The sequence below is a fragment of the Pongo abelii genome, chromosome 13, assembly GCF_028885655.2.
Source record: "Pongo abelii isolate AG06213 chromosome 13, NHGRI_mPonAbe1-v2.0_pri, whole genome shotgun sequence".
Classification (NCBI taxonomy): domain Eukaryota; kingdom Metazoa; phylum Chordata; class Mammalia; order Primates; family Hominidae; genus Pongo; species Pongo abelii.
This window is the reverse complement of record NC_071998.2, coordinates 71,951,628-72,023,716: the sequence shown is the minus strand read 5'-3', so window position 1 is coordinate 72,023,716 and position 72,089 is coordinate 71,951,628.

Sequence of the window (72,089 nt, the reverse complement as noted above, 5' to 3'; positions counted from 1 at the left end):
TGTAAGTGGTCATTTCCTTTGCTGTGAATAGGATATGCTACTATTTATCCTGTTTTCCTTAGGCTAAGTCTAGTTAGAGAAGTAACCAGTGTAATGACTCAGCTTACATGCCACGAACTGATGCAGTAAGCAACAGCCAACATGAAAATCCACTTGCAAAAGTGAGGCAGGAAGGGCCCAAATATTGAGTTTGCTGCCTTATTTTATATATTGTTGGAGGAAAAGGCTACAGAGCATTAAAAAACAAAACTGCCAGGCAAAAATATCTTGATTTTTGGTGCATTTCCCTTACATTTATTTCTACATGCATGCAAACATATGTAAACACACCACCCATTCCATTTTGTGTTCTACTCTCACTAGCTATCACAAATTTTTTCCCTTTTATTTCTTCATAGTCTTCTGGCTCATGCCTGTAATCCCAGCACTTTGGGTGGCCAAGGTGGGTGGATTGCTTGAGCTCAGGAGTTTGAGACCAGCCTGGGCACCATGGTGAAACCCCATCTCTACAAAAATTAGCCGGGCATGGTGGTGGGTGCCTGTAGTCCCAGTTCTTCAGGAGGCTGAGGTGGGAGGATCGCTTGTGCCTGGGAGGTGGATGTTGCAGTGAGCCAAGATTGCGCCACTGTACTCCAGTCTGGGTGACAGAGTGAGATCCTGTTTCAAAACAAAAACAAAACTCTTCCATCCTAGTATTTCTATTTTTGGTGTATTTCCCTTACATTTATTTCTTCATGCATGCACACATATGTAAGCACAACACCCATTCCATTTGCTATCACAAATTTTTCCCCTTTATTTCTGCATAGTCTTCTGTACTTTTTATTGACCCCATCAAATAATACAATGCCATTTATTAGACTACTGCCATTTTGCATGGTTTTGTTTTGTTTTTTCCTTGAGATGGTCTCGCTCCTCTTACCCAGGCTGGAGTACAGTGGCACAATCTCAGCTCACTGCAGCCTCACCTTCCTGGGCTCAAGTGATCCTCCCATCTCAGCCCCCTGGGTAGCTGGGACTATAAGGCACACACCACCATGGCTGGCTAATTTTTTATATTTTTAGTAGAAACAGGGTTTCACCATGTTGGCCAAGCTGATCTTGAACTCATGGGCTCAAGACATCCGCCCATCTTGGCCTCCCAAAGTGCTGGGATTACAGGCGTGAGTCACTGTGCTTGGCCTTGCATGGTTATTTTAACTCTAATAACTAATACTGTATTAAAGTCTCCATATGTAGAACTTTCTTTTTATTCTTTTGAACTATTACCTTGCAATAATCTCAAGAATGTGATTGCTACATCATAGAGTGTGACTATATCATAAGCCTATTTTCCATTTCTGTTGTTGGCTTGCATAAAAGTAAAATTTGTTACCTCCACCCGACACAAGCATCTCAATCAAGAGTTTTCTATTTATCAAGCATTTTTGGTATAGCCTTTCATAAGAATGTTTTATATGGCAAAATTAAAGAAAAGGAACAGTTTCCCTTTTCATTAAAGAAACCATCAACACTCAAGTACGGCCTATGCCAAAGCCTGTGCCCTTCTAGATTTCTTCTGATGTTGTGTGTAGTGACCCATATCCTTCTGCATAAAAGACAGTCGAGAAAGACAAAGCTCTTGTTCTTTGGGTGAGTGATTCATTGGTTGATTGCCTGGAGTTTTCCACTTGGGAGCAAATTCCTTCTGTGGTTTCCAGGCTTTAAGAGACATTAGTTTGCTTTTCAATTTACATGGCCATTCTACTGAATCCACTGCACAGCTCTCTGCCATTGTAATAGCCCTGATACATAACTTCACATTTGGAATGTAGAGTGCAACCATTCTTAATAGTTTACTTTAATGGCCACTCTTTTCTTCCCCTTATGGTTTCTTTTATAGTATTATTTTTTTAAGCAGACAGCCATTGTAGTGCCACCACATTCTGCATTTAGCATACCCTCTGCAGCGAAAATCCTTTAAAAACAACTATAGTTCCTTGGAAAGCAGAGCACTCAGTATGAAGAACATTGATTGGTGGGGAAAGAAAATGACCTAATGAGCCCTTGTCTGGAATTTTCCTTTCTTTTTTTCTATCTAAGAAAAGTGAGCATGATGTCTAAGACAGCGCACAAGAAGGTGGTCCAAGCCACAGAGAGAGGAGCTGTGCGGACCAGCGGGATTAGGTAGTTATCCGCATGATGGCAGTTTTTAGGGTCTGAGCCAGGCCTCACTACCTGTGCATTTGTTTTACTTGAATGACTAGTTTTTTAAATAAAGGAAACCTTGTTGTGTTTCTTTTAACCTTCTTAGAAAGTTTCAGGTCACTTCCAATTCCTTTTCTTCTTGACCCCCTTCTGCTGATTGAGGGAGTTGTAGCCTGGGCTGATTGTCCTCTTCAATGCCGTCGTCTGAGACCAGCGAAGTAAGAGTTCTTGCTCTCAGATCTTGGGGGGACAGCATCCCTGATGCCGTTGTCAGGGAAACCAGTTTCAGATGGGTGCAAAGAAGGTAAAGGATTCAAACATCTCATTTGAAATAATGAAATAAAAATGCAACCCATAACTCTCCCCTCCCCCTCACCTATGTAATGTCAATTTCCATGGAAACAAGATCAGAAAGGCCGCTGACAGCTAGCAGCTGACAGCAAACTCCCGTGTCTCTCTAGGTGGCAGGCATCCTTTTGATATCCGCAAATGCCAATTTGTACAATCCCATGACATATCACTGGGCTGGAAAGACTCTTTTATTTGAAGAGTGAATAAAATAGAGTACACCTAACCAAGATGTCTGTCCTTCTAGCATTTTATCAAACAAATTATAATTCAGGAGTATGGCCCAGGCGCTTATTATTGCTTTTCATGATATCCACTTTGTCAGTGTGCAAAACTTGTCATCTACCATGTTTGTCTTTCTCATTTCTGGACCTGCACTTAGCAGCATGGTAACCATCTACTCAGAGATTTGGAAGATGCAGACTTCCTGTACCTTCAGTTTACAGAACATAAATATTAGTGTTGTCTTTTTTTCTGAAAATCTCTGTTAGTGCTTAAAAACTTGGTCATAAGCTGGGCGTGGTGGCTTATGCCTGTAATTCCAGCACTTTGGGAGGCCAAGGCAGGCAGATCACCTCAGGTTGGGAGTTCGAGACCAGCCTGACCAACATGAAAAAACCCCATCTCTACTAAAAATACAAAAAATTAGCTGGGTGTGGTGGCGTATGTCTGTAATCCCAGCTACTCGGGAGGCTGAGACAGGAGAATCACTAGAACCCAGGAGGCAGAGGTTGCGGTGAGCCGGGATCACGCCATTGCACTCCAACCTGGGCAACAAGAGCGAAACTCCGTCTAAAAAAAAAAAAAAAAGAAAAAGAAAAAACTAGGTCATACTGTCTACTAATTTATATCCATTTCATTTTATTTTGTTATTTTATTTTACTTTAGACAGGGTCTCACTCTATCACTCAGGCTGGAGTGCAGTGGTGCAATCACAGCTCACTGCAGCCTCGAGCTCCTGGGCTCAAGAAATCCTCCCATCTCAGCCTCTCGAGTAGCTGAGAATACAGCCACACACCATCATGCCTGGCTAATATTTTCTATTTTTTTAGAGATAGGGTCTCATTATGTTGCCCAGCCTGGTCTTGAACTCCTGTGTTCAAGTGATCCTCCCGCCTTGGCCTCCCAAACTGTTGGGATTATAGGCGTGAGCCACTGTGCCTGGCTTGTATCCATTTTAGATGTTTTAACTTTTAGACAACATGGATTTTTAGTGTGTAATATTTAGAAATCTCTAACATACACATCTAAATAGTTAAAAGCTCTATGCTGTTGCTAGCATCTGTGGAGCAGAATCCTCCACAGGTAAGTGAGATACTAATGTCTCATCACAGCCATAATTCAATTGAGCATTTCAACAAAGGATGATTATTTCTTAGTAATGTGGACAAATTCGTAGCAGAAAGGACTCAATGAAGGAAAAGAAGCTGAGTGCAGTGGCACACGTCTGTAATCTTATCTACTCAGGAGGCTGAGGCAGAAGGATCCCTTGAGGCCAGGAGTTCGAGGCTGTGGTGTGCGTTGATCATTCCTGTGAATTGCCACTGCACTCCAGCTTGGGCCTTTCCCATGTAGGGATGCCAGATCACTCATATGAATTTTAGATGAGTTTTAGCCTTTCCAGCCATCTTTTGTTAAAGTGAATACAATTTAGAATGCTCTCTACTCTACTGACATTAGACTTAAATCATTTAAAGTAAGTCTATTAGAAGTTTTCTGCTTTAAGTTTTAAACCTCAATGGATGATTTGCACTTAGTAAATATCAATTGCTACCTATTAATGGTGGTACAGAATATATAAATTATACTTTTTTAGCACAGACCTGCCTGCGTGGTAAGAGAAATCTAAGGCAACACACAGGTACGAGGAGCTCAGCACCATGGCCGTACTGTCCTTGCCAGGCATGTTCCTCTTACCATCAGCAGCTGAAGGAAGTGTTCATGGTAGCCACAACTGAACACATTTCTGAGAGTGAGGCGCTTGGTTGAATGGCTCACGTAAGAAAAATAGTGAATGGGCCTGGGGCAGTGACTCATGCCTGTAATCCCAGCACTTTGGGAGGCTGAGGCGGGTGGATCACCTGAGGTCGGGAGTTCGAGACAACCCTGACCAACATGGAGAAACCCATTTTGTACTAAAAATACAAAATTAGCTGGGCGTGGTGGTACATGCCTGTAATCCCAGCTACTGGGGAGGCTGAGGCAGGAGAATCACTTGAACCCGGGAGGCAGAGGTTGCTGTGAGCTGGGATCACACCATTGCACTCCAGCCTGGGCAACAAGAGCGAAACCCTATTTCAAAAAAGAAAAAGAAAAAAAGAAAAGTACTGAATGGATTTTGTTGCTGATCTTTCTCTCCACTCCTGGGAGCAGGAAAACATTAAGATAAATCACCAGTTAGCTAATACTACCACAAGCTAAAAAAATATTAAACCGATCACTTTCCCTTTTCCTTCCCCCTCTGCTTCTATCTTTACTCAAATTGATGGTAACGGGGCTAGGATTGACTGAAGTCCTTGATGCATGTGTGATTTCTTTATTTTGGTGGGGAGATACACAAACGTGTGGAAATAAACCTTTGATTTGATTTGAACAGAAATTTCGTTGTGTTGTGGTAAATGTGATCCTTTATATTGGCAACTGACAGCTGTTCAAAAGCAGGTTATTAAGTGGCTTGCCTTGCGTAATTGTGAGAACTTTGGGAACAGCTTCTTGACACAGTCACAAAAATATCAGTGACTATCCTGCCAGAATGGGAAATTTTTCTCCCAGCCTTTCTGTAGGCTGTTTTCACAAGATTCAATTGTCATTATTGTTTACATTGAGAATTCTGGCTTATGGCTATTTCTACTTTAAGAATTACAATTCTGTAATTTGCTAGTAATTGAAATATTTTTTTTTTTTTTTTTTGAGATAGGGTCTTGCTCTGTTGCCCAGGCTGGAGTGCAGTGGTGCAATTATAGCTTACTGCAGTCTTAAACTCCTGGGCTCAAGTGATCCTCCTGCCTCAGCAATTGAAATTTTTAAAGTCATTTGGTCCAACTCTTCAATGATTCTAGAATGTGAGGAAAATCAGAAGAAATAAATGCTGATCTCTGTATATAAAACTACAATTGATAAAAACATTGGAGCAAATCCTAAAGCCAGTACTGAATTATACTTTATTTTATTGAACTTTAAATAGAAAACAACCACAGTGACATGTAATCATCTGGAAGAGTGGCTGCCTGGTGCAGTTTTTATTGAATTATAATGTTATTTTAATCACCAGTAGAATCTCAGAGCAAATGTGTATCCTCGCTGCACTGCATAACAAGGAAAGCAAGGGAAACTGCCTTTTTTTCTAGCCCAAGTAGAAAACCTTTTCTCCATCCGGGATTCAGTGGAAGCATTTGCTCTACCTGAAAGCGCAAGGCTTGACTTTTAAAAATGCAACCTTCGAAATGTTAGAGGTGACTATAAAGATATAGACAGGCCCCAAATAACAAGCTTGCTGAGCTGGACAAAATAGGCAACAATGTGCTTTTATTAATAAAACAGGTGAAAGGTAAAGGTAAAAGGATATTTCAATTACATAAAAAGCAGTTACATCATTGAATATTTAGTATGTACAAATAACTCTGGTAGGCACTATTTCATAATAGTAATTACTATGATTAACATTTTTCCAGCACTTACTATATGTCAGACACTTTACTAAGTACTTTACTTGAGATATTTTCAAAAATTAGAAGAAATGGTTTCTGCCCTGAAGAAGCTAAATCAAGAGCCAGGATTAGAGTGAGGTGAGGAAGGCATTGGCCTTAGGCTCAAAATTTAAAGTGGTGCCAAAAAATGCAGTGACCAATATATTTCACTGCAATATTAAAAATATGAAAATTAGTTCAAAATATGTATGAGGATGTGGAGCAATAGGAACTCCCATTTTTTGCTGGTGAGAATGCAAAGTACAGCCACTTTGGAAGACAGTTTGTTGGTTTCTTACAACTAAACAAACTCGTACCAGAGGATCCAGCAATCTCGCTCCTTGGTGTTTACCCAAATGAACTGAAAACTTATGTTCACACCAAAACCTACACACGGATGTTTATAGCAGCTTTACTATAATTGCCCAAACTTGGAAACTACCAAGATATCCTACAGTAAGTGAGTAGATGTGATGCTTTATTTTGCGCGTCAACTTGACTGGGCCATAGGGTGTCCAGATATTTGATTAAGCATTATTCTGGCTGTGTCTGTGAAGGTGATTCTGGATGGGAAGAACATTTTATTTGGTAGACTGAGCAAAGTAGATTGTTCTCCCTAATGTGGGTGGACTTCATCCAAACTGTTGATGGCTCGAATAGAACAAAAAGGCTAAGAGAGAATTTGCTTTGTCTTATCATTAAGTTGAAACATGAGTCTTTTCTGCCTTTGGACTTGGTCTCAGACTGGAACTTAACACCATAGGCTCTCTGCATTCTCAGGCTTCTGGACTTGGACTGGATCTGTACCATCAGCCCTCCTGTGCTGGGTTTCAGCTTGCCAACCTCAGATCTTCAGATTTCTCAGCTTCTATAACTGCATGAGCCAATTCCTTATCATCAGTCCATTTCCCCGTACCTTCTGTACCTACCTATATACATATATATGTACACACACACACACATATATATATATATCTCCTATTGGATAATCCAGACTAATAGATAAACTGGAATATCCAGACAAAGGAATATTATTCAGTACTAAAAAGAAACAAGCTATCAAGTCACAAAAAGACATGGAGGAAATTGATATATTACTAGCCTAAGAAGCCAATCTGAAAAGGATACATGTTGCATGATTCCAGCTATAGATGTATTGGAAAAGGAAAAACTATAGAGACAGTAAATAGGTCAGTGGTTGCCAGGGCTTAGGTGGGAGGGAGGAATGAATAGGCAAAGCACAGAGAATTTTTAGGGCAGTGAAATATTCTGTGTGATACCATAATGGTGGATATGTGTCATTATACATTTGTCCAAACCCATAGAATGCACACTAGCATCAGTGAACCCTAATGTAAATGATGGACTTTGAATGGTGATGATGTGACAATGTAGGTTCCCTGATTGTAATAAACACACCACTCTGGTGTGGGATGTTGATAGTGGGGAAGGCTGTGCATGTGTAGAGACGGGGCGTGCACAGGAACTCGCTGTATGTTCCACTCAATACTGCTGTGAATCCAAAAACTCTTATTAAAAAATCTCATATCTCAGATTGTGTTTCATGGATGAACACAGTATGAACATGTAGAATAAAGACTGTGCAACTCTGCATTTGCACACAGCCTCACTCGCCTAATGCTAATCTTGGCCCTGTTGGAGGCTGTCTTTACTTAAAACTTTCATACTGTGTTCATCATGGATCTTTTTTGCATTAACTTTGATTTTTAAAATATTGCATTAAAATAGTACTTATTTTGATTACAGGGTTTTCTGGTGTTTCCTTAAATTTTGTGCACATGGTAAATGCCTTAGTCACCTCACCCTAGTCCTGGTCCTGAGTATGGTAGATGTCACATACACGATTAATTATAAAATAAAGTAATAAATTATGCATTGCATGAAGGTAACTTTTATCGTCTCCAAAGAAGTGTGAAACATGATCCACTGGGGGCATAGGAAGAAAAAACGGGTATAATATACATAAACATATAATTAATATAATATATAATAATATATTATAAAATATAAATATAGTTATATAAAATCTATAATAAATAATAAAATAAGGCTTCCTACTATTTAATAGCAGGTTTCATGATATAACCCCTACCTGATCCATATGTCAGCAGGACACATGTCACATTCAGTTCACAAGGTATCTCGAGGGATGGCAGGGAAAGTGAAGAGGGATTGACAGTGTTGTTCTATTAGCAAATTATGATGTGTTGCAGATTCCATGTTCAGGTAAAGCAGATTTCTGTATTAGCCTATCCAATTTTAAGCAACGCTTACCAATTGTATAGGTGGTTTAGAAACCCTCCAGCGATGGAGCTGGAGGTTGAATAAGGTAATACTAATCATGCAAACATAAGGCAATCAAAAATGCCTATGCTGACACTTTTCCAATTTGGAATACTTGAAACTCTTCATCAGCCAAATTATGAGGTTCAAAAAAAAATGAGGTTTTCATTAGGCCTAACAAGTTTTTCCTGAAGAAAAATTCAAAATTATCAAGAAGATGATTTGTCAAAAAGGGTTTACATCTATTCTGACAAAGGATGTACTTCAACCTAATTTGTTGGATTATTTTGTTGAATGATCAGCAGTGGGTAGGAATTCTTTGCCTCCTCCACCACCATCTCACTACCAGATGAGGGAATCGATCAATATAATAATGGCTTTCATGGGTCATTCTTTCCTGTGGCCATGCCTCTTTGCAATGTGATGTTGCTGCTAGTTCTAACAAAAGACAGAGTCTATTTCTCTGCCCCCACTGAATCTGGGCTGGCCTGTAACTCACTTTGACCAATGGCACATGTCAGAAGTGATGTTGAGCTAGTCCTCTAGAGGCTATTTAGCTTCCACTCTCATGCCCTTGGAAGCCTGAGATCATCATGCTGTGACAAAGCTTAGCATTGTCTCCTGGGGAAGCATTAACAGAGGTGCCCCCATCGACAGCTAGCACCAACAGCCAGACATGGGATTCAGGACAGTCCCAGCACTTTGGGAGGCCAAGGCAGGTGAATCACAAGGTCATGAGTTCAAGACCAGCCTGGCCAACATGGTGAAACCCCGTCTCTACTAAAAATACAAAGATTAGCTGGGTGTGGTGGTGGGTGCCTGTAATCCCAGCTACTCGGGAGGCTGAGGCAGGAGAATCGTTTGAACCTGGGAGGCAGAGCCTGCAGTGAGCTGAGATTGCGCCACTGCACTCCAGCCTGGGCTACAGGGTGAGGCTCCATCTCAAAAAAAAAAAAAAAAAAAAAAAGGACCCAGATTGCCAACCAACAGAATCATGAAACATAGTAAATCATCGCTTCAAGCCATTGGGTTTGGGGGTAGTCAATAGCAGCAGATGAGTGAAACAGGTTAAAAATGGAAGCTGGTCTCAGACAGAATTCTTTCACACGTAGAGACTTGTAAGAAAACAGGTTCAAAAGCATCATACAACCTTTTCTCTAGACTTGGTGCAGCCCCTGTTCTCTGTCCTCTTGGGCGTTCAGAACAGCCCCCTGCGGGGAAGAATCAGCAAGTCTTCCAGTTGGATCAGGCAGCAGAGTCCTCTGTGAATGGGGCCATTCAGGACCACATGGAGTTCTGTAACTGGGGTACTGCTTGGAAGGTGTTGGACTGCAGGGTGGTGGTGCATGCATAATCATTTTAGCCAACTATACACCTTGAAAACATTTTCCCAATGTAAAACCTAAATCTAACATCCATGTGCTAATTTAGGAGCCTTCTGATGCTGATTTAGAGGATGCTGTTTGGAGCATTTGCAGAATCTGGAGAACGGACTCCTGTTTAGGAATCACTTCCTAATCATCTGACTCTAGAGCGGGGATTCCTGAGGAGGGCTTGTACTAACTCACAGCAACCAAGGAGATTGACATTAACTAGCACATACATGTGGATCACTGATTTTATTTGTTTCCTCCCTTTCTCCAGGCAGCAGCCTCAAAGGTAAGTGTAACATACAAGGCTGGTGAATGGAAAGAGGATAGGAAGTCTCCAAGACAGACAAGCAGAGCTGGTAATGGAGGATGGGAGGGTGCTGGGGTCCCACCATGGAGGAGCCAGGCGAAAGCAAGAAGGCATTGTGTCACTTTTGACTTCCATCCAGTATTTTAAAATCAGATTTCCCAGTGTTCTGCAGTTCATGGCACTTACAAAAAAGGAAAATATTCATAAAATACAACAAGGAAGACAGAGGCTGCCAGTACTGTGGATCATTGAGGGGATCTTGTGGTTTCCCCAGGGTGCCTCAAGGCAACAATGGGATGTTTTGTATATTTGTTTAAAAAAAAAAGCCCTTCTTTATAACTTATATATTTAATTAAAGTAAATGAAAGTTGACAGTTTCAATAAAATGTAGGAAAAATTCAATACCCCTTGAGATCACTGGGAACACCCTAGGCAGAGCACAGCCAGGGGTGAGTCTCTGTACCCAATCATATTTAACCACAAAAAAACTCAGTAGGAATAAGCAGAAGAGTGAAAGGAAGGAGACAAGTCTAAATCAATGGCAATTTAAAGTTATATATTTTAGAAACAAAAGATTGCTTTACTACTTCCATAAACTTTACAAGTTAGACACTAAGGTATAAGTAGCAATTTCATAGGTTAAATGAGAAGAGTTAACAAAAGAACTACAATTCCCAAGTAAACAGAAGTCTCCCAAATTGCTACATCTGCTCTCTCGAGCTAGTTGGGTCAAAGTACAATTTAGTCACATGGGTAATGATGGGAACCGCATGTATTGAGTGACTGCTGTGTTCCAGAGACTTCTGCATCCTACCTCATTCCCTTCAGCATATTTCAGCCCATGTAGCTGCCCCATCTCCCATCTTAAAACCAAAAACCAAAACCTAAAACCCAAAGCCCCAAACCAAAACCAAATCAAAACAATGTTTTCTTAACTCCACATTCCCCTCCCCTCCCCCCTCCCCAGGTACTGCCCCATTTGTTTTCTCACAACATCAGTTCTTTTCAGAATTATTCCACACTGCTTGCCTCCACGTCTTCATTTCCCGGCTTCAATTCAACACACTCATCAGGCTTTTAATCCCAAGCACGCCATGGAAACTGCTCTTGACAAGGTCTGCAAAGCACTCCTTGCCAAATCTGTTGGCCAATTCTTTATGTTCTTCTTGTTCAACCTCTCAGCAGCATTTAGAACAGTGGATGACTCTGTCCTTCTAAAAATGCTCTCTTTTCTTGGCTTTGGAGACACCAAACCCTTCCAGCTCCCTTCCCGCCTCCCTGGATTCTGGCTTCTCCTCACTGGCACTCTTCTGTTTCTTTACTACTCTCCAGCTGCACTTGCCTGCTTTCTGTTTCTGAAGCATGCCAAGCTTGTGCCTCCTGCCCAGTGCCTTTGCACAAGCTGTTCCCTCTGTCTGGTTGCCACGTGGAGGTCCTTTCACATCATTCAGCTCAAATATCATGACCTCATAGAGTCCCTGGCCTCATTATCTGAAGTCACATCCCCATCCCACCCCGTTGCCTGCTTGTTCTATTTTTTTTATACATGTATTTCTGTCTTAAATCCCTATTTGTGGACTTGCTTACTGTTTGTTGTCTTCCTCAGGAATGCAAACTCCTTGAGAGCAAAAGCAATGTCTGTGGCTACCTGAAGATACCCACTACGACAGCCAGCCCCCAAACTGACCTCCAGTTATCCTTGCCTCCTGCTATTCACGCTCTCGTGCAGTCCCTTCCTACCTTGCATTGGGGCTAACCTGTGTGAGCAATAGAATACTAAACAAAGTGACAGCCTCAGACTTTCTGCCTTGGCCTCTTGGATTGCTTCCTTTGGGGGAGCCAGTTGCCATTTTGTGAGGTCACTCAAGCAGCCATCAGTGGAGAGGAACTCAAGCCTTTGCTTGACTTTATCCTGCCAATATCTGGCTGCAACCTCATCAGAGACCCCAAGCCAAGCCAGAACTGCCAGCCACATGTGTCCCGAATTCCTGATCCACAGAAACCGTGAGAGATAATAAATGAGTATTGTCACTTTAAGCCATTAAGTTTTTTGGTGGTTTGTTATGCAGCATTAGATATTCACAGAAATGCCTATATTCAGTTGAAAAGGATGCTCAAACTAGAAAATGAATTCTGGCATGTCACTTCATATTTGACTTCAACATGAATCCACATAATACCCATCAGCCTATTGAGAAGTATTTGTTGAGCAAATGCCATGTGGCAAACACTGTGCTAAGCTGGAAATACAGAGCTACACAAGGTATGGCCCCTGCTCTCAAGCAGCTCTTGATATCGTTTCTAAGACAAGACAATAGCTATTTGGGAGATAAATATGACTGTTGAAAAGTTAACAACATAAAATAGAAATTTAAGGGATGGTGATTTCAGAGGAAGGCAAGAGACCTTAGGGCTTAGGGCTTGGTACATAAAACATTTTTATTGTAGAGATGGGTATGGACCTACACGAAAACATAGATCTAGAATATTTGCAGTTCTCAAAGTTCAGAATGCATCAGAACACCTGGAGAGCTTAAAACTCAGATTTCTGGACCCTATTCCCAGAGTTTCTGATTCAGTTGGACTGGGGTGGAGGTCTAAGAATTTGCATTTGTAACAAGCTCCCAGATGTACTGATGATGCTGGTGTAAGGGCTACCCTTTGAGAAACCGCATACCTCTAGATGCCTGCCACTCAGCGTGGTTCACACACCAGCAGTAGAAATGTCTCCTGGAACTTTGTTAGAAATGTAGACTCTCAGGCCCCCACCTTATGCCTACTAAATCAGATTCTGCAAGTTAACAAGGTCCCCAGGTGACTCACATACACAGGGAAGCTTGAGAAATCCTGCTGCAGAGGGTAGATGGGTAATGCTCCCTTTAGCAAGCTGGGCAAGAGCTGGATTTGCTGGGCACATCTGAGGTCAGGTATGACTTGTGTGTATGTGAGAATTTTTCTCGATGGTCACCCCGTTTGGGTTTCATTGATTTTCTCAGGCAGACCTTTTTTTGTTTTGTAACTCATTGATTTTTGTGGCAGACCGAGTCCTCCTCATCAGTTCTCTGCAGGTAATTTCAATTCATTTTGATTCACTTCCTCACCGGCTTGGCATTTCTCCACCGGCACTTGGCAGTACCACTAATTGTGCTTGCCCGTGAGTGACTGGATATGACACAACTGTGGAAAACTGCAAAAGGTCAAGGGGCTACTGCCTTGTGCAAAAGCAGAGAGGCCTGCATGCCTTTTGGAAAGCCAGGAAATTTGAACCCGGGCCAGGCACAGGAGCCCAGTGATATTCATGCTTTTCACTAAGTAAGAAGCAGGTGACAAAATGAACATGGCTGTGGCAATGCTTTGAACACAACTGAAAAATTCTATGCTTGCTCAAGGCGAATGGGCTGTTTTCCACTGGTGATTATGAGATAGATATGGTGACATCAACTGCTCTAATGTTCAGCCCAAGGAATTTTATCTTATGTCTTTTGTGCTGAAGGCCAAGCCACTCCCAGGGACAGAGGAGGCCGTTGTGTCTGCTCTGTCATGTCAGGACACAGGGAAGCCCCATTCCTCACATCTCCCTGTCTAAAAATTTCCTTGCTTTCTTCTCTGTTTTGTGGATTTTCAAATTTTATCCCGTCAATTGAAATCACATGTTAGCCACGCTCTTCTGGGGGTAACAAGCTGCTAATTTTCCCCCTTTCATTCAACTGCCATTCAGCAAACATTCTCTGTCTTTGGACAGACAAAGACGATTAAGACAATGCCTTTTTTCAAGGGGGAGGAAACACGCTTACTTTCAAAAACTGCAAATCAGTGTGCTATGTATTGTATAAATATTGCTAAATTTATACAATCATTCAGTTCTCTTAGGCAGAGGTTCCCAAACTTTCTCTGTTCATGGTACCCAGTGATGTTTTCATGGCACTCCAAACCTAAAGAAAATATCTACAGTTCTGCTTTTTTTTTTTTTTGAGACAGAGAGACAGAGTCTTGCTCTGTCTGCCAGGCTGGAGTGCAGTGGTGTGATCTCAGCTCACTGCAACCTCTGCCTCTTGGGTTCAAGCAATTCTCCTGCTTCAGCCTCCTGAGTAACTGAGACTACAGGTGCACACCACCACGCCCAGCTAATTTTTGTATTTTTAGTAGAGATAGGGTTTCACCATGTTGGCCAGGCTGGTATTGAACTCCTGGCCTCAAGTGATCCTTCCCTCTCGACCTCCCAAAGTCCTGGGATTATAGGTGTGAGCCACCATGCCTGGCCCAGTTCTGCTTATTAAGTAGTTAGGTTAAAACAACTTAATAATACCTGTGCCCTATATATTACTTAGTAAACATTTAAATAAATACACATAAATTAGAAGAAAAAAATTTTTTTAGATGACCACACTTACTAATGAGATTGTGTATGCTAGTTGAAAACGCTATGGCATCTCAAATTATGGAAGCACCATCACCCCTCACTTTCTGTTTCATATTGAATTTTGTGACCTCATGTTAAAACTGAACTAGTTGAGGCTAGCAGTTTGTACAGTGTTTGGCAGTTGTTAAGTACCTCTGTGTTTCTCTTGAGAATTTAAAATATCTCATGGTATTCTATGAGTTTGCTGGGGAGCCACAGGGAACCATGAGGTCTTATGTAAATACTGAAAAAATACGCAACTCAAAAAATCCTGGAGCCGTGTATTAGTCCATTTTCACGCTGCTGATAAAGACATACCTGAGACTGGGCAATTTACAAAAGAAAGAGGTTTAGTGGGACTCACAGTTCCATGTGGCTAGGGAAGCCTTACAGTCATGGCGGAATGCAAGGAGGGGCAAGTCCTCTCTTAAATGGATGGCAGCAGGCAAAGACAGAATGAGGAAGACGCAAAAGTGGAAACCCCTGATAAAACCATCAGATCTCGTGAGACCTACTCACTACCATGAGAACAGTATGGGAGAAACTGCCCCCATGATTCAATTACCTCCCACCGGGTCCCTCCCACAACATGTGGGAATTATGGGAGTATAATTCAAGATGAGATGTGGGTGGGGACACAGAGCCAAACCACATCAAGCGCATATTGCTCAGTCTCATCAAGGACTCAAATTTATTAAAGTGCATTCCAATGAACAAATGTTAAAAATGAGGTCCATTTTTTTTTCTGATGTTATTTAGATTCATTATCCCATTATCTAATTCATTTTTTTAACCCATTTTAAGGTCTTTGATACTGTAAATAGTTTTGTTGGTTTAGAATTATTTTTGTCATAAATTTATTTATTATAATATACATACAGTAAAAAGAGCAAGGGTGCTTTGAGCAAGTGTCTTCTTGCTGGGTTTTTACATAGGTATACACTATTGCTGTGTGGGCTGGATAATCCTTTGTTGTGGGGGACTGTCCTGTGCAATACAGGATGTTTAGCAGCCTCCCTGACCTTCACCCTCTGGGTACCAGCAGCACACCCACCCAGTTGTGACAGCCAAAAATATCTTCAGACATTGCCAAATGTCTGCAGGGGCAAAATCACCCCCAGTTGAGAAGCCCTGGTCCATACCATGTAACCACCACCCTCAGGTTGCCAGATTTAGCAAACAAAAATACAAGACAGCCAGGTACATTTGATATCAGATAAACAACAAATAATTTTTTGTATTAGTGTGTCCCAAATATTTAACTGGGCATCCTGTATTTTATCTGGCACACCTACACCTCCCAGATCAAGATAGAGCACATTTCCAGAACCACAGAGGGCTCCTTTGTGCCCCTTCTCAGTCAATCAATACCCGCACCCCAGGGCAACCACCATTTTGAATGAAGTCAACTTTTATGTTTTTGTGAAATCCACAGCAACACTTCCCAACAACCCCTTTCTCTGTTGCTCAGTTTTTTTCTCCCCTGAAGGGCCTCAAAACTTCTCCCATGCTAAACTTAAAGAATCTCTTAGACCCGACTCCTGTACCTTTTCAGTTTCCCTCCCCCTCCTCACTCCCTGTGACCCATTCACCTTCTTGTTTTGCTCTTTCTGCCCTGCTGCTTCTCTTCACAGAAATGAGAAACTGAGAACCAATCCCGCAAGCAGTTATCATTCCACATTCCTGTTGCCTCTCTCATACTCTTCCTGCCACACATTTTCTGGATTCTGCATGACCACAAACTCAGAGCTAGGCTGACAAAGCCTTCTCTGTAGGGAGGAGAGGGATCTGGAGGGCACATCTGCGAGAAGTGAATGGCAGGCAGTCCTCGCCAGTCCATCCAGTGGCTGTCAGGGTTGATGTAATCTCTGGATCCTTGTAGCATCTCCCCCACCTCAGTCCCTTTAGGCCTTTCTCCTGGCATCTAACTGTGGGATGAGACTGAAGGATATGGCTTCAGGATCCCTGATTCCAGGAAAAGGAACAAATCGCAAGCCTCCTCTTTGTGTTGGCGTCTCTCTACCACACACTCTCATTGCATAACATTTACGCACACACTGAATTACCTTGTTTTTTTGTTCATACAAAAGTGTCATGTCAGTCACATTTTAGAGGTAATTAAGGGAACAATTTGGGTAGGGATGAATTTGCAGAAATCAAGTGAATGTTGCTGAGAGTTGCTGTCATGAACTAGGTAAGGTTTTGACACCAAAAGTAAGCCACGACCTTTGCTTGAGTGGGTGTGAGTCAGGGAAGTTTCTAGAGGAGGTAATGCTTGAACTAAGATTTTGGCCCCAGATTTTGTTAAATAGTTGTGACTGAGCAAGTGTGTTCTAGATTAAGAAGGTTTAGAAGAAAGGTAATCGTGTCAGTCTGGGTTCTGGGACAAGAAGAGAGAGAAGCAGGGTTGATGTCTGGGCAGAGATGGGTTGAATAGGGTGAGGATCCAGGAGGAGTAAAGTTGGGGACTTCAACATTTTCTGTGGGTCACAGGGAATCATCATTTTAGACCGTTCACCCTAGTGGTTCTGTGGAGAGGGAAGAGTCAAGAGATTTGTAATTTAGGTCAAGGGGCCAATCATTCACCTCTTAGTGTGAATTTCTATACACCTATCAATTCTGTCCAAAGCTCTAGACAGCATTGGCAGTAAGGAGAGAGGGTTTTACTGAGGCAGTGAGAAGACAGTAGGACGTTTTGAGGCAGTGGATCCTGTGAGGGAGTTCAGGCTCGGCGGAGGGCTGTGCCTCACTGCAGAAGGGCTGTCTCCAGTGGTTTTCTGTGACTGAACAGATGAAGTTGGGACAGGGAGGCAAGTGGGGGATTAAAGAAAGAGTGGAAAGGACACAGATGGCCCATGTCACAAGTCTGCCTGGAGTAGGTATCAGCCACATGAATGGATATGCCAGTAGGGGATTGTCAAGTGCTCTCAGAACCCAGGGTTACAGGTGTGACACCTCGGGAACATTTGTTCTTGTATTTATCAACATGTCCAAGAATGAGTACGAGATTAAGAGAACAAATAGTTTGAAGATTAAGTAATCATGCATTCTGTCTTGGCAGTCCCTGTAGTGCCTCATTTGATCAGTTTAGTAGAAGCAAGAGACAGTAGTTTACAACTGCAGAGCATGAAAGCTGTTCTCCCAGAAAGGTCTGAGTTCCTGGTAGAGGAATAATGAGCTCACAGGCTGGAAAGGTCACAAAGCAAAGTTAACCCATAGCATGGAAAACTAAAAAATGACTTGTTACATCCCTTGTCATGGGCCTAATTTGTTTAAAATCAAATCCATCTGTTCATTTCACACCCTTTGTTCCACTTCCTTGCTGCAATCCACAGTGGATTACTCCATTACTTTAAAACTGGCTGCACTTACAATAAGCTAATAACTTATTTTGTGGTTAACTGCGTCAAGATATTCTGGAACACAACCAACATTCATTCTCTCTCTCTCTCTCTCCCTCTCTGCCCCTTTGAAGAAAGAACTTCTTAGTGTAGCACATTGACCAGGAAAATCCTTTAAGTCTCCTTCACAAAATGTTGTGTTTACAGGCTCCGATGAGAGGCAGGTAGGAGAAGAGGTTTGTGTCGCTCTCTAGCCCTTCCTCTCACCACTCGAATAACCTGCTGCAAAGGCTTATTTGTCTCCCATGGGCCATACGTTACAAAAGACTTCTTGGCTCAATTGATTCCATTTATGATCTCCAAATCTTAATTTCAAATGAAGCTTGCTCCTTTTCAGGAAGGAATTATCTTCTATGTAATAAACCAGAGTCCCCTGAGGCATTCATTTGAGATGCATCAATTCCCTTAAGGTCCCCTAACCCATTAAAATATGTACAGTATTTCTGGTTAACTAATGGATCACTGGAAAAAATGGGATTGCATGTGAGATATAATTCAAAGAAATGCACTTGGGGTTGTTGGCCAATCCATTCATAGGAACATTTGCTGATTGGGAAAATATTTAATTTTTTTGGCTTAATCTTTTGCCAGACCACACAAACTAGTGGAGGTTGTTATTTTTGATTTGTTGGACCCAATTCTGAAGACAGAGCAGCAATGGAATTTGTGATTTTGTCACTGCTCCTGATGAAGAAATGACTGGCTGGCATTTAAACACAGTTGGAGTTGTACAATCCATGGATATTGCCATTTTTTTTTCTTGTTGAGTGCAAATTATGGCTAGATGTTATCATGTATTCACTCCTGCCTTGTTCTGAAGGGCCAAACATTTTGGAAATATTGTATTTATGAAATTGGATATTAAAATGGCAAGTGATTTAAGCTGAGGAGTGGGTGTTGAAAGATCCCAGCACACACGCTTATAGTAATTTTACATTTTTCATTACGGAGGTAATTAAAAAATTCCTTAGGGCTGAATTATAGTAAAATTTTATGTATCCTTATACTAAGCATAAACTAATTTTCTTTCCCACTGGACAGTGTTAAGTAGGAAATATTTTTAATTCTATCTCATTTATTCATATCACGAAAAATTGCAAACCTTGCTAATTTTATTCAATATCATTTCTTTCTAAATATTCTTAGATTTAGTAACTGATATGCATTTAGTATTAAAGGGTAAGCATAACTGAAAATTCTTTTTTTTTGTCTCATCATGACCTCTACAAGTTCATTCCTAGTTCTTTTTTTAAATTTTATTTTATTTATTTTTATTTTTATTTTTATTTTTTTTGAGACAGAGTCTCGCTCTGTCACCCAGGCTGGAATGCAGTGGTGCAATCTCGGCTCACTGCAAGCTCCGCCTCCGGGGTTCACGCCATTCTCCTGCCTCAGCCTCCTGAGTAGCTGGGACTACAGGTGCCCGCCACCACGCCCAGCTAATTTTTTGTATTTTTTAGTAGAGACGGGGTTTCACCGTGTTAGCCAGGATGGTGTCGATCTTCTGACCTCGTGATCCACCTGCCTTGGCCTCCCAAAGTGCTGGGATTACAGGCATGAGCCACTGCACCCGGCTGTTCATTCTTAGTTCTTATGTGCCCTCAGAAAAGTTATAGAGTCTGCACTTCTTGTTATCTAAGTTTATGAAGGTCATGAAAATGTGCCCATAAGTTTTTCTTTTAATTTTGAGATTGAGGAATATATGAAATGCTATGTGACCTTGGACAAGTCCTTAACTTGTCTTTATCTTTGAAGGAAATTTAATGAGCCAAATTCTCTCCCTGACCTAATTCCTGTTCTTGAAGTAACAAGTAAAACACTCAGAGATGCCCTTTGACTCTTTCAAGGCAAAAGGGTGCCATTTTGTGTATTATTTCCAATGGTATTAACTATAGGTTCACTTCTCTGTTACTTATGGAAAGAGAAGTGAATGTGGCATATAAGGCATAGTACAGAATCTGATTCAAAACCATTTTATCTAGAAATGACAAGAAGGAACTGAGTGCATCCATTCCTGGAGCAAGAATATTCTATCATGGCTCACCCATTTGGAAGTTATGCCCAAGAGGCATGCAATGCCAGATAAAGGGAAGAGGGAGAACAAAGAGAAAACACTATACCTCGGTGCTTAGGCTGATTCCATGTGATACCTGAGACCTGGGGGAAGCTTTGCACTTCATATATTAGGGGGTGGCTTAAGCAGGGGGAGCAGAGCAACCGTTGCCAACCTGGGAGATGGAGGAGGAAGATGATGAACAGAATAGGAAGAGGAGGAGGAAGAGGAAGAGTAGAAGGAGGAGGAGAGGAAGGAGGGGCTTTCTGTATGTGTACCCTGTATAAGGTGCTCTGCCAGTGCTGGTCATAATGGCTGAGGTTAGTAAGCACTACCCTCTTCATAAGCACTGCTTCCATGGTGCTTCATAAGCACTACCTCCTGTAATCCACCTGCACTGTAATAGACAAGGAAACAAAGCCACAACTAGTTCACTTGGCTAAATGCCCATAGCTGGTAAGATTTAAAGTGGGGCTTTAAATTGAGGGCTCATTCCTATGCTTTTTCTACAGTGTGTCATTGCCATTCTTAGAGACTCGTTATGAGGTATACATTTGGTGTCCGTTCCATTCCTCTCACCCCATACCTATCCCAGGGGTTTTCAACCTAGCTATGTGGCAGAATCCGCCAGGAGAGGCCAGGAGTCTTTCCTGAGACCTGTTCAATTGGAACCTCCTCAAGTGAGGGCCAAATGGATAGTGACTGGTTTATACCAGAAAGTATTAGCATTTTAGCTAAGGGCCTCTTCATTCTACTTAGTCAATCAGTGTTTTTGGAGGATTATTAGGGGCCTAGCTCTGGACACTTTGAGATTAAAAACCTTCTGTCTTCAAGACTCATGATCATCAAAATAAGTTTTCAGGATAGGAATAAGTATGGATGATGAAGCTTCAGATCCCACAATCGGCGAGTGGAACAGATGGTTTGGAGCAGAGACCTTACTGCTTTTCTATTGCTTGGACAAACCTCCCCTGCCTGTCCTCCACACCAGCAAGCCAGGGTAATCTGCTTAAATCAACCCTGCAACTCTCAAGGTTTGAAAATTTCCATGCCAAAACTTGTTGCTTTTTCTCTTTGAGGTGATCTTTTTTTGTGTACCGCTACGCATATTGGTATGATAATGAGCCAAAAATAAAGCACCATAATACTACTTTTTATAGAGGTATCAGAAATATCAGCAAATAGAGCAGAGACTACTTACTCTTTCCAGAGGCTAATCCAGTTCAGAGAGATGAGAGGTGTTTCTTCCTCAGTGTTTATTAACCTGTGAAGATTAGGTACTTCCTAATCTTTAGGAAGTGATTTTTTTTATTTTCTTTCTTCCTTTAAAAAAAAAAAATCCAGGCTTCTTTAAGTTCTTTGAAGATACATATTATTTAGAAATGGGGTTCACAGGATTAGCAAGGGGTTCTGCATTCCTCTCTGGCACATACTCTGCTCCTTTTTTTTGAGGCGGAGTTTTGCTCTTGTCACCCAGGCTGGAGTGCAATGACAGAATCTCGGCTCACTGCAACCTCCGCCTCCCTGGTTCAAGAGATTCTCCTGCCTCAGCCTCCTGAGTAGCTGGGATTACAGGCATGTGCCACCATGCCCGGCTAATTTTGTACTTTTAGTAGAGATGGGGTTTCTCCATGTTGGTCAGGCTGGTCTCAAATTCCCGACCTCAGGTGATCCGCCCACCTCGGCCTCCCAAAGTGCTGGGATTACAGGCATGAGCCACCGCACCCGGCCGCATACTCTGCTCTTAACCCCTTCTTGTAGGCTCCTGTAACCTTGAGACTCTCCAGCCTCCTTATGCCAGGGCATGAGTGTGCAATTATCCTAATGTGAGAGCAATTTAGAGCATAGATCGGGTTGTCCAAAACATTCCTGTTGATCTGCTTTTCCAGTGACAGTCCCTAGATGCAAATAATCACAGAGTGCATTGGTTACTATTTCCATACCCTTCCATCAGTCCCTTCAAATACAACCACTTGAGGAAAGCTGAGCTGACTGAATCTCTGCTGTTTATTTACTTGCAGTGTTTAATTCCATCTGAATTGTTCTGTTTCTCACCTCAGTTTACTTTTGTAGGCAGTTTGTTCCCCCTTTCTTCAAAAGAAGCATCCAGGCAACTGTGGCCACAACATCTTGCAATTTGTCTGTTTATATGCTGGTCTTCTCCACTAGACTGTGAAATCCCCAGCAGCAGGGATCCTGTCTTATTCATCTTTGTAAACCTCAGGACGTGCCAGGCCTGGCACAGAGTAGGTCTTTCATAAATAAAGTTTTTAAAAAATGCCTGAGTTGGTACAATGATTATGTTTTTTCTTTAATCAGACTTCCCCCCTTCCCTTATCTATCCTAAATCTTTTAGGTTGAACATGTATTATTTATGTAATATGAAAGAAGATTGAAATACAAAATAAAGATGTTTCTATTTCATTCTATGAAAACATTTCCACTGTTTTTAAGAAACATTCTAGGCAAAGCGTAAATCAGTATTGCAAGCATGTTTTGCAAATGTTTATGTTATTTTTTGAAATGCATTTCACTGTACACAAGAACATGGTCAGAGGAGATATAAGAAAGAGTCTTGGCCGGGCACAGTGGCTCACGCCTGTAATCCCAGCACTTTGGGAGGCTGAGGCGGGTGGATCACGAGGTCAGGAGATCGAGACCATCCTGGTTAACACAGTGAAACCCCGTCTCTACTAAAAACACGCACACAAAAATTAGCCAGGCGTGGTGGCGGGCACCTGTAGTCCCAGCTATTCGGGAGGCTGAGGCCGGAGAATGGCATGAACCTGGGAGGCGGAGCTTGCAGTAAGCCTAGATCACGCCACTGCACTCTAGCCTGGGTGACAGAGCAAGACTCAATCTCAAAAAAAAAAAAAAAAGTCTCTATTTGCCACCCAAAGGATTGCAACCTGTTGCATGGTGCCTTCTTCCTTCCGTGTTAGCTCTTCCTTCCAATATTCCCACCCCATGACTTAACAATTACCAGCTTAGCCCTAACTCTGTAGACAGAAATTATTGAATGCTAATAATTTCTGGTAAGCCATTTAAGAGACATTGAAGTCGCTAGTATATATGTGATCCCCTTTTTACTGCAATTTCCAGGGAAAGTGCTACAAAGTGATATGTGGCAATAACAAATTCAGAAGGAAGGGAATATGAAATTCAGCGAGCAGCGTGAATGATTTGCTGTTAGCATGGGGCCCAATAACACTACAAAGCTATAAACTCTGTCGATCTAGATTGCCCAGTTAGGTGGCAGAGATGCAATTTGTCTTTTCTGAAGCCGCCTGCTGCTTGCTAGCTCCATCTCCTGTCACAGCCTATTAGCTCCCCAAGAAAATTGGTGGGAAATTGCCTGCAGATTGTAGGAAATTGCATCTCCAGGCCCTGGAAAAAATGTAGGATAGCACAACACTGACCCTCCCAGAGCAGCTATTAATACAGCAAAAACTGACCTTTGACTTTCTGGGAAACGACTTTGCTATTTGCTGAATAAAGACTGTATTATATGTGGCTGAAGGAGGGTGCAAATGATTATCCTAGTGAGGCTCGCAGCCAACCTGCTTTTGAAAGCTTAAATATTAGTTAGAAGTTTTTTTTTTCCTTCTTCTCTTTTTTTTGGTTTGTTTGTTTGTTTCAGCTGGAGAGGGTTTGAGTGTTGTACTTCTGCAGGGAGAAAACAGTCCAGTTGGCTTGTTTTTGAAAGCACCTTTTTCCCCGAGTTAAAAAGAAAAACTAAATTATGTCAAGGAAATGCTCATGAATCTCTAAGGCAAAAATCCAGGAAGTCAGTCTTTTAAAGACGAGATTAAAAAACAAAGATGAGCACATTTGCGCATTGTTTTTCTTTCCCCTCTGTTGTGCGGTACATACATTTGGGGCTTCCCCTGCAATCCCCAATTGCATTTTACAATTCTACAGTTCTGTCTATTTCTACTCACTTCTGAATTATTTTCTTTATAGGCCATCCCCAGAAGTTCAGACATCAAGATAATTCAGTGTTCCACAGGGGTACATATTGTGCATATTTTAAGCATCATTAACTTTATGTTACAAAAAAATAAAGATCCTGACATGGTATTTACAGGCTTACATTTCTCCCTAGAAGGATCTGAGCTCTCATTTACGAGCAGTATTTTTGCAGAGGGAGAAGAGCAGCTTAGTTGCTCCTGAATGGGTGGGATGCCCTCAGTGCTGCTATATCCTAAATATTGTCCCCTCGGCACCAGCCTCACCCCCATCCCATTACTGGGTCATTTGCTTTCAGTACCCTTGGGAACAAATCTGAAATGAGATGGTCGGATGCAGATCATCATTTCTATAAAGCAGTAAGATATAGACCATGTTGACAAGAAGGCACCCCACTCAGGGAAAAATAACTCCAATGAAAGCTCCAGATTTATACATGATAGAAAGCTTTGCCCATTCATTCATATGCTCATAATTTAAGATCAAAATTGCTCTCAGTTATGATATACCAGCTTCTCTTTCCTTGTGAAGTGCAATGTCCCCCCTTTTATTATTTGTACAGATTGAAAAATTGCTGAACGGGACTCTTCTCAGCTTTTCCAGAGTCCAGAGAGGTTTTCTTTCTTTCTTTGACACAAGGTCTCACTCTGTCACCCAGGCTAGAGTGCAGTCTCGAATTCCTGGGCTCAAGTGATCCTTCTGCCTCAACCTCCCGAGTAGCTGGGACTGAGGAGTGCACTGCCGCACCTGGCCAGAGGTATTCTTTCAACCTGCTGCTTTCTTACATTTCATTTTTGTTTCTAGAGAGAAAACTACTGGACACCATATTGTATCAGAGAGTGCTGAATCTAGCCTGAGAATTTCTGAGCTCTTATATGGGCTCTGATGTTCTAGCTGTGTGATCTTGGATAATTAAAAAAAAAAACTTATTAGAGCCTCAGTTTCATTATCTAAAAAATAAATGTTCTCCAAGAACTCTTCCAGATATTAAATTCCATCGTAACGGGTAAGAAGCTGTGGTAGGATGGAAGGCTGGGCTGGTCCTAAGTCAGGCTCCCTTACCCTGCTGCCTGCCTATTTCTTATGCTTGACTGACTGTTCTTGGGGAAAGAGTTCTGTTTGGTCAAAGAATCTACTTTGGAGTCTACAAGCACTCAACAATCAACCAGCTAATTTACCAGTCATTATATATCAAGTAAAATACTTCCTTATAACTACAGAAGAACCCTAAGGAGTTCTTAAGAAATAGCCCCTCGAAACATTGACTGTCAGAGTCAGTGGACATTGGGTGTAGAAGACCCATCACAAGGGGGCTGCTGGGGTATGGAATTTAGGTATAGAGTTGGTCTTTATAGCTCCGTGTTACACAATATGAAAAGGAATATCGAAAGAGTTCTGGTTAACCTCAAGAACATATACTAAGTGAAAAAAGCCAGACACAAAAAAACATACATTATGTGATTCCATATATATGAAATATCCAGAATAGGTAAATCCACAGAAATACAAAATAGGTCAGTGGTTGCCAGAGGCTAGGGGTGTTGGGGTTGGAGTAGCAGGGAGTGACTGCTTAGTGGTACTGTTTTCCTTTTGGAGAGGTGACAATGTTTGGGAACTAGATAAAGGTGATGATCGAACAACAGTGTGAATGTACTAAATGCCACTGAATTGTACATTTTAAAATAGTTAATTTTATGTTATGTGAATTTTACCTCAATAAAAGAAGGAGATCTAGTTAAATTGATAAATGAACAAATGTAAGGAGATATAATTACTTAACATTTAAAATGGGGACTTTAGCCTAGGCAGTGTAGCTCTTGCCACAAACCACCCCCGTGACCTTTCTTATCTGCCTCTGTTTCCACTTTAATCTTTGACCATGAGGATGATGTGAGAAATGACTGAATGTTCTGATTCTGCAGACCCTTAAATAACTCTACAGCTTCAAAGCCCAAGGCTAGGGCTGGTTTTGAGATATTTTAATTTTCAGGTGATTTATGAACACTGTTTTCCTACAAGCTCCTTCAAAATCCAATTCAGGTGCTACGCCTTTTCTGAAAAGTTTCCAATCCTTCCAGCTCAAAGAGATCTCAGCCTTCTCTGAATGAATGGCATTTATCAACCCTTTTAGGGCTTTACTCACTTCCTACCTTGGATTATGGTTGTTTATTTTTCAGACAAGCCTTACCTCCCCTGCTTGAGGCCAGAATCAAATCTTTGGATCCTCCCAGACACCAGGGCAGTATGTGCTCAGTAAACATTTGTGCTTTTGCTTGTTTTCTTCTCTACCTGAAGTGTGCTTTGTAGAATTCCACAGCAGTTCTTTCCTTCCTTCTGCTTAGCTGCCGAGATATTTTTTTGTAGGGATCCACTCCTTTTGCATTCTCAGTCCCCATGACAACAGTTAAGCTAAATGCCTCCCCCATTTGCATACCACCCTTCCAACTATCTCCAGGGGTGAGCTCATTTACATATTCCAAATCTGAGATTCTTTCTACCATAGATTGCAGATTTGCGCTCACTATACCTGAAGGGGCAGGTGACCTTTTGCCATGGTGTGGGAAGAGGCTGCCTGGGAATAAAGCCAACACAAAGAAAAGCAGAGCCAAGCAAAGGAGAGAAACTGGTTCCGGGAATATTGTTCGCATCCCAAGGCTCTGCCCACCTAGAGTTAAATTTGCCCTTGGATTTCTTAGTTCCATGAGCCAACCATTTCCTCTTTTTTTTTTTTTTTCCATGTCCAATATATTCTTTGAGGCTTTGGGTAAGGGCAGATGTGCTCTGGGAAGCCCTTGCATCTTTTTTTTTTTTTTTTTTTTTAATTTTTTAAATCTCATTCACTTGTTTTTCATAATTCCACTTTCAACAGAGGTTTATTAGGCAATAGAATATAAATAGATACATAAAAGAATAAGACTGTTTTTTTTTTTTTACCTCCAGGGAGTTATATTTAGAGAAAACCTTGTTTTCAGTCAATTTTGCTTAATTTTATCTCCTTTAATCCTTATAGTAGTCTTGTGAGACAAATATTACTACTCGGATTTTATAGATGAGGAAACTGAGAATCAGAGGCTATAAAATTATTCAAAGGAATAAGCCCACAGTGTGGTTATTTGAACTCCAACTTGGACATCTACTTCCTTTGCTCTTCCAGTGCAGTCTGCCTCGCACTATGATTTATGTATGTTTTGTCTTCTTTACTAGTCTAGGTTCCTTCAGTGCAGGGACTGTGGCTTACTTATTTTTCAATCAGCCACAACTCTTGGCATAGTCTTTTAATGATGATAGGGTTTAGTGAGTATTTTGGGGATAACTTGATAGATAATATAAGTGAACCACAGCTGAATGAATAATTTGTGTCCTCTGAAGTCTGGAGAAGTATCCATATCACAATATTCATGGAAGCTAGAAATGCCAAAATGCTACTCCTGAAGCTCACCCTATTGGATACCTTAATAGCAGTCTATTTCCTCAAAGGCATCACCTCCATCATGGGAGCAGGTGTGGAGACATCAAGACTCAGGATCAGAGGATGGTTTATCATGGAATGAATGATGGTTAAATTTTAGGGCCACCCATTTGCAAAGTCATATGTTTCTGTAAAATTTGCAAAAGTATGACGTATTGTTTAAGATCGCAGTGAAAACATATTGTTTAAGATCACAGTCTCTTTCCATTCCAATTTCCCTTTTACTGCTCCTTCTCTCATATAGGATGGCATTGGAATGGCCATAAGTGTTGGGAATCCAAGTAAGAGGAAGTTGAATTGGGAATGCAGGTATTTTGAGGTTAACAGGATGTGTTTATGTGGTTCCCAGTCACTTTCTGGAAGTATGTAGTGAATGTTTATTTAGAATGATAATTAGGCTAGGTATCCTCATATGGGAATGGTTTCTAGAAACACTCCTGTTGCCTGTCATGTTAATTGACCCAGTATTGTGCCATGAAGACATGGGGAAGAATTTTCTTGCACTATGAACGTGTCTTTTAGAGCCCAACATTGTAAGTGAGTAAGTGATGGAGGGAAACACACAGAGTCAGTAGCAAACATGGAAAATTTGTCCAATTGTCAGCTCTAAGTAGAAAATTTGGTTCCCATTGAAGCCTAGTAAATGGAAGGTCTTTCTTCTCAGGAATACAACCTGATAGTACAACATGTACAATTATAAAAACACCATCTTTTTTTTTTCTTTTTAAATGAGAATTGAGGAAAATACAAGATTGGTGTAGGGCCTTGCAAGGGACCCATGGGAGTGAGAGATCCTGAAGCTCAAGTTTGATGGTAAATCCACTTCTGGAAACACTTTTTCAAAATTGTTGTTCTGTGAAGCAGTTGTCAAAAATGCAGACCAAAAAATGTAGAAAAAATAATATAGAGGGGTATCAGACAGTCACAAATGTTAAGTGTTTTTGCATTTTGTAACATTTGTGATATTAATATTTAAAAAATTTAGAATGTGACTTTTTTCATTCTAAAGACATAGTTATTAAGTAATCCTCTTACTAAAGAGTACTCACCTTTCCCTTACAAAAGTGTAAATACTTCAGACCTCACAAAATCTAGATTTGCTCCTGCTGGAAATAACTATCAAATGACTTTTGTTAGGTCATCTCCCTAAACACCCATGAAATTTAGCTCACAGTGTTTCCTCCTGGAGAAGAATTCACTTTTGGTTTTCCTTAGGGACATGGACAGGCATGTTGTGATTTCTGAGTTTGCAAATTCCAAAGTGATAAGATGCCTCTTGCTTTCCAATTGTGTGGCAGTTTCTTTGGTTCTGTGTAATAACTTCAACTTCAGGATCTGTTAGGGCATCACTTTTTGCCAATGAGAAGCACACAAGGCAAGGCTTTTTGGCTTACCATAAAATATTAAAATTGTATATTGCTGTGGAGTACTATTAACTACAATTTATGCACAGATAGGCCAAGACCCAGGGGGGATTTACTCAAGTTCATGGGATAATGAGTATCAGAGCTGCAATTACAGTTTTCTGACTCCCCAACTGTACATGCAATTTGCAGGTTTACAGTCCTGCACAAAAAAACCGCCAGAGAACACAGATGGGCTTCTAACCCCTGCTAATGAGAGCATCACTCTTCATTGCTGGGATAATTAAGCAAATATTTAGTGGTCAAAAACCCACCCAGACTTTAAATAAAATCAATCAAATCCCAAACCCCTGGGAGTTGTTAGATTTGGAATTAAAAAAAAAAAATCTAAACTGTACGTTTGTGCGTGTGTGTGTTGTGTATAGTTCTTACTTTTATGATTTAAAGCAGAGAAGAGTTAATCCAACAGCATTATGCCTATTGAAAAGCCACATTCCTCAGAAAGGCCGTGCTTCTGACACTCGAAAGGCTCAAGGTCAAGACAGCATTTTCTCTTTGTTGATTGCTCTTTTTTTTTCCCCACTGAATTTTCCTTCTTCCTTATGGAATTAGACCCTTTAAGTAAATTGCAAACAGTTCCCCCTGTGTGAAGCATTGTCTAGCCTACCAAACTGCCTGAAACAATCGTTGACATTTCTTGTGTAAATAACAGCAGTGGATTCAGTGCTTCCAAGAATGGGAGTTGAAAAAATAATGAACTATGTTTTTTTTCAAGACAAAACACACTGTGCTCTCCAGAAATTAGAAGGGTCAAAGGAATGAAAGAACAGATTAATACATAATTCCTGTGTCATTTTTATTACAACCCATTCCTTCCACCCACCACTACTAATTCTCTTTACTCAGCTATATTTTTGCTTATTTCCATAGAATGTATCAACTCTGAACAAATTGTAGACTTGATTTATTTATTGCGATTATAGTTTATAAACTGTCTCTGCTTGCTAGAATAGAAGATCTAACGGGACAAGAATGTTTATCTGGATATATTCCAAGCATCTAAAATAGCATGCGGGACATAATAGATCAATAAATAGTTTTTGAAAGACTGCATACTGTGTGTCAGCTCATGGAGAGCAAAAAGTAAATATGATATTTCTCTGAGAAGCCAAATTACTGTCTCCATGGATTGAAATTCTAGAATTTTGGCATTAAATTTCATGTCATTCCTTCTTATCATTGGTATCAAGACCTTGATTTGTTTGAGGTAACAATGTGTCTACTAAAAACAGCCCATTTCCCAGCCTTCCCTGCAGCTTTTCTCTCACTTCTGGCCAGTGAGGCATAAGTTGAATTCTATAGGGATATCTAGGAAAATTTTGCTTTCCTGATATTGGCACACCCTTTTCCTCTTTGTCACTTTTTTCTTCTTCCTGCCTGGAATGTGGACGTGATGCCTAGAGGAATAGCTACTATCATGAGACCCCGAGGATGATAGCAAAATGCTAAAGAAGGCAGACAAAAAAGATAGAAATAGAATAAAATGGCTTAGGACGAGCGCGGTGGCTCATGCCTGTAATCCCAGGCTGAGGCGGGCGGATCACCTGAGGTTGGGAGTTCGAGACCAGCCTGATCAACATGGAGAAACCCATCTCTACTAAAAATACAAAATTAGCTGGGCATGTTGGTGCATGCCTGTAATCCCAGCTACTCAGGAGGCTGAGGCAGGAGAATTGCTTGAACCCGGGAGGCGGAGATTGTGGTGAGCCGAGATCATGCCATTGCACTCTAGCCTGGGCAACAAGAGCGAAACTCCATCTTAAAAAAAAAAAAAATAATAATAATAATAATAATAAGATGGCCTACTCTTGGACTTGTTACATGAGAACAATAAAACCCTATTTGGTTAATGCCTTTTTATATGGATCTATAAATTGAATGGAAAACAATCCTCAAAAATATACCCGTATCAAGTCATGACTTAGTGAAATATCTTTAATATTTAATATTTTTCATAATCCCAATCCTTCAGAAAGTTAAGCCCATTGGATAAATTCTACATTTTGGTGCCTTACTATCACAGATCCAGGGAGTCTCAAAAATAGGGGAAAAAGAAAGATGACTGGAGTGCAGAGAATTGCTGCAGGATCTGCTCCAAAGAATAAATTTAAATAAATCTCGATTCAGTTAAAATGTACATAAAAATATATTGATCATATCTACCCTTCAAAAAGCAGCCTATTTCTAGCAGAGCCTTTCTTGTTTGCTTTCTTTCATCTTGCAGTACTATATTATGATAGATTTATTGCTGTCCATGGCCAGGTGTGGTGGCTCATGCCTGTAATCCCAGCACTTTGGGAGGCTGAGGCGGGTGGATCACAAGGTCAGGAGATCGAGACCATCCTGGCTAACATGGTCAAACCCTGTCTCTACTAAAAATACAAAAAATCAGCCGGGCATAGTGGCAGGTGCCTGTAGTCCCAGCTACTTGGGAGGCTGAGGCAGGAGAATGGCATGAACCCGGGAGACGGAGCCTGCAGTGAGCCGAGATCTTGCCACCGTACTCCAGCCTGGGCGACAGAGCAAGACTCTGTCTCAATAAATAAATAAATAAATAAATAAATAAATAAATAAATAAAGATTTATTGCTGTCCATTTTCATGGACTAAGTATAGATCTGAAATCTGAAGTTTCAGATGATAGGGCTGAATCATTCAGCAATCTTTTGTGCTCATATAGTGGGTTGTTGTGACTCACATTCAGGTGTATGTCTGTAGGTATATGTGCAAGTGTGAAAGAATCATGTGAATGTCTGAGAGGCTTCAACAGGAGGTTCCCTCTTTGCACCCCAAATCAGCCAGTGATTTAGTCTACTCTTGTCTTAGCCAGGACAATCATTCCCGCCAGTCATTGTCATTTTGATAATTGCCCAACAGCAAGTTTTAACTTTTTTTTTTTTGTAGATTAGCTGAAGCACTACACAAAAATAAAATACCTTCCTTATTTCTGAGAAATTACATAGGCCCTTCTTGTGGACTTTCAGATTTGGTGCTCTGATTTTTTTTTTATACTGTACAGCTAATCCTATAAAGAGAAACTTACAATTGCCTTCCACCAAGAAATTTAGAGCATTAGCTATCTGTATGTGTTTTTAGTTTTTGAATGAATTAAATAATTTTAAATTTAATTTTATTATAATAATAATTATGATTTTCTTAGATATGGGGTCTCACTATGTTGCCCAGGCTGGTTTCAAGCTCCTGGGCTCAGTGATTCCTCACCCCAACCTCCTGAGTAGCTGGGACTATAGGCCTACGCCACTTTGCCCAGCTGGTGTGTCTGTTTTTAAAAGATGTTATCTGATTGTAGAAAATATCCCTTTTAAAAAGTTTAAAAAGTTTAACTTTGCAATTTCCTATGCTTTGGTCAGACACCTAAAAAAACAAAAAAGAACAAAAAACAGCATTCCATTAAAAGGAAACCATTCAGTTACTTCTCTGTTTTTCTAGCTTTGCAGGGGGGTTTTACCATTACACTCTTTTGAGGAAACTTGTGTTATGAGGAGCAAAATGAAGGAAATAGAGAGGAAATAGAGAAGAAATAGTAAGGCTGCTTCAGTTCTGATCAGCTTTGTCTACCCTAGAGACTGCAAGTTCCCCTAGACATAGAGCTTTAAATTTAACTTAATTGCACTTTATGTAATTTCTTGCTCTTGAATTCTTCTTTCCTTTTTCCTATTATTTAACAAATTGATTCTCAATTTCAAATATATATATTTTTATACTTTTTTTTTTTTTGACAGAGTCTTGCTCTGTCGCCCAGGCTAGAGTGCAGTGGCGCAACTTCGGCTCACTGCAACTTCTGCCTCCCGGGTTCCAACAATTCTCCTGCCTTATGCTCCCAAGTAGCTGGGATTACAGGTGCGCGCCAACACGCCCGGGTAATTTTTTTACTTTTAGTAGAGATGGGGTTTCACATGTTGGCCAAACTGTCTCGAACTCCTGGCTTCATGATCCACTCGCCTCGGCCTCCCAAAGTGCTGGGATTACAGGCGTGAGCCACGGCGCCTGGCCTATTTTTATACTTTTTAAATGAAAAGTTGAAACGAGGCTGGGTGCCGTGGCTCACGCCTGTAATCCCAGCACTTTGGGAGGCTGAGGCCGGTGGATCACGAGGTCAGGAGATTGAGACCATCCTGGCTAACATGGGGAAACCCCGTCTCTACTAAAAATACAAAAAATTAGCCGGGCATTGTGGCACACGCCTGTAGTCCCAGCTACTCGGGAGGCTGAGGCAGGAGAGTGGCGTGAACCTGGGAGGCGGAGCTTGTAGTGAGCCGAGATCACGCCACTGCACTCCAGCCTGGGCGACAGAGACTCTGTCTCAAAAAAAAAAGAAAAGAAAAGAAAAGAAAAGTTGGAACAAAACAAAACTGATTTATTCCACAATAAATCTCATAAAAACAAACAAAAAGATGTCCAAGGAGAAAGTATTGCCTTAATTCTCTCTGTGAGTTGTCTCAGGATTTGAAGATCAAGGCGGAGCTTACTCCCACTCCCCACCCTCAATATTCATTCTTCAGTTTCTCTTCATAAATAGAACCTTGGAACTTATAATAAAGACTACATTTTCCAGCATCCTTCATAGCTAAGCATGGTCATATGACTAAGTTCTGGCCAGAATTGGTGTGTACAACTTCATAGCATGTGGATGTGACGGCTGGACCACTTAAAGAAAACATTGTTTTTTAGTATGTATTTTTTTTTTTTGGAGTCATGCAGACAACGAAAATTCTGACATCAAACTCACACAAATAAGGCTTGTATTTAGAAATCCTTAATGGGACAGTATAATTTTTTTTCATTTTTTTACTTCACTCAAATCCAAAGCCAACGTCAACAGAAGCATAAATGCCAAACATTACCCTCTGCAGTGTGTGGAATAATTTTCCCCTACACTCTGAGAATGTATATATTTGGAGGAACCAGTTTTATGCCAAAGCTCTTTAATCCGACCTGTTTCTTTGCTAGAGCCCCAACTTGTACTGGATGTAGCCCAGTAAAATATGAGCTACAGGCCACTTGAGGGTTCTTCAATGCCTTCTCTACTGCTTGCTTATCTTTCTAGATTCACACTTTTCATCTCTGGCCTCCTATCCATCCATATATTTTCCTGCCAGCCAAGCCACGCATTCAAATGACATTTTAAATATTTTATACAGCATTTTAGTTATGCCCGGAGGGATTAGTCTGCCATGTTGCTGGAAATAGAATTCTAAATCCTGTTTTGTCTCATCTTCAAAAAATAGTGCTTACTTGATCACTTTATATTCATCAACATTACTGCCTTTATTATCCCACCATTCTTCATGTTAGACATAGAGCTATGGGGTGTCTTTTATTTATTTTTCTTTCCTTTCTTTCTTTTTGAAAAACCTCTCCTCTTCGTTTTCTTCCCTCCTCTCGCATTCCTCCCCCTTTTTTCTCTCCTGCTCTCTCTATCTCACTCTTTCTTTCTTTTGGGGAAATCTAGGGCCACAGAGCCATGTCACCAGTGGGCTTTTATTTATTTATTTATTTATTTTTGAGATAGCCTTGCTCTGTCACTCAGGCGAGAGTGCAGTGGCACGATTTTGGCTCACTGCAGCCTCTGCCTCCCGGGTTCCAGCGATTCTCCTGCCTCAGCCTCCCAGGTAGCTGGGATTACAGGCACCCACCACCATGCCCAGCTAATTTTTGTATTTTTAGTAGAGACAGGGTTTCACCATGTTGGCCAGGCTGGTCTCAAACTCCCGACCTCAGGTGATCTGCCTGCCTTGGCCTCCCAAAGTGCTGGGATTACAGGTGTGAACCACTGCACCTCGCCGAGTTTTAAGGAAAAAGTAGAAGAATCACTGTTCACTTCTCTAGTCAAGAATATATTGTGAATTCTCAGTCATTTGTATTATAAGGTTTCTTAGTCAGTTTGGGCTTCTATAAAAAAGTACCACAGATTGGGTGGCTTATAAACAACAGGAACTTATTTCTTACAGTTCTGGAGGATGGAAGTCCAAGATCAGGATATGAGCATAGACGGTTCTGATGAGGGCTGTCTTCTCAGTTGCAGACTGCCATCTTCTCCTTGTATCTTCAAATGGTGGAAGAAGGGTGTGAGAGCTCGCTTGAGTCCCTTTCATGTGTGTACTAATCCCATTCATGAGGTTTCACTCTCATGACTTAATTACCTCTCAATGTCCCCACCTTCTGATACCACTACATTAGGGGTTAGGATTTCAACATATGATTTTTTTTTTTTTTAGACAGAGTCTCATCTCTGTCACCCAGGCTGGAATGCAGTGGTTCGATCTTGGATCTCTGCAACGTCCTCCCAGGTTCAAGAGATTCTCCTGTCTCAGCCTTCTGAGTAGCTGGGATTACAAGCATGTGCCACCAAGCCTGGCTAATTTTTGTATTTTTAGTAGAGACAGGGTTTCACCATGTTGGCCAGGCTGGTCTCAAACTCCTGACCTCAGGTGATCCACCTGCCTTGGCCTCCCAAAGTGCTGGGATTACTGGCATGAGCCATCGTGCCCCACCTCTCAACATATAAATTTTAAGAGGACCCATTCATTCCATTGCGTAAAACATACTGTCTGATAATGTTTTATAGATTAAAAGATCAGATTTATTTAATACACATCCATCAAGCACTTGCTATAAACAGTGACAGGGGATCTAAGATAAATATAGCATGGTCCCTGCCCCTAAAGTCCTTACAATTCAGAGAAGCTTACACACTAGATCAGTCACTGAGCATACACCTGTACAACGCGGGTCTCTCACTTGGCTTCAGAATAGCACCCAGTGATTGGAGAAGGAAGAACAGACAGAACACCTGTTGATGAAAGAGATGGGCCTTCTCATTCATATGACATTGTGGGCTTGCACCAGACTTAAAATATCATGACTGGTGTCCTGCACTTTGTTTCATTCATTCATAGAGCACATGTTAATTGAGTGCCAACTGTGTGTCAGGCACTGTGGGAGGCACTGGGGCTCCACAGATGAGTAAGATCCTGCCTTAAAATAGCTGGTTGTGTGGGGTGGCCATGCAGTGTGTTAGTGCCATGGCAAGCGGAAGCACAAGGTGCTACTTGAACAGGGGGGCAGGGCAGATGTAGAAGGTGTCTAGAACCCCACATGGGTGGGGCGCGGTGGCTCACTCCTGCAATCCCAGCACAGAGCGAGACTCCGTCTCAAAAAAAAAAAAAAAAAAGACCCCACATGAGCTAATCTTGTAGCTCAAGAATGTAGTGACTGAGGTAGTCAGGTCCCTGGAATTGGAGTTTTGTCTGGGAAACAAACACCATATAATTATTGTTTATATTATGTGTGTGAGACTGTTTTTGGCCTTAAAGAAATCACAAACACATTTCTTGTGGGAGTATAGAGGAATCTTCTGCTTTTGAATGCGTGGATAAACTGATCAGGAAGCTCCAAATTCAAAAAACAAACCCACCGTAAGTCAGAATGTAGATGTCAGCCTCAGAGATCTGATGTGGTTTCTTTTCTATCACAGCTTGGTGACCTCAAATAGCCCTTTGCAAAAGAGCTGGCACAGGCCATTACGAAAAGCGTTATATTGCACTTTAGTATTTGAACACATCCTAATTGGGATAGGTGAAATAATGACCTAGAGATAGGACTGTTTCCACAGGCTCATTTTCCAATTACCACAACGTACAGTGGAAATAATCGCTTTGTTAAGATCCATTCTATTAGGATCATGCTTTACATTGGTGTCCCAAGATATATAAATTTTTATTAGTACAAAAGTGCAAAGGGAGAAAACAGACAATTCATAGAACTGCAGGATAATGGACGTTTCTCAGTGTATACTGTCTCTATTCTTGGTAGATCAGTTGGCTAGAGTAGGGCCTAGCAGATGACATACTGAATGTATTCTTGGTTGTAGATCACAGCTGAACAAACTGCTCTGGAGTGTGAAGGGTCAGCGCAGTGTAAACAGAACTCAGCAGTGACCTACGGAGTCGTCTCAAGACATAATAAATACAGTCGTCATGTTCCCTCCCACCTTCTGCTGATTCAGGTACTCTCCAGCACCATGGGGCTCGTCTCTGGAGCAATATTTCAAACCCAGCAGACCATTGTATTTGGAGTAGATTTTCTAACTATGCTTTTAATTTTGGCAAAATAGCATTTAGCTCTTTCTGAAAGTGTCATCATACACATGGAGCTTCATTGAGAAAGAATAAAACACTTTTAGAACATTTCATTAGCTTTGGTTACCATTAGTTTTGCTATTCTGGAAGAATTTCTCTTAGATTTAGGGGATAAAAATAGAATTATTTCTTTCAGTTCAGAATAGAATTTGTGGCAGAATCATTAACTTTCCTCTCCTTGAAATCCTCCAATGACAATTTAGTCCTCCTGTCTTCCTTCATTGAGGGGTGTCTAGGCTAGTAATACCTCCTGCCAAAGTAGCATTGAGCCCACATCCACCCTGTTTCCTTCCCTGGACAGCCACAAGTCAATCAGGAGAGCCTGTACCAGTTTCTGCCCTTCTTGGATAAAAAGGCTCTCTGATTAGGCTCTGCTATCAGCTAGCTTATACTCGCTTATGGAGGTATTTGAAGACAAAGCTGCTCACCTGGACCTGAGGCAATTGGAGGTGGTGAGAGGGTAACATACTCCTTATGTTCCCTGTGCACCCCAGGGCAGAGGAGAAAGAGATTTAGGAAGCTGCGTGAATAGATCTAGGAATGCTTTCCAACCTTCATCATGTGCAAAATTCACACAGATTTGCTTATCCAATGGGGTAGTCTTACATGAAGACAAAAGCTGCTCATAGAATGGTACTCTCTGACACTGCACTGTTAGATACAGTGTAACTTCCCTTCACCCCAAACCAAGCCAAACAGACAGCTCAGTCCATAACCTACAGTAATTTAATCCAGATGGTCATATTTTCCTTACATTGCAAACCATTTCCAGTGAATTCACTTTTTTTTTCTTTCCTATTTTTATAAAGTTTTGGCTTGCTAAGTACTAGCTATCCAAGAAGAGGAAAGATCAGATGCTTAAGATTAAGCATTGAAAGTCAATGATGTTTGATCATATGCTCTCACTCATAAGGGGAAGCTAAGCTATGAGGATGCAAAGGCATAAGAATGAAACAATGGACTTTGGGGACTAGGGGGAAAGGGTGGGAGGGGGGTGAGGGATAAAAGACTACAAATTGGGTACAGTGTATGCTGCTTAGGTGATGGGTGCACCAAAATCTCAGAAATCAACTCTTATTATTATTGGTTAACTTATTCATGTAACTAAACATCACCTGTTCCCCCAAAAACCTATGGAAAAAAAAAAAGTCAATGATGTTTGCTTAAGATACAATGGAATAAAATGAGCTGCAGACCCACAGGTCCAAAAGTTAAAACTTGACTGAGACTTATGCTATTAGATAGTTAGTTTCATTTGGAAGTCAAGTGATCGTGAAGGATAAAGCTAATAATGGTGACATTGAGGAGAAGATGGAGATGTTACGGTAAAGAAGTGGCCCATACCCAGCTGTTGCGTGGCATCATTTAAAATCTCAACAGAATTTTCCAGTGAAATAAAACAACAACAAGAAATTGATACAGAGGGCTAGAATATGTTGATCATTAACTTCTTCAACTTGGAGACTGTGACAAGTCAGGGTAGGAAATTTCAAGAGAAAAAACAAAATTAAAAGTTAAAAAGAACAACCCAAAGAGATCTGATTTAGAGGATTATGTGCATCCATTTATGTCTTAGCCACTCTTCATCTTGCACTAGATGCATTTAAAAGTGAAAAACAAGGTCTCATATGACTGGCTAAAAATAATTTCAAGACCTTTCATCAGTCATTTTTACCCAACACCTACTTGATTTACAAACTCATCGCTTTGCTTAGCAAATAAAGATGTTCTTAGCTTACTTTGAATACTGTTTCTTCTTTGGCCTTTATGTCTACCCCATATATATGAAACTTTCCATGCTCATCTCTCTTTGCTTCTTCGCAGCACTGTGTAAATCTAGCACTTGCCTAAAATTATTCCCCACTTAGAAGATTCAACTTACTCTTCAATACAAAAGGAAACATATCTCTCCTGGACAGCTACACAACATTCTGTACACGTCCACATGGTCTTTGTTGGCATAAGTACTTTGCAAGGGCAAAAACCATGTCTTTTGTAAGTTTGTGTGGTTTCTGCTCCTGTGTCATGACCCATACGGACGCTCAATAAATGTTGAATCAAAGTGAATTGCTTTCCAGTGCATTTATTGGCACACGTACTCTGGTAGGTCAAGAGCCATCTCTTTTTGCAGTGCTCAGTGGTTTTCTGTTTGAATGCATTCCTGACCAGGCCAGAGTTGTTGGATGGCTCTAAAAATTGTTCACAGCTTGCTAAACAAGGAAGCTGCATGGTTGCATTATTGTATTGTGGCCATGTCCCAGGTTTACAAATCAAGAAAATCCCTCTTATGTTGTACAAATGGTTGTTCTTTCTCTTTTGCTCTCTTTTCCTTTTTCCTTCCTTCCTTGCTCCCTTCCTTTCTTTCCTTTCCTTCTTCCTTCCCCTCTTCCTCCTCTATCCCCTCTTTCATTTCTTTCTAACAAAGCTCTGATGTGAAGCTCAAACACTTATAACAAGATCAACAGCAGTGAAGGGCTGTCTTTTTCAGCCCAACGAAGATAACAAATGCAACTCCAGAAGCCTGGCCTCATATCCCAATTGAGGAAGGTGTCAACAAGATAAGTTGAATCAAGGTTGGCCCTGTTCTCTGCCTGGGGATGGCACTGGCCCTACCAGCAGGGACACCGCATTTCCAGCTTCAGGCTTTCAATTCTCTCTATAGCTTAATGGCTCACAGACCTTTTCTGAGACAGCTGGATAACAATGTGCCTTTATGACAGCCTGACTCTTTTCTCTCCGTTGAAATCTCAAACTGAACTGTATAGGACAATCCGTCTCCTATCGTTCCATCAACAAGGCCTGAATAGGTAAGGCAAGCGCTCCTGCAGCACTAGTTTATTTTCTTGAATTTTTTTTTTTTCCCACAATAAAAGAGTAAGGGGAAAAGACAGTCCAGGGTGTGAAAGATGGCTGGCAAAGGCCTCTGTGTGAGGTCCTTAGCAAGATAATCTCATTCTAAAGATCTGGGTGACTGGAATTTCCCTTCCCCCCATCCCCCCGTAGACATTGCCCTCCCCAACATCCTTCTAATACAAATCCTTAAGCATTAAGTCAGGCGGAAAATGAGTCTACTCTACATTTATCTTCCTGAATGGCAGTCAACTCCCGCTTAATCTTTCAACATATATTTGTTCAATGGATCAACAGATTGTGTAAGCAGCATGACGGTTGGGTTTAGAAATGTGTCTGCTCATGTTTGGTTTGTGCTGAACCATTGACCATTTTGTTTGTGAATCCATCATAAATTATATCTCTGCATTACCCAGCACTAGGGATGGGACAGAGGACAGTGCTCAGACAGCCGGAAAGACTTTTTTAGTCACTGTCATTTTCCAGCATTGAGAATGCTGACTTGTTTTATTTTGTGAATGCTTTTTTTTTTTTAAGAGAAACATTTTCATGCTAGAAAACTTCCAATTTGATTTATCTTCTTTTCCCAAAAGCGTCTCTTACACATTCTTTTGCTATCTTTTTCCCCATTAAAATAAAGAAGACTTTCAGGATATATGGTAAGTAATAAAATAGTATAAAATATGAATAAAAAGGTTAAGAATTAACAACCTTTCCTAATGTCTTATATGGACATATTTCATTCATTCATTAGGACTTTCCTACTGTCCTATACAGACATATTTAATTCGAACCAGTGTTCCTCAAAAATGAGAAGAAGAGTTTATTTGGGTATTAAAAGATTGAAGAGTTGATCAGTCAATTCATGACACAACTGATATACACTTTTTTTTAAAAAATGAATTGTCAGTTGTTGCACTGAATATTTAGCCAAGCAACCACTGTTTATTTAGCGTCTGCTACATTCAAATCCATGGAGAAAATATAAAAAAAGAAAAATCTCCTGACCTCAATAACTTAAATCAAATTGGAGGACTAAAATTATAAACATATTTTTAAAGTTTTGTGAGGATTCCTAAATAAAAATGAGGGGAAGAGAAAATTCGTGTTGCAGTAGTATAGTCAGTGAATAAAAAGGAATAATTTTTAGGGCAGTTTTACTCATTGATTTGAAAACTGTTCAACAATATTTATTGTGGAATACCTAGTATTTTTTGAGCACAGGGTGCGTAATATAAAGTAAGATTTACTTTCTATCTACATGACACTTAGGATTGAAATAAGAAGAGAGGAAGTGGGGCTGTGGATGAGAACGGAAAATTGATGTCAGCCATCATGTCCGAGTCACATCTAACTCATGTTCATATCAGGCCTGAGGTCAGGAACACCAAGCCGACTGCATTTGCTGGTTCCCAGGAGTAGATTCTGCATGTCGAAGTGGAGGCATTAGATAAAATGACATTTCCATATATTTCGAATGTCACATTCTTATATTTTAAAATGAAAGCATAAGCATTACTTTGAAATAATCAAGGCAGACTTGTACTTAGACCAGTAGATAATACAACATTTTTAAAAAACCTATTGTTCATGTTGCATTCTAACTACTGAGTCACCACTGTGCATCCATTGTTGCTGACTCCCCATAAGGACCCTGTCAATAGCTCATGTAGCTGTTGTTATGCTCAGAGAGGTAAGGAAACTGCAAGTCTGGTGGGCAAGTGCCTGAGGACACAGAGTTATTTGTTGAGTGATCTGGCACAGTGTCTAGGCCTCCTGATTTCTAGCTCTGGGTTCTTTCCTCTTCTGTATTCAGCATCCTTTGATTAAGCTTCACAATGACTGGGAAGAACCCTGATTTGAAAACTCATCTGTTGGTTCTGTTTTTTCTTTTTCCTGCTAAGCAATATCAACTGGAGTTTTTCTTTAGCTCAAGGTATGTTTTATTATTTATAGGTAAATCCATCTGCAGATGCCAAGACAAATTCTTTGCAAATGGAGATACCATGTTAAGGTGATTCAGTACTGACTGATGCCTCACACACTTTGAATATGGAATAACAGGAATAAAAAAGTCACATAATGTCTAATAAACAGAATGTCAACAAAAAGTCCTTTTTGGTACTAGAGACACTAGATTGAGAGACATTCAGGCATTGGAGTGTTTTCCTAGATTTGATGACATTGAAAGGCACAGCCGAACTAGAGTGCTGAACCCCAAATTAGTAGTGATAGTTCCCTTGATTGCAGAAAGAAAACCTTACAGCAGCCAGCCCAAGAAAAGAGAAGGGGTTCTTATGAGGTTTTGCTGCATCTGTCAGGAAGTAGTGCTAACAAATGGACCTTATGGGCCTGGTTGCTGGGAAGACGTGGGAACAATGACCTTTCCTTGACTAATGTAAGGTTAGGCAAATCTTGGGTTAGGAATCCACCCCAGGTCTAACCACCTGAGGGTCCCCAGGTGCTGTGCATCACCATGTCCATTCAGAGGAGGGTATAGTCAGAGCTGGCAAGGACCTGTGTCTCTTGTTAAGAATATTCTTTTTATTCTGTTTACCTTATACCACAGCTAATGGACTCAGTAGACTCTAAATGCTCCCTCAATTTGATTAGGGTTGATCTGGTTATTTATAATTGCTGAGAAGCATAACGTAGTTTTGTTTTTGCTACAGTTTATTATGCAATATTTGATTTCCTCTAACAATAGAAGAAAATTGTAATATTCAAAACGACCATATTAGTCAATGGCAGGGACAGAAATTAGAATGCTGCATATTCTGGCCATGTGGACTATGGTTATCCCAATGCTTCCTAATACAAGAGAAGGATACAATTATCCATTATTTAGTTATCTCTGAGAAATAATAAATATGGAATCTCTGCTAACAGTGACAGAGAAAATATACAAGCTAAGTTGTGTCCTTTTCTTCTTCTCCCTACCACCCCTCCTTTCCCTCCTCCTCTTCCTCCCCCACTCCTTCTTTGGAGACTTTCCCAAAGCAGTGCCTCTCGATTTGGTCTTCTTTATCTCTTCTTATTCACTGTACACCTTTTAAGGCAGGAGTTCCCATCATAGACTGTGACAAATCTGGGAATTATTGAAATCTTGCAAGGTAGGTGTTAGGGGCTGAATTATGTCTTTTCAAAATTCATATTTTTATTTATTTATTTATTTATTTTTGAGACAGAGTCTTGCTCTATTGCCCAGGCTGGAGTGCAGTGGCACGATCTCGGCTCACTGCAACCTCTGCCTCCCGGGTTCAAGCGATTCTCCTGCCTCAGCCTCCTGAGTAGCTGGGATTACAGGTGCCCGCCACCACATTGGCTAGTTTTATTTTTTTTGTATTTTTGGTAGACATGGGGTTCCCCCATGTTGGCCAAGCTGGTCTCAAACTCCTGACCTCAAGTGACCCGCCTGCCTCAGCCTCCCAAGGGGCTGGAATTGCAGGCATGAGCCACTGCGCCCAGCCCGAAATTTGTATTTTAAAGCCCTAACCCCCAATGTAACAGGAGACAGGGACTTTAAAGTGGTGATTAGGGTTAAATGAGGTCATAAGGGTGGGTTCCTAGTCCAGCATGACTGGCAGCCCATAAAAAGAGAGAAAAACACCAGGGATGTGTGAACACAGAGAAAGGCCAGTAGAAGGCGGCCGTCTGCAAGCCAAGGAGAGAGACCACGGGAGAAACCAACCCTATTGGCACCTTGATCTTGGACTTCCAGTCTCTGGAACTGTGAGAAATAAATTTCTGTTGTTTAAGCCTCCTAGACTGTGGCATTTTGTTAAGGGAGCCCTAGCAGATTAATACAGTAGAAATGGGTATTTTGCAGTTATTTCTAATATTTTGAAAACATAGGCTATATGTTTTCAAATTATAGGCATATAATTCAACAAGTCAATATTTGTTTTGATAGCTCATATTTCATTATATATTGCATTTTTAAATGGGAAAAGGAATTAATAATGAATAATTTTTAAGAAACGTAGACCAAATAATGAATAATTTTTAAGAAGCATAGAACAAATGTGAAAACCATGTATGTGTACCTCTCGGATGTTTGACTTTAAGGACCACTTTTCTTTACTTTTTTTTTTGTAGAGATGGAGTTTTGCTATGTTGCCCAGACTGGTCTCAAGCTCCTGGGCTCAAGCAATCTTCCTGCCTCGGCCTCCCAAAGTATTGTGATTACAGGCATGAGCCACTGTGCTCAGCCCAAGGAATGCAATTAACCAAAAGCCCCAAGCTACTGCACGCGGAAGTTCACCACCATGTTCATGCCAAGGCACACTTCCCCTGGCTGTTCCCTGCTATTGACCGAGTGTGGCAGAGATACTAAGGCAGGCCCATTCTGGGGGATGGGGACTGCTGTGACAGGCAACTCAAGCTCCATTACTATGCGTTGATCTTGCTAAAATTTCCCTAGAACTGCATGGCCGTCCAGGTCTCTTGCAAACCTGGCTCGGCCTCCTTTTCTCTCTCCTCACAGGAGTCAGACCTCCATTAAGATCTGACTGCTCTCCCAGCTTCCTCCCAGTTTTTTCTCACAGTTGGCTTCCCCAGTAAGTTTTTTTTGCACATTCATTCTGTTTTGGTATCTGCTTTTTGGAGGACCCAATGTAACACACCATATTTTTTCAAAACATAAGATGGTTGAGAGTGGTGATAAAGAGAGGAACTTACTGGGAATGGTAACTCTTCTTTATTATGATCAATTCTCTGAGGTGCCAGTTCCTCCGGAAATGACAAAACTAGATTCTTCTTTGTATCCTTCCCATCATCTTCCAAACCTCCATCCCCGAAGACAGTAGGGCTCATCTCCCCTTTCCTGTGCTCCTGCAATACCTCTGTCCATAGTAACGATGTGTTTATTCACCTTTCTCTCCCACTACATAGTAAGCTCCTTCGAGGCTGCAACCTTGGCTTTTTTCTTTGAATCACTTATGCCTAGCAGAGAGCTACCATGTGAAAATTACTTATGAAATATGAATTAAATGGACAAATCAACCACTAAGTTAATATATGTTCACTGTCTCAGGAAGTAAGCTAACTGAGGGATTACAGAAGATCATGAAGGATAACCAGGAAAACATGGGTTTCTGAATCTTCCAACAAAAATCTAATGAAGAAAGATTTTGGTGGAGTGGTTTGAAAGTGGAGGAGAGGGCAGACTAGTAGAGAGACCTTTCCAACAGCTGTAGATACTGTCTTAGGAACACACCCTCAAAATGTTAAAAGTCAGCAATGAACACTACAGATGTGACTACTGTTCCCTCTTAACTTCCTGACTCAGTTTGTTAGCCACTTAGGGCTGAGTGGGAGATGCAGAGAAAATGGCTTCGTTCCTTACCTCTGCCTTTTTTAGACTTCGGGGTAAAATGAGTAAAACTTGACATTTTATATTCCGAACTATTATTCAGTGTCATGGGGGAAAAAGTGCCTGCTACATGGAAATACATTTGCTTGAAAGGGGAAGGGAAACTCACTCAACAAGTGTGCAACGTTCTTGGCAGCATGCTCTGTATTTCTCATAGGTTGTCTCATTTACATCTTGTACAACCTTTGATTTTGTTGTCTCCGTTTTTATAGATGAGGAAGCTGAAATGCAGAGAGGTTAAGTGGTAGGTCACAAAGATACTAAGTGGAGAAACCACAATTTGCAAACAGGCCCTCCCTCCTGAATCCCAAGATGATGCTCTCTATCCTACATGGGCTGCCTGCTTCATAGCCTAAAAGCTTTTATTTTGAAAACTCTTACCATTGTCAAATTTACAGGCAGATAAAAAATTTTGGTAAGGCCACTGGCAGGTAGAGAAATGCTGAGTGAAAATAGAGGTGGAGAAGGAGAATAATCCAGATTCTAAATAATTCCCTCTAGTAACTACAGGTTGGTTGTAATGAGGTAGAAAAGTGAACGCCCTGGAAGCTGGCCTCCAGGCAAACACATGGTGCTGAGTCACACTAAGAAAGTCACTTCTTCCAAGAGAAGCAGAGAAATGGGGCCATTTAAATATCAGCTGGAAATGGAACTGGGAAAGATCAGAGGAAGCTAGAGAATTCTCAGGCTACTGCCTCTTTGTGTTCGGAACTGAGACTATTAGGAACAGTTTAAGGAAGTGGGTCTTGCATAGAGGGGGTTAAAATATGAAAAGAATTGGCAGCAACATTTACTGTTAAGGAGATGTTGAAATGCTGCCAGTTAATTTAACAATAGTCCGTCTTAAAAAAAAATCACATGGGTTTACATAGCCTTCATTTGTATTTGCTAAGCAAAGCTTATCATCACACTCTTTCCTTAATTTTTTATCTTCCTCATACAATGTCCAATGTGGAATTTCATCAGTATTTTCTTTTTTATCCTTGGATGATGGAAGCCTCCAATTTTTTCCCCTTTCCTCTTTACTTTAGAGAGAGGAAGAACACTTAGAATTTGCCCTTGAGATACAATGTCTTCCAAATATTAGCTGAGGGAATAGCAAGGCTCTGAGTTGCCGTGTGCTGTTGTTTGCTGGAATAAATAATCATACAAAGGCCTCGTTCTTTCCTGTCTCTTTCAGCAGAGTTCAAACCAGGGCTATTTACAGGTATCCTCTTAAAACCAATGGAAAGACTCTGAATATCTCAGCTTTTCAATCTTGCTTTTGCTTTTTCTTTTCTATCACAGTACCCCTTTTTATTTCTTTCTAGGCTCTTGATCTTATTTTTTTATTTTTCTCAAACAATAGGAGCTCTTCTGTGTGTGAGTGAACATGCATATGCTCATGTGTGTATGTGTGCACATTTGTGCATACTTCTGTGTGTGTCTGTGTGTACATGTCTCTCTGTGTAGTATTTCTTTTCTTTAAAAGCAATACTGCCAGGTATGGTGGCTCATGTCTGTAATCCCAGCACTTTGGGAGGCCAAGGTGGGCGGATCACTTGAGGCCTGGAGTTCAAGACTAGCCTGGCCAACATGGCAAAACCCCATCTCTACAAAAAATTAGCCAGGCATGGTGGCACAAGCCTGTAATTCCAGCTATTCGGGAGGCTGAAGCATGAGAATTGCTTGAGCCTGGGAGGCGGAGGTTGCAGTGAGCTGAGATGGCGCCACTGCACTCCAGCAGCCTGGGTGACAGAGTGGACTTTGTCTCAAAAAAAAAAAGCAATACTCACTGTACCATCACTAAATTTCCAAGGCTCTGCCTTCCGTAATTATAATTTGCTAGGTGTTGATAGACTAAAAGTCAAATAAAGATCTTAAATACTCACTTCCCAATTCTACTGCCATTTGGAAATTTAAATATGTGAAATGCCTTGAGATGCCTTGAGGAGGTTATGACACTCTGGGCTCAGATTTCTCAAATGTTCACATATGTATCTACTTTTAAAAACAGGAATTTCTTTTCTTTTTTGAAAGAGTAAGCATCTTACAAATTGGAAGTCATCAGAATATTGCCTTTCCCTATTCATCACACATTACATTTGCCGAACACAGATTAAGGCACATTATCAACCTACTCAATTACAATGGAACTCCTATGGAAATGTCTGTTACAACCACATTAATATCTCATTAGTTCATCATGTTAATGTTATTACAATGGTTATCAAAGGAATTGGCACTGATTGGTACCTAATTTTGAAGGGTTGTTGCCCCGAGCATCATTGGAGAGGGAGGCTCAGGAGTAGTAGAAACCTGCGGTCTTCTTCCTAAAAAAAAAAAAAAAAAAAAGAAAAAAGAAGGAAAGAAAGAAAGGACAAGTGAATATTCCTGGCAAAAACATGCTGCAGAGACTGTCTGAGACTCAAGATATAAATCTATTTTGACAGGTGAAGTCATTATTCTTATCAGCTAGGATAGCATTATTCTTTTGTTTTATTGGCAAAGCTAGCAAGAAGACAAAATTTGTCTTTACATAAATGCATTAGAATGTAATAACAATTAGTTGATATAATTAAATTATTACTAATGGTGATAACATCACGTCTGTGTCTTTACAATGAACATGTAGCTCTGCTTATTTACATCTTTCCCCAAAGGAGTTCAAATAGATTTACAGAAGAGTTAAACCACTCCTACTTTCCCATTCATTTGCATATATTAAAAGAAATAAGGCATAGAAGTCAATTATGTCATTTTATCAGGAAAATAATGTCTCTGCAGTTTTAAGCCTGTCATTAAGTTGGTAATCCTCCATGTTAGGGCAGTAACGTTTGTGCAGCAGTAAGATGGGCAGAACCAAGACTAAGATCCAGGTGCTATAACTTCCGATGGGTGTTAATTTCCATGTCTGCGAGGTCTCTGGCTGGCGGTCCTCCACAGTGATATCAGAGCTGGCCTTGAAGACAGATAGAAAGAAGGTAAAGTCCATTGCTTATGCTGCCTATACTTTTCCCACCTGTCTCCCTACTTTTCCTTTATTTATTTATTGAGTCAGGGTCTCACTCTATCACCCATGCTGGAGTGCAGTGGCACAATCTCGGCTCACTGTAACCTCCACCTCCCAGGTTCAAGCGGTCCTCCCACCTAAGCCTCCCCAGTATCTGGGACTACAGATGCACACCATCACACCCGGGTACTTTTTTTATTTTTTGGTAGAGATGGGGTTTAGCCATGTTGGCCAGGCTGGTCTCGAACTCCTGACCTCAGGTGATCTGCCTGCCTCAGCCTCCCAAAGTGCTGGGATTATAGGCGTGAGCCACCGCACCCGGCCACTTTTCCTTTAGATATTCAGAACACTCATGGTCTTTTCCATGAAATTTTGAGGTGGGTTGTCATTGCAGTTTACCTTTTGGTTTATTTTCTTAGCCAAAAAAAAAAAAAAAAGAAGCTGAAAGTGAGTTATAGGGAGTAGTTGTTATTGAAGGTTTGCAGAGAAAGCAGACATGGTGAAACAGGCCTCCTGGAGAGTGGGAGAGCAAATTATGTCAGAAAATGTTGACTAGGGCTTGTCTGGCAGTGCCGATGCCCCGTCTGAAATCAGCACAAACATTTAATGAGTGAGCCATCAGTGTGGTTGTGAGGATTTCTCCTTTTGTGTTCAGCTGCTTAGATGCAGATGCATGGTTGTACTGGGATCTTGCTGGGTTTGGAGGACAAAAGAAGAAAAGAACAAAAACACCAAAGGTATATGAAAGGGAAACATTACGGTAGGGGATTGTGGAGTCTAACCAGGGTGAGGAGGCAATGGTAGAAGTATGACAGACAGTGAAAAGTGGAAGAGGCAGTCAATGGGAGGTTCCACTGTGGTTGAAGCATATTGGCTCAGAATTGTTAGAGGGATGCCCAAGAAAAACAGAAGATGATGATCTCAGTGAGACTCTTGAAATGGAAGTTTTGGAGTCAGTATAGTTGTTGAGAATGACGCTGTCTAGACATCAACATGAATGGAAAGTAGATTATTGCAACAAGGGCAAGGTAATCTGGTCATTTATTCTGACAATACATGCTTCCAGGTAACTGGGGAATTTTAGAGTAGAGGGGAAACAATAGTTTGGCAGTAGAAATAAGGAGCAAGGGGAAACCTAGCCCATCTTCAACAGTTGTTGAGTGTTGGATGTGAGAATAAAAATAGTGCTTGCTTGAAAGGGCTGCCCTTGAAGTGATACCTGAAAGCTCCAGCTAGAACAAGAAGGTGAAGGTAACTTTCAGAGGGAAGGTCACCAGCATAGGGGATTTTGAGTTCTTCAGTGTACTGGGCAAGGTGTTAAGGAGTCATGTGGGGTGGGTGATTGCATCAGATTAGAGGAGGTGCAAACCCATATGGGGATAGAGTCTATGTGGTAAGAGATGACTCTGGGGAGTGGACTCTTTGTTGAGACTGGGATGGCAGGTATGCAATGTATGATGCATGTAGTCCTGATCACTTTAAGGGGACATGGAAATCAGTTCTTATCATGGCATCCACTGTAGGCATAATCTGCTATATGATGTGAAATGTGAGACTGCAGATACACAGTGGGATGTCGAATGGGAGGATCTTGCCAGAAATACAAAGGGTTCTATGGGTTTTCCTGAAATTGAGTTGTGGGCAATTTAGGAGTGGATGGGATAGGAAGTCTTTCCAAAACATAAAGAGTTCTGTTTAGAAATTTTGAAATAAATATTGAGAGAAGAATTATAAAAAAAAGTCTAAAAGAGTTATTTTAAAATTTTTATAATAAGCCTTTGGGGGCTATTATTTAACTGAAAAACTGCATATTTATTATTTTGTTAAATAAACAAATGATTTAAAAAATGATGAGTTTCTAGAGAGGATGGGAATTATTTTAAGAGAGAACACTGAATAAAAAGGATATATATAAAGAAGAAATGGCAAAGACTCCTAATTGGTGATCCCAATGTCCATTTACTTCTTCCTCCTTAATAACAGAACCTCAGTTTTTGGCAGGGCACTGCTACATAAGTGAATAAATAAACAAATACATAAATAAAAATATTGCTTTACATAAAGTATTTTCCCAGCCTCCCTTGATGCTAGATGGGACCAAATGTCTAGCTTCTGGCCAATGAAATATAGTGGAAGTTGGACTGACCAATGGTGGATTAAAAATGGCCAAACATCCTTTGGCAAATCCTTCATCGAGAGATGCAGTCTAACCTCCCTCACCTTGAATCTGGTCAGGTTCTAAGGCTGCGTTCTACCTGCTGTGCTGTGAGAAGCCCAAGTTACGTGCAAAGGCCATGTGCAGATGCTCAGGTTTAGCGTCCCAGCTGAGCTTCTGGCTGACAGCCAGCTTCATCTCCTAGCCATGTGAGTGACACATCTTAGATGTACAGCCCAGTTGAACCTTCAGATGACACAGCCCCATCAACTATAGTGACCCCCAAATGACAACTGCTCAGTTGAACCCAGTCCATCCACACAACTGTGAGGAATAATAATAAATCAAAGCCACTATGTTTTGGTATAGTTTCTGCACAGTAATAGATAACCAGAACAGTGTCTTTGTGGTAATGTTATTATTGTTTTTACCATCTGCTGCCCACCTATGAAAGAATTATATGTCCATCCCCATAACCATGTGACTTGCAGTGTTTCCCTCTAAGAAGATTCTACTCTGTTTCTCAGTTAATGTAGTTTGGTCATATAATTGTCTTTGGTCAATGGAATGTGAACAGGTGACAAACGCCACATCCAAACAGAAGCTTTAAGAGAAATTGCATAGATCAGCCATTGTTCTCTTCCCTCTGCCACGAGACTTAAGCCTGCTTCTTTAGTTTAGATCCCTGTGTTAGTTTGCTAAGGCTGTTAGAATACCACAGACTGGGTGGCTTAATCAACAGAAATTTATTTCTCACAGTTTCTGGAGGCTACAAGTCAGAGATCACAATGTCTGCAGAGCTGGTTCATTCTGAGAGCCAGGAGGGAAGGATCGGTTCCAGGCATCTCTCCTTGGCTTATAGATGACTGTCTTCTCCTGTCTTCACACTGCACATGTCTGTGTCCTAATTTCCTCTTATAAGGTCACCAGTTATATTGGATTAGGACCCACTCTAATGACATCATGTTGAAATTAATTACCTTTTAAAAGACCCCATCTCCAAATATAGTTATATTCGGAGCTACTACGTATTAGGACATCAATGTATGAATTTTTGGAGTGACAAATTTAGCCCATAACAATTCCCAAATGGGAGAAAATGTGGAATAGAGTTTCAGCCAACCCACAGACAACTTGTGAAGAGAGTGAGAAAAATATGTTGTAAGCCTCTGTTATTTTGGAGTTTGTTGCCACAGCATAACCTAGCATAAGATAACCAATGCAGTCCTTTAAAGGGAAGAACACGTTCTTCTGCACCTGTTTCTCCTTCGTGCTGCTTGGGATATGGACAACCTTGACACTCTTAGCCAGTTAGACCATGAGGTTTATGCTAAAGATTGCTGACTATGATGACTATGAAACTGCCACACCTACCATGGGTTTGTAGAAGTTTCTGGGACAAAGAAACTTCTATCTAATTTAACACAGGAAAGAAAATGATGACAATGCTTCCTTAATTAAAACTGTGCTTCAAGGAGCTCCGACTGGACAAAGGGAAAGAGAGAGCCCCAAACAGGTAAAGAAATTGTAAAGAGAGGGTAAAGCACACACCTCCTTGTTGTAAATGCATATTTTTCTATAAATGATATTGCCACTTTTTTTTTTGAGACGGAGTTCTGCTCTTGTTGCCTGGGCTGGAGTGCAATGGCACGATCTCAGCTCACCGCAACCTCCGTCTCCCGGGTTCAAGCAATTCTCCTGTCTCAGCCTCCCGAGTAGCTGGGATTACAGGCATGTAGCACCACACCTGGCTAATTTTGTGTTTTTAGTAGAGACGTGGTTTCTCCATGTTGATCAGGCTGGTCTCAAACTCCCGACCTCAGGTGATCCGCCCGCCTCGGCCTCCCAAAGTGCTGGGATTACAGGCGTGAGCCACCGGCCCGGCCGATATTTCCACATCTTAAAAAAAATCTTGTAAATGAGATTGGTGAGTAATCTCAGCAAATATGGAGTATGTTAAAAGATCAGATATGGGTAAATGCCATTTTACCTACCATTCCAGTTTTCAAAAAGAGGAAGGGAGATTCTGCAAACTGTTGAACTGTGAGCTTTATTTCCCAGAGTTCCACGAAGAGGAATTGGTTGGGTCATCATTTCAGTACATCATCACAGTAACCTCATTTCCTTCTTTGACAGATATATTGGACTATGGAGCCAGGGGAAATGCAGCAGTGTGTACTTTTGAACCAAAGCAGGGCATTTGAAAGGGCTTTCAAAATGTCTTCATAGATCAATTAGAAAACTATCCGTTTATAGATCAAAAAGGTGTACGAAGAGTAGTTTCTATTGGACAACCAGAAGGTAGTTTCTGTCTCTACTGTCATGGTGTCAGCTTCAACGTAAGGATTGGCTCCCTCTTGTGGTTAAGAGATGGCTTCATTGCTACTTGTTACGAATATGGAGAGAGGATTCCTTCTGGATCTTCCTTCTCTGTGGTCAAAAAGCTTCAGTCCCAGATTGTGACAAAAGAAACTCCCCAAAAAACAAACAAAAAAAACCTTTTCTCATATTTAATTGACTTCCAATTGGATCAGGAGTCCATCCCTGAACCAATTATTCTGCCCAGGGAGAGGAATGCTCTGCCTACCTTGGGGCTGACTAGCTAGGGGTGGAGCTTGGCTTCCCCCAAAACACATTGACTTCATGGGCTGGGAGGGTGTGCTTACGTATGGATGTGGATGTCTAAAGACAGCTGAGGAGTTAACAAAACAGGGAGTGGATTTTTTTGGTGGCCAAACATAATATACACTGTTCTTGGAAGATTTTGAGACTGAGATTCTTTAATGATATAATGCAAAAGTTTAAATTTTGATGAGCTAGGCATTCTGATAGATATATCAGGATTCCATTAACCACAAAATATCCTCCAGTTAATCAGATGAGTGAACCCAAGGGGCAGAATTGTTTATCATTATTTATCTTGTGGCAGAGACATGTGGGCCAAAAATGGACTTTGGCTTAATTATAATCAAAGTTAACACTCTACTACCTAATTATAGTTCACAAATATGTTTATCTTCTTTAGAACATTAGAGAAGGAGTATGTTCTCAGAATGGAAAGAACGACAGTCATTCTTTTTTTAATTACAGGAGAGCCCATATCTAGTTTATCTGAAGATTTGTTTCAAGTTGCAGGCAGGACATGGTGGCTCATGCCTGTAATCCCAGCACTTTGAGAGGCCAAGGTGTGAGGACTGCTTGAGTTCAAGGGTTCAAGATCAGCCTGAGCAACACAGTGAGTCCTCATCTATGCTAAAAGTCAAAAGAATTAGCCAGGAGTGGTGGCGTGTGTCTGTAGTTCCAGCTGCTCAGGAGGCTGAGGCCACAGTATCACTTGACCCCAGGATATTGAGGTTGCAGCAAGCTATGATTGCTCCACTGCTCTCCAGCTTGGGTGAAGAGTGAGACTCTGTCTCTAAATAAATAAATAGGCCAGGTGTGATGACTCATGCCTGTAATCCCAGCACTCTGGGAGGCCGAGGTGGGTGGATCACTTGAGGTCAGGAGTTCGAGACCAGACTGGCTAACACAGGTAAAACTGAAAATACAAAAATTATTATTATTATTATTTTATTTTCTCTACTGAAAATACAAAAACTAGCCAGGCATGGTGGTGCGTGCCTGTAATCCCAGCTACTTGGGAGGCTGAGGCAGGAAAATTGGTTGAGCCTGGGAGGTAGAGGTTGCAGTGAGTGGAGATCGTGCTACTGCACTCCAGCCTAGGCGACAGAGTGAGAACCTGTATCAAATAAAATTAGATAAAATGAATAAGTAAATAAATAAAAAAAATTTGTATTAAATTGTGCTGGTATAAATTAAAAAGGAATTTGCTAGAATGCAGTCGTTTTTAAAATGCCATTTGAAATAGTAGTTTGGAATACTTAAACTTCAATGTTATCCTCAGGGTGATATTCTAAAAAAGTCTCTCAAAAGATCCTTAAGCGTCTTGGATCATTTTATTGAGATCAGACAGATTTTACTTAAAAATGCTTAGAGTTATTCAATAGCTGTTGCTGTTTTTAATGAGATCCTCTGTTCATTGATGCAGAGTGTATCAAGGGTCAGTGGTAAAAAGTTCATCTGAAACTACTTTGTTCCTTATGCTGACTATCTAATTGAGAAATCAATGTGTACAATGTATTGAAGAAAAAGAGACCACAGAGTTTAGGTTGCTATTTGGTGAAATGACAGATCTGTAATTTTGGGGATGTTGAGAGAAGTCCTTGTAGATAAATCATCCTTTACGGTGTGTTGCAGGAGATCTAAACCTAAGAACTTAAAGAAATTTTGAAAACCCTGTCATTAACAGGGTTTAATGAGTTCCATCAGCAGAAGATTGTCCCTGGGGGCTTTTATCACCTGAAAATGGTTAAATATTCTACAGCTCCTTATTACTCAAAACCTGTGGTCCATGAGCTGGCAATATCATTACCAAGGGAAGCTTGTTAGACCTGCAGAACCTCACCTCCATCCCTGGCCTGCTGGTTGGAATCTGCCTTTTTACAAGATGCCCAGAGGATTCATGTGCCCGTTAAAGTTTGATCCTGGATTACTAAAGCTCAGTTAGGGAGATTTCCACAGTCCACAGAGCACTGTGAAGTGTGGGTAGGGGCGAACAAATTCGTGTTTCTTCTGGTCCTCTTAAAGATAGTCCTTCAGCTTTCTCACGGAATTTTCATTTCCATTAACTGTAATGGCTACTCATGATGTTTCCTCTTAAAATCTGTATTCCTTTTTTTTTTTTTTTTTTTCAAATTAGCTGTCTCCAGAACAAAGCCTTTGGATTGGAGCAACCTCAGTTTGATATCTGGATCTGCCACTTCCTGGAAGTATGACTTTGGTCAAGTTACTTCAACTGTTGAAGCACAGTTTTTTTATTTCTAGAATGGGTTAATATTGATCTTATACTATGGAGAGAATGAGTTGAGATGATATGGGGAAAGCACGTAGCCCAGTGTCTGCCAAATATAAAAAAAAAAATCACTGAGTATTAGTTCCCTTTCTCCTTGCTAGAACATGCAGTCAATTGAAACAGAGTTATCTACTATAAATGATGCAGAAACTACAGAAAGTTTTCCCCTGCATAGCAAAATCCCAGCGTGGCTCCCATAAAACAGATTTGAAGCAGCTCTACTTGCCAAGTAAGTGACTTGCAAAATGATATTTAAATAATTAAGTAGAATTGAATTGTTTAGTGTGGTCCATCTGGACGCCAAATTGCACCCGCCAAAATGATAATTTGGATTTCAACATAATTGATACTTTACTGTTTTTCCTGAGTCTGATTTGTCAACACGCTTTGCTACTTCTTTGCTACTTAGCTTTTTTACTCTGCGGCTGCTTCTGAGTTCTGATAAAAGGTTTACATCTTGCTAAGTTTCCTTGACTTTTTTGTAATTTTTGTCCATGGAGGAGCCAGAGTGGTGCATTTCCTGGTTCTCAGATATATGTCTAAGTGGGTCTGGATGAGTCATTGAGCAATTGGCTGAGAAGCTGCACCTGAAAGATAGCCTGGGCTGAAAGCTATAACCATCACTAGCTCTTTACAGTTAAACTGTGACTCTATCTTGAATTCCATGATCACTCTATCCCAGGATAGATGGATTGTGAAATGACAGTGATACGGTTTGGCTCTGTGTCCCCACCCAAATCTCATCTCAAATTGTAATCCCCACATGTTGAGGGAGGTAGTTAGGTAATTGGATCATGGGGGCGATTGCCCCCATGCTGTTCTTGTGATAGTGAGTGAGTTCTCGCGAGATCTGATGGTTTTATAAGCTTCTGGCATTTCCCTGGCTTGCACTTCTCTCTCCAGCTGCCTTGTAAGGAAGGTGTCTGCTTCACTTTCGCCTTCTACCATCACTAAGTTTCCTGAGGCCTCCCCAGCCATGCAGAACTGTGAGTTAATTAAACCTCTTTCCTTTATAAATTACTCAGTCTCAGGCATTTCTTTATAGTACTGTGAAAATGGATGAATACAGACAGCCGACTGCATGGCAGCACTTCACACATGGTGGGGGGCTTTGAGGGCCGTGCACAGGCAAGTCCATGTGACTGAAGATGAGGTGTCCATTCCTGGGTTCTTCATGTGGACTGCAGGTCTCCACAATTCCTTCCTCCCAGAGAACTTCATGAAGTAGGTTCTCAAGATATTATCATTTATTTATAAATGCTTTTTAAAATTCAAAATATAATAAAATATACCAGAGAACATAACAAACACCTGTATTCCCACCACCCAGAACTGTTAATATCCCATTTAACTCTCATTTCTTGTCCCATTTTTTTCCCCAATACCTCCAAAGGCAAACACCATCAATAGTTTGGTGTGTGTCATATATACCTTTATAAAAAAAAAAAAAAAAAAACCCTATCCTGGCGCCGGGCGCGGTGGCTCAAGCCTGTAATCCCAGCACTTTGGGAGGCCGAGGCAGGCGGATCACGAGGTCAGGAGATAGAGACCATCCTGGCTAACATGGTGAAACCTCGCCTCTACTAAAAATACAAAAAATTAGCTGGGCGTGGTGGTGGGCGCCTGCAGTCCCAGCTAATTGGGAGGCTGAGGCAGGAGAATGGCGTGAACCTGGGAGGCGGAGCTTGCAGTGAGCCGAGATCGTGCCACTGCACTCCAGCCTGGGCGGCAGAGCGAGACTCCGTCTCAAAAAAACAAAAAACTCTATCTTGTCTGGCTATCTTTATCTCTCTCTCCATATCCATATTTAATAGGTAGTAGTATTTTGTGAGTGCTTTTTGAAATTTACATAAATGGCATCAAATTGCATCATTTATCACCTCCCTCCCTTCAACATTATGATTTTATGATCTAGACATGTTGACAGAGCCAGTTAATTTCTTGTAATATAGACCCAAACAATTTCATTTAATGGTAGAACTTTGAATCTTGGAAACAGACCACACTTCTCTCTTTTTAGGATTTATGAGTTGTGGCAAATATCTAGACACCATCAATAGATCTATGCCATGTACCGGCGTTTATGTTCCCACCCTAATGGTTTGCTTATTTAACTAATGTCTGCTGTTTCATTAGATTAGCATATTAATTAAAACAGTATTTATTCCTCCTGGTAAAGTGATGACTGGTATGGTTTATTCTTTTGTTCATAAAGTTAAGAGGTGATGTTTGTGCTCTTTGATGAGCTCAGACACCCCAAATAAAGGTCAACATATTAAACAACCCATTTGGTAAAAACAGGAGTAGTCCACTTAAGTATCCTCTTCTAATTTGTTGGCTATTGTTAGACCCAGACCAATGAATAGATTGCTTCCATGTTTAGACAGGTCTAGGCTTAACCCAGCATTCACAGCTTGCTGGGGAGAGAAGTTTCTGTGGCTTCTGTCTGTCAAAGAAAAATGTGTTTACTCTTATTAACAAAGTCAACAGAGTAATGACACTAAGGTCTTTGAGGTCATCTTCGTGCCACACTGAATGGAGTAGTTATTTTAGTGGGAACATTATCCCCCATATAAACTATATTTTCCAGGTGCCTCAAAACTCTATCTTCTGACACCCTTTATTAAGGATTTTTTCCAAATTGTCAAATAAAAATGTAGCTATGCAAAAGTTGTACATTGAAGTGAAATATACTACAAAGAAGTCAATAGCCCTGGAAGTTGAGTTAAGTTCTAATTTCAGGGAGAATGAACTTGTAAGCAGGACTAAGTGTGTGTGTATGTGTGTGTATGTGTCTGCATGGGCACACAAGGGCCATATTTTTGGTTGGTGGTGTAAACAAGCACATTTTAAATGAGCTATGTGCTGACTACCCTCTCTGATCATTGATGTTTTACTTTTCATTCCAATTAGATATTTCTCCCTACTCCTCCATGGTAATCTTTCTGGTTAAAGTCACCAGTGACTATGCATTGTCAAATTCTGTAGCTAATTCTCAATCTTTGTCTTACTCTAGCCCTTAGAATGTTTGACACAATTGATCACTCCCTCTTTGAAACACTTTCTTCATCAGGCTTCCAGGGACAACATTTGTTTCCTGTTGGTTATCCATTCTTTTTCTGTCTCTTGTGTGAGGTGCCCTTTATCTTCCAGACTCCTTAATGTCAGTGTAACCAAGGGGTCAGCCCTCCCATTTCTTTACTTTTTAAAAACATACAAATAGATGTGATCACATCTGGTCCATACCCATCAGGTAATGATTCCCAAATTTATATCTAGTCCAAATCTCTTCCTTGACTTTTCAACTCTTATGTCCAATTTGCCTCTTGGGCAACTCCACCTTAAAAACTGTAAAACTGAAACCTTCAGTTCCATACCCCAAATCTTTGTGACCTCAGTATTCCCCATTTTAATAAATGGGACCTCCATCTATCTAATTGTTCAGACCACAAACTTTGAATCCTTTGCTCACCTTCATAATCTGTACCCATTCTATCAGCATATCTGTTGTGTTTAGCCTTAAAAATATATCCAGACTGTGACCCTTTCTTAACATCTCCACTGCTACCACTCTAGTCCAAGTTGCTGTAGTCTCTGCATGGACTATGTCAATTGCCTCAAGTAGCTTGTCTTTTCCCACTCTTGTCATGTTATAGATTAGTCGCTGACCAGTAGTTAGAATGATTCTTTCAAAACATAAATCTGATCATGTCATTTTGTCACTTTAATCCTTAAATGGCTTCCTATCACACTTGGAATGAAAGAGAAAGCCCTTCTAGCAACCTTCCACGTCCTATAAGATCTGGTCTTTCTTAAAGCCTTTGTACTCACTGTGTTCTCAGCCTGGAGTATTCTTTGAGACATTTTCATGATTTGCTTTCTCACTTCACTTGGATTTCTGCACAAATGCCACTTCATTAATGAAGCCTTTTCTGACTACCTTATCTAAATCTTTCCTCTACTCTTTCCCCTTTAACTTGCTCTATTTTTTCCCTTTATTTATGCAGTGTCTATTTTCTTCAACTAGAACCTAAGGTCTTAGTGAGCAGGGACTCTGTTCAATTCACTACGTATACCCAGATCTAGAACAATGCCTGGCACATGCATTTGGTGAAGTGAGGAATAATGGATTCTATGTCATTCTTCCCCCCATTTACATTTTCATTATAGTTGGAGTTATTGAAAAAGTGTCACTTTAAAGAATGTTGTCAGGAGGGCATCTAGTTCCCTTGTGATTATCCCCATCCTGTCTGATCTGCTACACATTTTCACAGATATTAAGAAATTTGCTCAAGAAGCACGAATACTTCTGCAGACACTTTGTAAGCAATGGTACCTCATGTACTGCTCAGGTTCCCGTCTTTATTCTAAACGTTTTCTTCAGCTTTAATAAATTGTGACTGAGAATGACATAAAATCAGCAGAAATGTTATATGTAGATTACCTTTGCTTGTTTAGAACAATAGGAGATGAGGAGAGACTGTCTAAATTAATAATTTTTAGTCTTGCATATGCACATATATGAATATGTAGCTTTAAGTATATATGTTTTTCTTTCTTTCTTTCTTTTTTTTTTTTTTTGAGACAGTCTCGCGGCTCACTGCAGCCTCTACTTCTTGGGTTCAAGCGGTTCTCCTGCCTCAGTCTCTCAAGTAGCTGGGACTATAGGCACACGTCACCACGCCCAGCTAATTTTTGTATTTTTAGTAGAGACGGGGTTTCACCATGTTGGCCAGGCTGGTCTTGAACTCCTGGCCTCAAGTGATCCACCTGCCTCAGCCTCCCAGAGTGTTGGGATTACAGGTGTGAGCCACCATGCTGCCCCTTAAGTATATATTTCTTGGTGCAAATATCTACTAAAGTTTGCCAAGTAGAAATTCTGTTGAATTTGCTTAGGATTATAAATATAACATTCATAATTATTATAATAACTATATGCAAATGAGCCTCAAAGTTTTTAGCATGATTGGAGACAAGTGAATTTCTTTAGTAAATAGTTGTTTGTCTTCTAATTGGTATGCAGTAAAAGGGGCAAACATGGGCCTTGTATGATTTTTTTTTTTTTTTTTGAGACAGAGTCTCGCTCTGCCTCCCAGGCAGGAGTGCAGTGGCGCAATCTCAGCTCACTGCAACCTCCACCTCCCAGGTTCAAGTGATTCTCCTGCCTCAGCCTCTCGAGTAGCTGGGATTACAGGTGCATGCCACCATGCCTGGCTAATTTTTGTATTTTTAGTAGAGATGGGGTTTCACCATGTTGGCCAGGATGTTCTTGAATTCCTGATCCCAGATGATCCACTCGCCTCGGCCTCCCAAAGTGTTGGGATTGCAGGCATGAGCCACCGTGCCTGGCAGGCCTTGTATGATTAAATCACTGCAAATGTTGAGTTAAAATTTTCTAAATTGAGGAAGTGTTCCTGTGATTTTAAGAGTTAAAAGGGGCCGGGTGTGGTAGCTCACGCCTATAATCCCAGCACTTTGGGAGGCCGAGATGGGCAGATCACGAGATCAGGAAATCGAGACCATCCTGGCTAACATGGTGAAACCCTGTCTCTACTAAAAATACAAAAAAATTAGCTGGACGTGGTGATTGGTGCCTGTAGTCCCAGCTAGTCGGGAGGCTGAGGCAGGAAAATGGTGTGAACCCGTGAGGCGGAGCTGGCAGTGAGCCGAGACCGTGCCACTGCATTCCAGCCTGGGTGACAGAGCAAGACTCAGTCTCAAAAAAAAAAAAAAAAAAAAAAAAGAGTTAAAAGGAAGAGCTGAGACTCTGGTTTTCTTGGTTTAAATGTGAGGAGGGTCTTTTGGTGACTTAATCTTGACCCTTGTGAGGGTTTCTGTTTCCTCAGAGAAGCCACAGAAACCAATGTAATCCCCTAAATTGGGAAGGGCATTACTTACTTCTCACACTTCAGGTAAGTCCAGAGTGACCCATTTTCTTGCTCACCCTGATGGTTCTAGAAACTGTGGGAGAGAAAGATGGCCTAGCAAGAGATCAGTTGGGCTAATTTAAAGTTGAAAAGAATCCCCTCCCTGCTTTCTAAACTATCTCTTGTCTTACTGAATTATCCCTTGGAAACAAAGGAATAATGGCAAAATGTTAAATGCTATAATCATGCAAGCAAAAATATTGTCCAGTATCAAATTAGATAAACTGACGGTGCATATCCTGAGAGTACTTCAAGAGACTTCTCCGTCATGACCACTGGGGAAGTGAGTTAAGTGGATTTAGATGATGCTTTTTGTTCTGGCTGAAAGTATTCTCCCTGAATTTTCTTCCTTGAATCCCTTCTCCTCCCTTTCAAGTCTCTAGTGTCATTGGTTCTCTTCCAACAAGAGTACCTAAGTATGACATCAAAAGAGCTAGCATGCCAAAATGGTGCCATATTTATTTTCTGGGGTGACTTTCTTGTAGGCTTCTAGTTATTAAGTTAGGGGCCTGAGGGCGGGCCTGGTGACCGGGGAATAAAGTGCTTTGATGGGTAAAAGTGCAAGCCTACAATAATGCTTTTGTCTGAAAACAGATCTTTGTATCATGTGTAAAACAGAAAAATTCCTGCTTTCATAACTTTTTATGATAAGCCAATTGTCATGTTAACACATTACCTTAAAAAAATTGTTGAAAAGGCCTACACCCAACTAGGTAGTCAGTAATGATAGGGTGAGAAACATATCCAGGCGTATTACAGAAAAAAAAGATGACTATTGACATTGGATACTAGGCTCAACAAGAAAGGCAGAAGAGAGCATAGATTTAGCAAAGGGCAAAAATTTCATGCTCAAGAACAAAGTGATGTTTGTGCTCAGCTGCTGAAAACAGAAGGATCCAACTCTGAGTTCCATAAAACCAAACTGGATTCCTTCCTTCCTTATTTTATACACACATTTCTCTATGCTGTACAAACTCTTCTGAACCTTGCTTTTAAACTTATCAGTATATTTTGGAGATTGTTTCATCATATTACATATAGAGCTACCTTAGCATTTTCAATAGTGCCATAATATTTTGTTATTTTGTTGTATTGTAATGGTTTAAAACGATGTCTATTATTGAATATTTTAATTGCTTCCAATACATAAATATGGTCTTTTTTGGGAGGAATGCTCTACATAAATTTCATGTGCATACATCTTTGTGTGCATCTGTAAGTGTATTTGAAGCATAATTTCCTGGAAGTGCAATTGCTGGGTCAAGAGTATGTGAATAATTTGAAAAGACACTGCCAAATTGTCATTCATTAAGAACATGCCAGTTTACACTTCCACTTGCAATACACAGGAGTGGCTGTTTCCTCATTCTTTTTGTCAACATGGGATGTTACCAAATGTGTTGATCTTTGCCAATATGCTAGTTAAACCACAGAATCTCGTTATAAGTCTATTTGTATTTCTCTTATTATTAATGATGTTTAACATCTTTTGAAATGTTTAAAGGTCATTTTTAGTTTCTTCTCTTTGAACTGTCTTTTCATATCTTTTGTTAATTTGTGCTTTTTCCCATTAAACAATTAGATCAGTTAATGGTTTATCTATTTGATTTGTTTTTTTCAAGAAACCAAATTGTGAATTTAATTATTAGTAGTGCCACTTTTTTTCCTGATTTCTAAGTCATTGCTGTTTTCATTTGCTTCACTAGTTGCGTGTGTGTGTGTGTGTGTTAACATTAAATGAAACAAGACTGGCAAAATGGTGAAAATAGCTGACAGTGGATTAATGAGTACCTAAGAGTTCATTATAATGTTTTTTATACTTTTATGTTTGTTAGAAAAATTTTAGAATAAATGAATACTCTCCTCAAGCTTTGTGCAAATTAATTTGAAACCTTTACACAGTAAATGGTTTTCTTGAAAAGATACAACTTAATAGAACGACTCTTGTATTCCTTTCTTGGCCTCTTCCCCTCGCTCCCCGGAGATGGTCCCAGGCTGGAGTGCAGTGGTACTACCTTGGCTCATTGCAACCTCTGCCTCCCAGGTTCAACCAATTCTCGTGCCTCAGCTTCCTGAGTAGCTGGGATTACTGGCGTGTGCCACCACACCCAGCTAATTTTTGTTATTTTTAGTAGAGATGGGCTTTTGCCATGTTGACCAGGCTGGTCTAGAGATGAACTCCTGACCTCAGGTGATCTGCCTGACTCGACCTCCCAAAGTGCTGGGATTATAGGTGTGAGCCACTGTGCCTGGCCTCCTGCCCTCTTTTTAAAAAAATATATATTTACTGACATTATTTTAAAAAGTGAACTTTTAATTCAAAATTTTACATTTACAGAAAAGTTACAAAGATGGTAGAGAAGTTCCTTATTCACTTTATCTTTATACCCCTTATCCACTTTCCTCACTGTTTACATTTCCAGGGTACATTTGTCAAAGCTAAGAAACCCATATGGGCACATTACTATTAATTAAATAGCAGACTTTATTTTTATTTAAAAAACATTTTTTTTTGAGACAGGGTCTGGCTCTGTTGCCCAGGCTGGAGTGCAGTGGTACGATCTCGGCTCACTGCAATCTCCGCCTCCTGGGCTCAAGTGGTCCTCCCAGCTCAGCCTTCTGAGTAGCTGGGACTACAGGTGTGCACCACAATGCCGGGCTAATTTTTTGTATATTTTGTAGAGATGGGGTCTTGCTATGTTGTCCATTCTGGTCTGGAACCCCTGGGCTCAAGCAATCCACCTGTCTTGGTCTCCCAAAATCCTGGGATTATAGACATGAGCCACCGTGCCTGGCCAGCAGACTTTATTTGGATTTCACTAATTTTCCATTAATGTCCTCTTTTTGTTCCAGGACCCAACCAAAAGGGTCATGCTGTATATAGTTGTCATATTCCCCTGGTCTGTGACAGTTTCTCAATCTTTCCTTGTTTTTCATGATCTTGACAGTCTTGAGGAGTACTGGACAGATATTCTGTAGAATGTTCCCCAATCTGGGTTTGTCTGGTGTTTTTCTCATGATTAGACTGAAGTTATGAGATTTTAGAAAGAAGACCACAGTGCCCTACTGATCATATTTTATCAAGGCATACATAATATTCTCATGGCATCACTGAGGATGTTAACTTTGATTATTTGAATAAGGCAGTATTGGCCGGGTGCAGTGGCTCACGCCTGTAATCCCAGCACTTTGGGAGGCCGAAGCGGGTGGATCACTGGAGGTCAGGAGTTCAAGACCAGCCTGGCTAGCATGGTGAAACCCTGTCTCTATTAAAAAAAAAAAAAAATATATATATATATATATATATATATAAAATTAGCTACTCAGGAGGCTGTGGCAGTGGCAGGAGAATTGCTTGAACCCTGGAGGCGGAGGTTGCAGTGAGCCGAGACCGTGCCATTGCACTCCAGCCTGCGCAACAGAGTGAGACTCCTTCTAAAAAAAGAAAATGAAAAAAAGAATAAGGTACACTTTTCCCTTTTCCTATTCTGTTCTTTGGAAGTGAATCATTAAGTCTAGCTTAGCCTTACAGAGTGTTGGAGGTGGAAATTAAGCCCTAGTTCCTGGCTTTATATACCCTCTCCAGTAAGAAGAAGTCTCTACACATATTATTTGGTGTATTTCTGTAAGAAAGATTTGCACTTTATTATCTATCTATCTATCTATCATCTTTTCAATCGTTTATTTTCGAGTGGACTCATGGATATGTATTCATTTAATACTTTGAGTTATAATAATCTAATACTACGTTATTTACTGTATTGTCCAAATTGTTCCAGCTCTGGCCATTGGAAGCTCTTTCAGGTTGGTTCCTGTGTCCTTTTGACGTGACCCCATCTGTTCTTTGTGTATTTCTTACATTCTGATACTATAAGATGTGGCAGCCTCATTTTCCTTACCCCATGTGTAGACTTAGCCATTTTTTCAAGAGTCATTTCTTTTTCTTTCTTTCTTTCTTTTTTTTTTTTGAGAGGGAGTCTCACTCTGCCGCCCAGGCTGGAGTGCAGTGGTGCGATCTCGGCTCACTGCAAGCTCTGCCTCCCAGGTTCATGCCATTCTCCTGCCTCAGCCTCCCGAGTAGCTGAGACTACAGGCGCCTGCCACTATGCCTGGCTAATTTTTTTTTTTTTTTTTTTTTTTGTATTTTTAGTAGAGAGAGGTTTTCACTGTGTTAGCCAGGATGGTCTCGATCTCCTGACCTCGTGATCCTCCCACCTCGGCCTCCCAAAGTGCAGGGATTACAGGCATGAGCCATGGTGTCTTGCTCGAGTGATTTCCTTTTATTAGAGAATTAGAAACCAAGATTATCCTGCCTTCTTTTTGTTTGGTTATTTTTTTTATCATTCTATTTTCTCCTTTATTAGGTTGAAATTAAATACTCCCTTTTTGTCTTTTCTTAGTGGCTAGGCCAGAAATGGCTACATACACCTTTGACTTGTCAAAGCCTAATGTCTGTAATGTCTTCAGTTTTGTTTATTTTTCCATTATTTGAAATGTATTAGAACAGGCTTTCTAATATCCCCAGCTCCCGCTTCCATTGCAGCATGTCCTGTTCAGACAGACTTGCTGTCTGAGGTTTCCTAGCATTGCCCCCTCTCTGACTCTGATGTGGACCTCTTCTTGCATTGGCTCTAAGGTCTCTGTTCCACTCACTTTTGATTCCATTTCCATAAAGTCCTTCTCAGGGCAGGACCCTTTCCTAGAAGGCAGCTTGCCCGGCAGCTCCCAGGGCTTATGTGGCCCAGGCTGCTCCAGCATCTTGAGACCTCACACTGGCCCTCGCATTCACCTGCCATTTGCTTGGGCTGAAACTCCTCCTTGTTTTTGCTGCTCTTCCACGGTGGACCAGCTGGCTTTCCAGTGAATACTGTGCTCCTGTTTTCAGAGCTTCAGATGCTCTTTTAGCCAAGTTTTGTGGCTATTGGTCATTTGTCCCTACTTACTTATATTTTGGTATTCATGGTTTGTTGTAATTGTTGTTCTTGCATGTTTGGCTTATCATATATTTCCTTTGTTTGCTTTTATGTGAAGACTGTGAGACCTAAAAACTGTGCTGCCCCCTCTGCTTCAATCACCTCAATCCCTTTACGAGTTTTTTAATTTATTTATTTTTTTGTTTATTTTTTTGAGACGGAGTCTCGCTCTTTCACCCACATCGGACTGCAGTGGCGCGATCTCGGCTCACTGCAAGCTCCGCCTCCCGGGTTCACGCCATTCTCCTGCCTCAGCCTTCCGAGTAGCTGGGACTACAAGCGCCCGCCACTGCGCCCACTAATTTTTTGTATTTTTAGTAGAGACAGGGTTTCACCGTGTTAGCCAGGGTGGTGTCGATCTCCTGACCTCGTGATCCGCCCGTCTTGGCCTCCCAAAGTGCTGGGATTATAGGCGTGAGCCACCACGCCTGGCCCCTTTACGAGTTTTAATGATGCTATGTTTGCGTAGATACATGCCTAATGGATCTTTGCTTTTTAATACTATGAGTTCATTTTTAAAAACTATTGGAATTTATTACCTCTTCCTTTCCTCCTTCCTCCCCTCCTTCCTTTCTTCCTTCCTCCTCCCCCTCTTTCATCTTCAAGGTTTGCTTTTGCCAGGTTGAAATCAGTCTACATTAGAGGTAGACCTTGCATAGCATTAATAGTTGGGTTTTGTCTTGTTATCTGAGTATCTGAGTAAATTTTGAATATATGGGATCATTCCATTCACAATTTCTAATGACAGATTTTTGGGGATTTATTGCTGCTGGCACCATGTTATATGTTATCGTGTCCGGAATTGGTGGGTTCTTGGTCTTGCTGACTTTAAGAATGAAGCCACGGACCCTCGCGGTGAGTGTTACAGTTCTTAAAGATCGGTGTCCGGAGTTTGTTCCTTCAGATGTTTGGACGTGTCCAGTTTCTTCCTTCTGGTAGGTTCGTGGTCTTTCTGGCTTTAGGAGTAAAGCTGCAGACCTTTGTGATAAGTGTTATAGCTCTTATAGGTAGTGTGTCTGGAGTTGTTTGTCCCTCCCGGTGGGTTCGTGCTCTCACTGGCTTCAGGAGTGAAGCTGCAGATCTTCAAGGTGAGTGTTACAGCTCACGAAGGTGTTACAAAACCAAAGAGTGAACAGCAGTAAGATATAATGCGAAGAGTGAAAGAACAAAGCTACCACAGCGTGGAAGGCGACCCTAGCAGGTTGCGCCTGCCAGCTTGGGCAGCCTGCTTTTATTCCCTTATCTGACCCCACCCACATTCTGCTGATTGGTCCATTTTACAGAGAGCTGATTGGCCCATTTTTTAGACAGCAGATTGGCCTATTTTACAGGGTGCTGATTGGTGCGTTTACAAACCTTGAGCTAGACACAAAAGTTCTCCAAGTCCTCACTAGATTAGCTAGACACAGAGCACTGATTGTTATGTACACAAACCTTGAGCTAAACACAGGGTGCTGATTGGTGCGTTTACAAACCTTGAGCTAGGCACAGAGTGCTGATTGGTGTATTAAAAACCTGGAGTTAGACACAAAGTGCTGATTGGTGCATTTACAATCTTCCAGCTAGACAAAAGTTCTCCAAGTCCCCACCAGATTAGCTAGATACAGAGTGCTGATTGGTGCATCCACGAACCCCAAGTTAGATACAGAGTGCTGATTGGTGCATATAGAATCCTCCAGCTAGACATAAAAGTTCTCCAAGTCCTCACCGGACTCAGAAGCCCAGCTGGCTTCCCCTAGTGGATGCCGTGCCAGGGTGGCGGGTGGAGTTGTCTGCCAGTCCCGCCTCATGTCCCTGCACTCCTCAGCCTTTGGGTGGTCAATGGGACTGGGGGCTGCGGAGCAGGGGACGGCGCCCCTTGGGGAGGCTGGTGCCCCGTGGGAGCCCACGGGGGGAGGGGGGTCTCGGTCATGTCGTGCATGTTGGGAGCCCTGCCCTGCGGGGAGGCGGCTGAGGCCCAGTGAGAATTCCAGTGGGGTGCGGGCAGGCCAGCAATGCTGGGTGACCTGGTGCACCCTCCACAGCTGCTGGCCGGGTGCTAAGCCCCTCACTGCCTGGGGCCGGTGGCACCGGCCAGCGGCTCTGAGTGTGGGGCCGGCTGAGCCCTCGCCCACCTGGAACTCGTGCTGGCCGCGATTGCTGCGTGCAGCCCCAGTTCCTGCCGGCGCCTCTCCCCTCCACACCTCCCCGCAAGCAGAGGGAGCCAGATCCGGCCTCAGCCAGCCCAGAGAGGGGGCCCCCACAGTGCAGCGGCGGCTGAAGAGGTCCTTAAGCGCAGCCAGAGTGGACCCCAAGGCCAAGGAGGCGTCGAGAGCGAGTGAGGGCTGCTAGCACGTTGTCACCTTTCGATATTACAGGAAAATGTTATATAGAGAAAAAGTTATGTAAAATAATACGCAGATACAGCAAAAATCATGAAACTCTTATATACAACTGAATTTAGGAATATGCTCATCTAGAACTCACTCTAATACTCACTAGATGTGATAACTGAGTTCTCCAAGCCTCAGTTTCCTCATCTATAAAGTCTAGAAACATTCTTAATATCTCTCATGACTCTAGTGAGGCTTCATTTTTGAAATCTGTTCATAAACTTTATAGAAGTCTAACTAGAAGTCTTTTAGGTGTCAAAATAATACCATTTTAAGAAATTAAAATCTTTTCAAAGTCTCCTAAATTTAACTTGAACATGAATGTAATTAAACCATTTGCGTTCCCCAAATGAGATTATTTTGAGAGAAAAATACCTAAGATTTCCCTACTGTTCATTAATGCATGTATGCTAGGCTATCTTAGAATTAGCCAATAGGTTATACAGTTAGGTTAAAAATTGTTTAACCTGCTTTACTAAGTGTGTCTACTCCTGAATGGTTACCTCTCTGAAGTAGTTTAAGAGAATGACTGAATTTCCCTCTCAATCCCATTTTAAACTCATATTACAAATTTCAAAAATGAATGGTGCAGAGCCTTCCAATTTTACAAAGGCAAAATGAACACATCCTTCCACCATTTTGCTTTGAAATTGCCTAAAAGCAACAAGCCATCTGAAAGGCAGTAAGGCAGCTTTCAACTTGAACAAAACCTAGGCACTAGGTATACTCTGTACTTGAGAACCAAATTTTAAAAGAATGAGTTCTCAAACTTAGCAAATACCAGCCTAGAGCACAGAACTGTGCTGAAGAGACAGCGGTACCTGGTATCCTCAAAGGTAGAAGCAATAGTCCTTTATTTGCGGCCACAGGGTGAGATTGTGCAGTGACAGTGCGAGTTTCCTTGGTTTCTTTTTAGCAGGAAGGAATAAGAGACTCCAGGATAGAAAAAGAAACAAATTTTCCATCATTTCTTGGCATTGTATGGTGCTGAGGTAGGAGAGAGGAGAGATTCTGAAGTTTGAGATGTTGAACTCTGACAGCCTCAGAGATGTTTGAGTTAACTAGCTGACACTTAAAACCCTAAAGCTAAGGAGTTTCACTGTGCACCATCAAGGCTTCCTGCTACTCCAGAACACTGCAACACCAAACACCTCCCAAAATCTGGTTTTATCACTCAAAGATGAGTGATAATATAAAGGAATTAGCAAAAGATCAAGACGAAGATACTATAGTAGAACACAAAAGAAAAAACAATGGCAAAAAATACACATCATAAAAAATATTATAACGAAGTAGATGACAGTCACAAATACGTATCCAGAATCTCAGAGAATTAAATAAAATAAATGTTAATTTAAAACAAGAGCACAAAGAAAAGACACAAATATTCAAGAGGGAAGAAAAGATGACACATCAGAAGATTAGATACGAAGTGGCCAGGGCTCAGGAAATAAGTGGAAGAAAAAAATGAAGCTGCCACAGAAATTAAGGCCAGCATGGAAATATCAAAGAGGAAAATAGACACCACAGAAAACATAGGACTGGGAAAAGAGAATAAACTTAAATGAATATGGTGACTTTCATAGGATTAGAGAGGAGATAGAAGATATAGCTGTGAGATAAAAGAGATCCTACATTCAAATAATTTTTATTCCTGAAAAAAAGAATCAAACAGAAGAAAAAAAATCAAAGATATAATTTAGCATAGCTATCTTAAGTAAAGGCAGACTTAAAACTACAGATTGAAGGTTATACTGCATGCCAGGAAATAATGAATCAGAGAGATAAACATCAAGACATACCTCGGGAAAGTAATTAAATGTAAAGTTAATGAAATAGTTATTTGGGTAGCCATCCAATAACAACCATGAAACTGGCAATATGCTATCATTTTAACCTATCAAAATGGCAATTTCTTCTGGTTCCAGTTAATAACAAAAGTTTGAAAATAAGGACTGAGGGAACATGAGAATGTAGTGCAATTACATTGTCTGAAATTAAATGGATCATTTAATTCTGATTAATCCAGTAATAGAAGTATACATGTATTTAAAAGTGTAAAGTAAACACTAGGGGCCAGGTGTGATTGCTCACATCTGTAATTCCAGCAGTTTGGGAGGCCAAGGCAGGAGGATCACTTGAGCCCAGGAGTTTGAGACCAGCCAGGGCAACATAGTGAGACCTCATCTCTACAAATAATTTTTTTTTTAATTAGCTGGGTATGATGGCATATGCCTGTGGCCCAGCTCCTTGTGAAACGGAAGCAGGAGGATCGCCTAAGCCCGGTACATGGAGGCTGCTGTGAGCCATGATTGCGCCACCACACTCCAGCCTGAGTGACAGAATGAGACTCTGTCTCAAAAAGAAACAAATGGACAGGAACAGTGGCTCACGCCTGTAACCTCGGCACTTTGGGAGGCCAAGATGGGTGGATCACGAGGTCAGGAGATTGAGACCATCCTGGCTAACATGGTGAAACCCTGTCTCTACTAAAAATACAAAAATTACTAGTTTATGGTGGCGCACGCCTGTAGTCTCAACTACTTGGGAGGCTGAGGCAGGAGAATCGCTTGAACCCAGGAGGCAGAGGTTGCAGTGAGTCGAGATCACTCCATTGCACTCCAGCCTGGGTGACAGAGCAAGACTCCATTTTGGGGGGAAAAAAAAAGGAAAACAGAAAAAGACAATATAATTAGCTAAAATCAGGTGAGGCAGGGAGAAAATGGGGGTAGAAAAAATTGCAGGAACCTTTTTTATCAGTGTTCACAATAGTGAGGATTAAGCATATACATAAGATTGTAACTATAAGGCTAATCATGATATACAAAAACAATACAAAACTTTCAGATTATCAGATGACTATATACCAAGCAAAGAAGAGCAAAAAGACCAGAGGATAAATGAGAAAGAAAAAGGAAACATTAATTCTCATAATGAGAGGTGACAACGTGCTGCTGCTCACTCTTTGGGTCCGTGACCTTTATGAGCTGTAACACTCACCGTGAAGGTCTGCAGCTTCACTCCTGAGGCCACCAAGACCACGAAGCCACCGGAAAGAATGAACAACTCCAGACGCGCCGCCTTTAAGAGCTGTAACACTCACTGGGAAGGTCTGCAGCTTCACTCCTGAAGTCAGCGAGACCACGAACCCACCAGAAGGAAGAAACTCCGGACGCATCTGAACATCTGAAGGAACAAACTCCAGACACACCATCTTTAAGAATTGTAACACTCACCGTGAGGGTCCGCGGCTTCATTCTTGAAGTCAGCGAGACCAAGAACCCACCAATTCCAGACACAATGTGACTCATCTTTTATTAAAATAACTTTTTTTTAAATTTTATTTTTAAGAGACAAGATCTTGCTCTGTCACCCAGGCTGGAGTGCAGTGGCATGATCATAGCTTACTGTAACTTGAAACTCCTGGGCTCAAGCGATCCTTCTGCCTCAGCC